The sequence below is a fragment of the Astatotilapia calliptera genome, chromosome 1 (assembly GCF_900246225.1).
Source record: "Astatotilapia calliptera chromosome 1, fAstCal1.2, whole genome shotgun sequence".
Classification (NCBI taxonomy): domain Eukaryota; kingdom Metazoa; phylum Chordata; class Actinopteri; order Cichliformes; family Cichlidae; genus Astatotilapia; species Astatotilapia calliptera.
The window spans coordinates 2199836-2271127 of record NC_039302.1 but is presented as its reverse complement, the minus strand read 5'-3'; the positions used below and the strand labels follow the sequence as shown (position 1 = coordinate 2271127).

Sequence of the window (71292 nt, the reverse complement as noted above, 5' to 3'; positions counted from 1 at the left end):
GCTGAATTTGAAGGATGGGCCGGGTGTGTCCTTCGTGGCCTACCATATCCCAGAATTCATAGCGCGGCCCAGCCAAACTCCAGTTTCCAACAATGGCGGCCTAACATTAATATTTATTGAAAAAAAAATGTTCCTCCAGATATAAGAATGAATCTTTTCTTATGGACTCAAATAAGTTTTGCTGGAAAACTGAATATGTAACAAGCAAAGCTTAATACTAAACAATATATATATTAGCTGTATAATACCAGTAGGCCAGCTCTAATAGGAATTTGGTGTGGCTTTGCGGGCCAAATGTAATTAGGCTGCAGGCCAGAGTTTGACACCTATGCTGTAAATGGACCAAACTTCAGTCAGGAGAACAACTGAGATGATCCATTCACAATACGAGGTTAGTCATTAATATACTGCAACAACATGGGAATAGAGCAGCTGCCAGAGAATTCAGCATTAATGAATCAATGGTACAGAAGTGGAGGAAGCAAGAAGAATGAGCTGAGTAAAGTTTGACTTATCTGACTGCTTTGTTTCACTTAATGCGCCTTATGGTCCGAAAAATACGGTACTCCTCTTCTCCTCTGTTCTGTGGACAGCTACAGGTACCTTGGTGTTCATCTGGACAATAAACTGGACTGGACTCATAATTCAGATGCTCTCTACAGAAAAGGGCAGAGCAGGCTGTTTTGCTCTTTTGGAGTGAAGGACTGACTCCTGAAGACCTTCTATGACTCTGTGGTGGCCTCAGCCATCTTTTACGGTGTGGTCTGCTGGGGACAGGAAGAGAACGAAGAGGCTGGAGGGCCAGCTCTGTTCTAGGACGCTCTCTGGACCCTGTGGAGGTGGTGAGTGACAGGAGAATGGCGGCTAAGCTGTCATCGCTGTTGGTCAGCATCTCCCAGCCCATGCAGGAGACTCTGACATCACTGAGCAGCTCCTTCAGTGGCAGCTGCAGCACCCACGATGTGGGACGGAGAGACTCCGCAGGTCTTTCCTTCCTACTGCTGTCAGACTCCACAACAAAGATTTCGCAGCTGACCAAACACACACATCTACACAGGTGCAATAACACTAAGTAATTTTTTTTCTTCTGACAACGTAGTATTTTATTCTATTGTATATAGTGTTTTATTCTTATTATCTTATCCTAATCCAGTGTTTTTCTTAATTTTTGCTGCTGTAACTTTGCACTGTCCACTTTCTGCTGTGACACAACAAATTTCCCACGAGTGGGACTAATAAAGGCTCATCTTATCTTATCTTGTTCCCTTCAGCTACATGTCCACTGATGTGTGCTCCAATCACCATTCTCTACCACTTCATCCAACTTACTCCAGAATCCCTCTGTCCCTGTTAACATCAGACGTGTGGGGCATCCTGTCCTCACCTTCAGAACACTACTGCCATACTCTTCCTATCTACACTATGATAGAACAGTTTGAATCCACCTCTAGTGCTCCAGGCCTTGCTTCCCTTCCACCTCATCTCTTGCACACATAATAATATCAAACTTCGTTCTCTCCAAAATGCTCAGTATGTTGGATTTATCTATGCTTGGGACCGGCACTAGAAGTATACCGGGTCAAGTCCCCATCAAAAGAAAACCCAGTAATCTGGTATCTCAAATTATTAGAATATCTGATGTCAAGTTTGAGTAATTTACTATTTAAACTGTAGAATTACTACAATAGAAATACTGTATTTCAGTAAATGTGACCCGCTTACTTGACAGTTGTCTGGTTGATGATCATTAGTAGGTAAGAATGCTGGATCAAAGCATATTAATGGAAAACAGACTGGAAGAGGAACATACAGCAGGAAAAGGTGCTCAAGCACAGGGATGACCGTCAGAGGATTGTCAATGACATTTGAGAGATCTTCTTTAGAGATCTACTAAGGAGAAAAAAACTGAACCCATGCTCAGTAATTCGGATTCAGAAGTCTGGAGGAAGACCGGAGAGGTACAGGATCCAAGGTCTCTGCGGTCTGTGATGGTTTGTGATGCTATGCCATCTGCTGGTGTGGGTAGTGGTTAGTCCACTTTGTTTTATCAGGTCCAAAGTCAATGCAGAAGATTTCAGAGGACTTCATGCTTTCATCAGCTATTACACTTTATGGAGATTCCTTTTGCAGCAGGACTTAGCCTCTGTTTATGTGCTACAACTATGACCTGATGGTTTGCTCACCATGTTATTGTTGTGCTTGATTGGCCAGCCAACTTGACTGACATGAATCCCTCTGAGAATCTGTTGGTTAATGTTGAGGTGCTGGAGTTCTGATTTTCATAAGCTACAAACCAAAATCTTAAAATTAAAAAAGGCTGAAAATATCTAAGGAATCTAGAATATGTGAAAGTTGACCTCCTGGAACTAAATCATGAAAAAAGAGAACTTCTTTAAAGTATCCAGATTTTTTCGTTAGTACATTCAAACTTACTGGACTCGCTTCCTGACTGACCACCTGGTGCCTCCTCAGAGTGGTTGAAGACGGTAACTGAAACATTTTTTGGAGTTCAGAGTAACAGCTTGGGCTCTGTTTGTACAGCTGGATTGCCATGTCCTTTTGTTTCTTGTCATATCTCTGGCCGTGTTTCCTCACCTTGGCCATGGCTATTTGCTTGTCAAAAAACTCCTTTGCTGCCTGTGGAAGGCAGTCGGAGGCAGCAGTCAGCTGATCGCCTTGGTCACTGCTACTGTTCTGCTGCTGTTCGAGTCTGAAATGAAGCACATTCATATTTACTAAATGTACTGTTTTTACTGCAATGACACATATAACCGAACTGCTACATACTTTCTTTTCAGTTCTCTGATTTTGCTGTTCATGCGGAACTTCATCAGCCGCATTCTGGCCCTCTCTCTCTGCAGAATGCTTTTCAGATCCTTGATTTTCTAAAAGTGTATTAAAAGATATTTATAGTTTCTATGAAAACAACATATTTCAATAGAAAAGCAGGATTCTTTGATTCTGTTTGACCTCATCCTTCTCTGCCAGCAGCTTGTTAAACATTGCCACGACCTGTTCATATGGGGGTGTGTCTTGCAGAGGCACTGGAGCATGAACATCAGTAGAAGGCATCTCCAAATCTAGAAGAACACAATTTCAAATGTTACTACAGCACCAGAAAAGTTACGCACAATATGTTTTTAAAAACTGTCTGTCAGAGACAAAAGAATGTAAACCATTATTCTCACTGAATGTCTGTACCTCTCTGTTCCTCCTTTATAGTGTGCAGAAGGATGGGGACGGCTTCAGGAGCCAGACGTTTTCTTCTACCCTTAAAAAACAAAGTGCAACTTTAAGAGAGTCTGCACCAACAAGTAATAAACTTCTATAACATCTGTATGTACAAATTGGTCTGTATGCTGCACCCATTACAAAAGAAAAGGGTGCTTTCAGCTAAATGAAGGCACCTGTGTGATATAAACCGTCAGGACAGCAGGTTACAAGCTAGCAGCAAATGTGCTACTGCCTAATACGTGCAGGTGAATAGTGGCCTTGTGAAAAAAACCTCACATCTGTAAATGAAACTAAGACAGCATGCTTCACACAGAGACTTGGGCCGGCTGCCCCTCCTCCAGCCGGTTCTTCCTGTTAAAAAGGACGTTTTCTTTCCCACTGTTGCCAAGTGCTCACTCATAGGGGTTGTAGGGTCTTTTCTCATAGAATATAAAGCACTGTTGTTCTGATTTAGCTTTATATAAATGGAATAAAATTGAAATGAAGTGTTGGAACTGAGTCTGAAATCCTGGAGATCGATTGTTAACTTTATTACAAGAAATACTTGGAAGCAAAAAGAAACAATGGGCTGCTTTCTGCCTTCCTGACCTACATCTGTGAGAAACAGGGTTTACCTTTGAGTTTATGTCCTTTGGCCTGAAATGTTGTTCGCAGACCACATACCCAGCTCTGTCGGACTCTTCTCTCGTCATGTCGGGGGATAAGTCTGCCCTCATCAAATTAAGAAGCCATTTCCGCCTCCTGTATTAATTATTCACATTGCTTCAAAAACAAATCAGATCAGCTTCACAGACTTCTTCTGCATGTTTCGCTTTACACGTGTTTAAGAAACAGCTGTTCGCGCATTACTTATGCCACATTTCTGCCTGACGTCATTACGTAAAATCAGAAGTGATTTAAACCAAAGTATTGCTATGTGACAGTTACCTTGGTAACGCCTCGAGGCACCTTTGCTAAAGAAAAACGAATTTGGATGTCTCTTTTTTTAAAGGTCAGTAAGCAGGTAAACTGACCTTTTATAACCCTTGACTGGTGACTGTGCGTGGAGTTTTTCGCACTCCGTGAACATTATAAACGAAAGCTAAATCAAAATGCTACGTAAGTACCTGCAGACGTTACCAAGATGGCTGCCGAGTGGCGAGGTTGCTATAAGGATGAATCACCTAACGGGACTGAGCTGATGTGATTAAATACCACAGAGTAAGAAACCTTGCGTATCTCCGCTGATGTAAGTCTTTAATGACTGGTCTGTTGACGAAAACACGTCATTAAAAACATTGTGATTTTGTGACTAAGTTACCTTGTACTGTCCTTTGGGAATGCGAAAAACGAAAGCCCACAGCCCACTCGATTATTACAGCCGCAGAAAGCACACAAACGTGGCATGCCAACTTGTTATTGTATCCACGTTGTACTAACTAATGCTCATACAACAATTACATTTGATTTTGCAAAAACTGAAGTCCACTAAGCCGCCATCTTGGTAACGCATCCGGGCAGTTATAGCGCCTTCACGTCGTGTCGGGAAAAAAAAGTTTCCTGCTGTTCCAAGAAGACTGCTGCTTTATAACACATTCACCTGTTCAGCATGGTGCAAGAGTCTGACTGACCCTTCATTTCTTTAGAAATAGGTGCAGTGATTTACTAAAACGTGCAAGTATAGCAAACATAAATGCAAAATATAATGTATAATCCTAATAAGGCATAAAATGATAGTATATATTTAATTATATGGAGTCCGCCGGTGACTAAGAATTTCTAGGTGCAAAGTATTCTGTATGCTTTGAACACAAATTCAATGTGAAGTTCTTATTGTGTTCTCAAATACAGTAATTTGCAGGACAGCTTAACCTATTCAACTGTGAAATGTTCAATACCTTTTTAATGCATGTGTCTCAGATCCCAATTCATTTTGATAAAAAAAAAAAAGAACAGTGAAATTCAGGCTTTTAAGTCTTTGTGATAATCTGAAACACTGGTGCACAGTCTTTTCAGTGTGCAAAAAAATAAATAAATGTGATAAATGAAACTAAAATCTATTAGCAATCATATACATGTCCACACTTTGAAACATAAAAATGTAAGCAAATTGGAGATGAACGAACTCTGCACACACTTAACAAAATTATTTTCCAAGTTGTAAATGGAGTCCCATCTGGAAACTTAAGTTTTAATACAACCAACATTTTCCAAGAGTGTCACAAGATCAAAATAATATGTATGATACTGTAAATGATGTAACCTGTCCTTGTTTGCAGTCACAGCAGTACTGGATGCATTTGCCCAAAATAGTCTACAGATATCATGACATCACTGCAATTTGTTAAACCCCCGATAATTTTTAAATGAATGCGAGACGGTCACTTAAAAATTAACACTAAAAGCCTGAGGGCAAAAAAACAAAACCATAAACAAGCTTATTTAGTTTATTTATTGAAACTAAAAAATAAAAAGAACAAGCAGGTAATAATGTGACTCAAGCAAACAGAGGTACAGATAATACATTTAAAAAGGTCACTTTTTTAATTATAAAACCCAGAAGATGAATAAACGAAGAAACTCTCACACGCACACACACACCTGTGGAAGCTACACTACTGCACTCCACAGACGAGCAGTTTGTCCAGCCTGCTGCCTGTTGGGAATTATTCATGTTTGGAGAACAGACTGAAGCCCTGTCCCTCAACATCAGCTGGATACATTTCCACAGGTCATCGTCACTGCCGACAACGAGAGGTCGCACGCACCGCTGGGTCATAGCGAAGGATGTCAGTTAGGCTCCAGAGCAGTCATCACAAAGCTTCACGTGTATATCAACATGACGCACAAAAACCTCCAAGCATTCCCAGCGACAAGAAAAGAAACCCTATAAAAGTCCTGTCCACCTCCACAGAAGAACACAGTGACGGAACAAAAACCCTGCTTTTATATCTAGGACTTCTTTCAAGCATTATAAAGTATGAGCTCTATGTACATGATTCAAAGCATGAAGTCTATGATTCAGCACTGCAGAATAGAATTCAAATAACACTGTGTCTTTATCTGGTGATTCACCCAAGTAGCACAAATGAATCTCTGGTGTTGTTGGCCCTGTGATTCTGAGAACAACTTAATAAAGGTAAGTTTTCTCCAACAGACACAAAAAGACTTATTCATACTACACGAAGCTCTAAACCATCCTCAGATTTCATCAGCGTGCACAGTTACAGTTGGAAGGGGGGTTTGGACTCCTGTGCAACACCGCAAACTACAAACACCAACAAGCAAATGGGATCATTGGGTCATTGGACTGGACAGAATATAACCATTAATATACATGATAATCCAAAGAGGAAGGGAGATTTGTTTCACTTCAAACTTCTCCTGCTTAAATTAAGCTTGAGCTACTACACAGTGAGCACCCTGAGCTCTGTGCACATCGTTTCAGATGTTATAAGCTCGATTTAGCCATTTCTCTGCTCTTTGGTGAGACTGAGAGTACTCTTCATGATGCAATCACTGCATTTCCTCACACCAACTCCTCCAGCTGCTTTTAAGGCTGGAAGATGTTGCTGGAGGGGGAACCATCTGCAGGCCACAGGACCGGGGGGAGAATAATTAGCCAATAATTATTCACTGACATACGGAGAAGCAACAATGCCTGATCAACACCTTGTGAAGCTGAACATGAAAAAAAAAAAATATTGAAAGCTGCAAAATGCAAGCTGGGACTGCATGACTGGTGTTAAAAAGTGAAATCAGCTCAGTCTCCAAATAAACTATTGGTTGCATCTTGTAGCTTTAACTCCTGCTAAACAGAGGTGCAAAGCTTTGTGCCGCGTTAAGCAGAGTATTCAGTCAGATAACCGGTTCTCCATTTTGTCTCCGATTTAAAAATAACTGAATAGATAGGAGAGAAGAAGAAGAAAAGCTGTGAGGAGCTCAGACATCTAGCATTGTGTCGGAACACTAAGATGACGCGAAGAGAGGGAGGGAAAAAGTAAAAAAGAGAGGAAAAAAAAAAAGACCCAGGTGTGAGAAGGACAGTATCTGAAAACGTCTCCCTCCCCTTTTTTGCAAAAGCACGGGGAGACGGGTCATCATCGTCATCACTGCCGAACCTCCACATAGTTGGCTGGGAAAAGGCCGTAAGCACCTCTGCACACGCCTCGCCACCAGCCCTCGTCGATCATCTCAATGTTGGTGATGATGTCGTCGGGGTCAAACGAAATTTCGTCGTCGCCCGCTGAAATGGGAAGACATTCATGAAGAAGGAGCTCTAAATGTCTCAAGAGCTTACTGTTGATATGATAATGGTCAAAAACAAAAAAAACTGATCCTCTAAATAATTTCATCCAGGATCTAAAGTGCACTTTGATTCTTCTATAAAGGACATACACATATATACATAAACTCTACCTGCTTGATAGTCATATAGGGCCACAGCTGTCACCCCAAGGTCCTCCCCGTAGTCGTACTGCTGCGTGTCTGCAATTGAACAGTAGTTTAAATAAAAGCTTACAGAGCAATCAGGTGGTTCTACACTACAAGGAACTCTAACCTACAGATTAACAAAGACATGACGGTGCTATAAATGTTGTTTTTTCAACTAATTCCTTATTCACACAAATCTTTCTGTTTAATACTGTTTTAAAACAAAGTGTCATTTTCTACCTTTAGACAATAAAATAAAACAAAAAAACAATTACATAGCAAACAGCAGTTTGTCAGATGAAATGTAAGTAAAAGAATCATGAGTGTAACAGGTTTTAGTCCCTTCTTGGCTCCTGTGTCCAAAGTAGAAAGCTACACTGCATTAATGCCGTCCTGTAATGCAGTGTAAGCATTCCTGTGTGAATGCCAGAGGGGAAAAGCCACCAATAACACAACAATAATAATAATAATTAAAATAAATAAAATAAAGAGCTTCACCTTCTGCTGCAGACTCCTTGGGGTTCTGGTACAGATCATCGTGCGGTGTGTAGTGGCTCTGTGGCTCTGCCTCATACAGCTGCCCTCCATTCTCAGCGGTGTCGTAGGCCTCCTCCTCCTCCGTGTTCTAACACAGTAAACACAGCATGTTAAAGACTGCAGCACTCATGTTAGAGAGAGCGCGCTGATTTGGAGAGCTAGCTTATACTATTGCCAAACTATACTGTAATAGTATTAGTAAGGTTTACCAGACACAGTAGCGTCTGAAACAACTCCAGTCCCAACAAGTTACAGTTTCTCCTGATCAAATTAGGTTTTTATATGTTAAAAAAAACAAGACCTGAAGACAATGTTTTAAAGTTTGGTGTCATGTATACTACATACATGCATCCAAGCTTTTCCTGGATAATAACACGATGATGATGATGATGACAATAATAATCCACTGTTGGTCTAAAACACAGCGGTGCCACAAAGAGTGATGCAAAAGTGTCTGTGTGTTGATGGGCGATCGTGGCTCAAGAGTTGGGAGTTCGCCTTGTAATCGGAAGGTTGCCAGTTCGAGCTTGGACAGTCTCGGTCGTTGTGTCCTTGGGCGAGACACTTCACACGTTGCCTACTGGTGGTGGTGGTCAGAGGGCCCAGTGATGCCAGGGTCCTCTGTCAGTGCGCCCCAGGGTGGCTGTGGCTACAATGTAGCTGCCATCACCAGTCTGTGTGTGTGAATGTGTGGATGACTGGATGCTTTGGGGTCCTTAGGGACTAGTAAAGCACTATACAAATCCAGGCCATTTATGTGCTGAGTTCTCTTCCTGGGAAACAGTCTTTGTATAAAAACTTTGCAATCGCAATCAAGTCCTGTAAAAAACATTCTTTGCGTCATGGGCAGCGTCACAGTGAGCTTTAGGCCTAAACCTAAGCATTCAAAAATCACTACGACTCACCCCGTGGCTTCTACCTGGTTGAACCGCTGGAGTCGGGCTTGGGGTCGGACTGGGACTTGCAGCAGGGACAGGAGACGGGGCTTTGGCAGTCTCTTCAATTTGGCGGCGCGCTGCCTCCTGCTCTTGCTGCTCCTTGGCCTGACGACGCAGCCGCTCCTCCTCAGCCCTCTTTCTGTCCTCCTCCTCTTTCTGCTTGGCGATGTTCTCAAAGCGGGCCTTGATGCTTCCTGTGCTGCTGGCACCTGATGAGAACGATTGGGAACGGGGAGGAAACAAAGTGACGTCGACTACCTAGTTTCCTCAAGTTGTGACTAACAGACGGCTGATGATGAACGATGCTCACCGGCCTCCACAGGTTTGGTTTTCTGGTAAGCTGGAGTCAGCTTCTCCACATCCTCGAATGTGCTCGCGCTCTGCTCAATGTCAGACGTAACATGTAAGACAAGGCCCTCTACAGAAAAGTACACACAAACACGGAGTCCTTACCTTATCCATGCGATCATTCTGGACACCAAACTTCCCTCCAAAGCCTTTAGAATAATCTGGCAACAAAGAGGAGAAAAAGTGAATGTTACTTTGTGTCTAAGGACTCAACCACAATGTGCATCACCAGAGCCTGTGCTCCAGAGGAGAGCTGAAACGCACTCTCTGGTCCGAGTTCAGCTGAAGCACACTGTAGGTTGACTGGGCCGACTGAAGATGTGCAAGAATCAAAGAAGCAGGAGGAAAACGAAACGGGCTGACAGGAGAATGCTGACACAAGGAAACATTTGTTCATGCGGCCAACTCAGCTTAATCTCTGCAATGAAGAAGAGCTGTGTCCGTGCAACAATAGCAGGAAGCCTTCGTTTTAAAGAATAAATCAGAAATATGCAGTGTGGTCATACAGAATCATGCACAAAATATATGCATAAGCAAAACAAACAGCATCACGGCAGTGCCACAAACAGCCAGGGGTGGTGAACAGGGAAGGCCGAGGCGATATGATAGCTGCTTTCAAGTTATTCACGGGAACTGCCCCCTAATTGGCCCTTTGGACATTTTGTTTGCTGCGTTTATGGTTTCACTGCCTTTTACGTGGAATTTGCTGATATGATTGACAGAAGCAGTCTGCTGTTCGTCCCCCTGACAGACATCCTCGTAGGGTCGTTCCTGCAGCTGGATAAAAGATCCAGGCTGCAAACCACACAGTAGGGCTGGGCCATATCATACCGTCCATGGTAATACCGGTATAATATTGGGCAACGATAAGAAAATGAGATATCGCAATAGAATATGGGTAAACACGCATGCGCAGTGCCTTTGTTTTAATACGCACATGGTGGAAAAAGCATTTCGGCGACGGAGAACGAGGAGGGTGAAAGCAGATTGTAGAATGAAATGGATGAACCAGAACTGGTTTGTAAAATGCTGCAGCTTCAGTGGTGTGGAACTGGTTTAGCTTTCGTCCGTCAGATACACAACAAAGCACTATTTATGGTAGCGCATGCTAGCGGGCCGTCGTTATTACCGTGTTGTTTGGAAAATACGGCGCACTTAAAATCATCCTTTGAATTTTCTGAAAGTCGACAGAGCCCCTTATAATCCCGTGGGCCTTATGTATGAACTCTGGTTGTGTTTACTGACCTCGAAACGATTTTATGTACACGGCGCTCGAAAATCTGTCAAATGTTTCAGTACGACTTTGCTGAGCTACGAAGCCGCAGCGCTCGATGGATTGTCAGAGCATTACGGCTATCGTAGGCGGCGCGATACGTACTGTGCTTCAACATAATATTACCGTATTGTGTGTGTATAACCTCTTTTTAAGTGTTGTGGATATTATACATGGTTATGCTGAGGATATGTCGGCCAGTTTCCACTGGAAATGCTTTTTGGTTAAACTGTCAGCGAGGAATTTGCACTGTTACATTTTTATATAACTTTAATGGACATAAAAAAAAACAGCTGCTTGTTTAAGTGAAAATACATTGATGGGGTTTTTTGCACTAATAAAGTTGTGGAGTTGTAAAGTATTTTGTCTAGTGTCAGTTATATCGTCAGTTATATCGTTATTGCAAATTTTCAAATGTATATCGTGATAAATATTTTTGGTCATATCGCCCTGCTCTAGCACACAGCCTACTGGGAAACTACTGTCTGTATTCATAATGCTGAATTATTAATGTGTCACACTGGGTTATAGATATACTTACTGCATAAATTGAATTTATAAATGCCAAAAATAAGCGCACTACATTTTCTGTATAAACCAGCATCTATGACAGCGTATCGTCCATGTAGTGACTGATATCACTTCATCCAAAGTGAAGGCAGTTTGCAGCTGGTAGCAGAAGCTCAAACAAACTGTCATTCAAGTGCTTTCCTGTTATGTAAAAATAAAAATAAATAATAATAATAATAATAATAATAATAATAATAATAATAATAATAATAATAATAATAGGCCGGGGGCACCTGAGCAGTGCAGACTTGATGGAAAGGATTCATATTGTGAAAACTCTTTGGCCGTCTAATGGAGAGGATCCAGGCAGGCGACCAGCAGCACCACTAAGACCTGAGGCCTGTACTACAAAGTTCAACATACTCAGTATATGCATATATTATCAGGCTACAGCCACCCTAACATCAGCGATGAGGCTTAGCCGCCACATAGAGGCGGTTATCAACTTGAGTCAAGTAGTTTGAGACTCACTGTTTTCTAATGCCTCACTACAAAGAGCATTCACACACAAAGGTCTGAAGACACTGGAGGATTGGATATGAATTTACAGTTGTGTTTTCTGCTCAACTGACAGGCTTTGTTGTTAAATTGTTGGTATGCTTTCTAATGCAAGACTAGTTGGTGCTAAAAAACAAAAAACAAAAACAACTTTATTAGGTACACCTGTTCATATCGAATCAGCCAATCACTAAATGCTTTAAGACATGTAGACAAGCTAGAGTCCTAACAGAGCATCGCAATGGGGAAGACTATTTACATGACTTTGAACGTGGTTCAAATGTGCCTGTCTGGCACCAGCATGGCTTTTTGGTGCTCAAATATTTCAGAAACTGCTCATTAGGGCTGGGCCATATCATACCGTTCACGGTAATACCGGTATAATGTTGGACAACGATAACAAAATGAGATATCGCGATAGAATATGGGTAAAACGCGCATGCACAGTGCCTTTGTTTTCATACGCACATGGCGTAAAGTATTTTGTCTAGTGTCAATTACATCGTTATCGCAAATTTTCAAATGTATATCATGATAAATATTTTTGGTCTTATCGCCCTGCTCTGCTGCTCATCTCCTGGGATTTCCCTGTACATCCATCTCGAGAGTTTAGAGATGTGGTCCAAAAACAAAATGAAAAAAAAAAAAGTCCACTGAGCAGCAGTTCTGGGCAGAAATACTTTGAGGCCAGAGGAATGCATCATGGCGTGTATCAACAGTTCAGGGTGCTGTTAGAGTGAGGTCACAAGACTCCAACTATTATCAGGAGATTCACGTAAAGGGCAGCTGGCAAATCTGACAATCGAAGCAATTCTGAAGGCAAAGCGCTTTATAAGAACCATTTACAAGAGGCCCCAACTGATTCTGGCAAGATGTGTCTAATAAACCAGCTGGTGACCGGCAGACTCACTTTAAGTGATTGTTAGTCCTAGGCGCCACTTTGGGATCACTATATCAAGGAGATCAGATAAAATTGAAAGTAAATCACTTTGCAGAACAGGCCTCTGGGGCTGGCGTGCCGGTGCCCGTTCACGGCTGTCTTGAACGCGTAACACTGCATCTTCTCACTCACCTGCACTACTGCCTACATTTGTTTGTTATAACAGTCTGATAGATTCCTCTGCCCCTCCAAGGCCTTACAATAGGATTGATGACAGTAAACTAAAAGTCTCAGTCAGTGCTGCACAGGTGGGCGTGTCACTGTGGGAGTGGGAGGGGCTTCTGTCAGAGCCAGCCAAAGAAGCTAAGAGGGAGGACTTTTCATAGGAAGGGAAGGATCAGGAGGAGCTTTGTAAAAGGGAGGGTGGGGTTGGGTGACGTGCTCAGGAAAGTATCTGTGCCTTTTTGGGACTCGTGCTTGGCCAGGTTCTCCTTGTGCTCATAGCCCAGGGCACACTGGTCCTGCCTCTCCACCTCTACCCCATACTTCCCTCCAAACCCACGCTTATAGTCTGCAACACAATATATACACATATACGGACAGACAAACATCACACACATATTACAAAATACACACCGAATACATGTAAAAGACACACATATAGCGACAATGATGCACCCACCAGGCTGCGTGCTAACAGAACGACAAAGAAAAGGCCTTCGTGTTCTTGCCCGTTCACTCAGCACTCAATGTTCGGATTCACTGCGAATGGTTTTTACAACTATGAAGAGGCTTTTCCTCTTCAGCTGGTCTGCTCCCTCGTTACCTTCGTCTTCAGTAATGTCTCCTCTGCACATTAATATTTCCTCAGTTTTAGGAGAAAGGAATATTTGTGAACTGAAATGACTTTGAAAACTGAGTAACATGACGTCTGCTACCAAAAGCTGCAGAAATGGTAAAAGCACCTCGACAAATTTGTAGCCAGGGATTATTAAGGATATGAAAACTATAGTTTAAGATAGGAACCGTGTATGATGATCCATCCAAGTAACAGATGGGAAGAGAATAAGCGAGAAGTGGAAGGAGATGATGGAAGGAGGAAGATGTTTAGAAGGACAAAGGAAGGTGGAAGAGGAAAGGATAAAAATGAAGGAGGAAAGGAACAAAGAGTAGGAGGAAGAGAAGGAAAGAAGTAGTTAATAAGAGAAAGGAGGAGTAAAGGAGAATAAGAACCAGGACACAAGAAGGAAGGAAGGAAGAGAAGAAAGAATCGAATGAAGGTTAGGGTGAGGAGGTAAAGGAGGAATAGGCCCCACAGAAACAGAACACAGCATGTGATTGATTGGAATCTTTCAGTTTAGGATAAGGACCCACTTCCCATCAAAGAAATGAAAGTATGAGAGCAGACATAAGAGTAATGTTTGAACTGCTCCCATTCATTTGCTGCATGAACATCTGATTGACAGGCCAACTTCTCTGACCATCTAGAAGTGGCTCTGCATAGAACTCACTGTGTGAATGCCTTTTAGTTTAGATTCATTTACATGCTTGTAATGTCCTGAACACAGCATCAGCTTAAGACCCGACATGCAAATATAAATCTGAGCTGTGGGTTTCGTTTCCGCTTTCTGAGCCATTTTTGCATGCTAGTTGAGGAAGTTGGCAACTTTTTAAACACTGCACTGGAGCCACAACAAAACCACATCTGAGATCGAGTACACGGCCGAGGAGGAAGTTTGGTTTCACGGTTGATTTGTGCCAAACTCAAACTTGTAAAGGTGGCCATTTTAATAAACCCTTAATTATTTCATATCGGCAGTGCATCCGTGCGAGTGTCACGCTCAAACACAGAAACCAACTCGGCACCAGTACCTTTCTGGGACTCGTGGAGCTGCAGTTTCTCCTGGTGGTCCCATCCCAGAGCCGATTTGTCCTGTCTGTCAGTCTGCACACCGAATTTGCCCCCAAAGCCCTTCACGTAGTCTGCAGGGAAACATGACACACAGACGCAGGTGTCTAAGATAAAATGTTTAATGACAATCTTGTAATGCTACTTTGAAAAAACACTGCACCATTTACAAGCTACAGCAGAGAAAGTGCTTTAGTCACTTCTATCAGTGTGACACTAGTTTTTTTGTTTGACAAACTTTATATTTAAACATTATTTAACGTTTACTCATTCAATCCTAACAGCGGAGGCAGCTGCATGTTGCACATCATTCGTTCCAAACAGGAATTACAGTGAGCGGTATTAAACTCTGTCTGCTGCCCACCTATTCCAACAATGATGCTTTAAAACGCCTGACTGATTTATACCCAAACGTAGGTTACAAACACAGTCGGGGCATTGTGGAGGTCGTTTATGCATTTGATACGAGTCTTATCTGCTGTTGGCCAATGAGGCGTGACAAGCAAGCAGCTACACACAGCTGCTGTGCTGAAACTGCAAAATTACAGACAAGTCAGGACAGACATGAGGGTGTGACCTACTGAGACCCTCTGGACACAAAGCTGCTAATAACACATCAGCAGCGCGAGTTTAACAGCACGAGCTGAAAGCAAACAAAAGCCGTTTACTCTGTCGCTCGTTCTTTCACGGTAACAAGGAATCTAAGCAGTGAAAACAAGGTCACTGCACACAACAACAACTAGTATGTGATTTTTTTATAATAACAAAACTCATCCTATTATTACACCCTTCAAACTTCAGTCACAAATTATATAATAAATAATTAAAATCAGAGACAGTAACTCCCCTGTGTGAAGAATCAGCTCTGCATAGATGTCACCATCTGTGCGTCACATGCTCCACCGTTCTGACCCCAAAATTCAAATTAATGACTTTTTTTTTTCAGCCAAAATTACAAAACAAGTTTGAGGCCTGTGTGACTGTTGGGTTAAACGTTTGTTTGTAATCTGACCAACACCACTTGTGTCAATAAAATAATCTGCCATCAGTTTGTTTGCACGCGCTTCAACCGTGATCAAAATAAGAGCGTCTTTTTTTTTTTAAGAAAATAAAATGTTCACAGCGAGTGCCGACTGCTGTTACCTTTCTGGGATTCGTGCCTCTCTGTTTTGCCTTGATACTCGAAGCCCACGGCACTCTTGTCCACCTTGTCCATCTCAACGCCAAACTTGCCTCCAAAGCCCTTGGCATAATCTGCCAAAGGCCCAGGGGAGAGGAGAAAACAAAGTTCAAAACAGAAAAACTCATTTTGCTTATGCATCAAGTACGTTTAGTTTATTCAACGTATGATGTTGTCTTCTGTGTCAAGTGGAAATGTGCTTATTGAGAATGTAGACAAAAAACAAAACCCCCCTACAGATGCTGACTACCTGATGGATGTTAAGGTGTTAAACAAAAACAGCAGTCCAAATTGAAACAGCCTCCCAGCCCCAAAAAATAAAAAAAATAAACTGGAGCCATGGAATGAAAACATCGTATGTACAAAACACCATGTAAGATAACTTATAGTCTTTAATTAGAATGCATTTTGATCCAGGGCAAAAAAACAAAACAAACATGCAGCTCAAAGCAGTTAAGTTATTGTTGTGCAATCTCAAATAAGCAGGCTGAGGAATGATGGAATGAAGAAATGCAAAAACAAACATGATCTGCCAGGACCTGCAGGCTGCTGCGCAATTACAGCTCTAGTGTCTGTCTGTCTGTCTGTCTTCACTTTTGCCATCTTTCTGCAGATTAATGAGAATGCCATACGGCAGGAAACCTCGACAAACCTTTCTGGGACTCGTGTTTCTCGGTTTTGCCTTGGTAATCGAAGCCCACGGCACTCTGGTCGACTCGATCAGCCTGCACTCCGTATCGCCCCCCAAACCCTGTGGTGTAGTCTACATAGCAGAGCAAGGAGGAGGGAAGGGGCAAGGTTCAGAGATCAGGGTGAAGCAGTATGGGAGCAGTGATCGTGGAGCAGCCCAATTCCAAACTCCCTATTGACACTTCCGGGTGCTAGCCTCTGGGTCATTCCATTCAAAAAATAAAAACTTTATAAAACTTTAAATTTGGAAAAGTTTCCACTTGATCTCTGCAGAATCAGCTGAGATATTGACTTTAACAATAACTTGAGTCTATTTAATGAAACAGTCATATTACAGACTTCAAGTACATGGGAAGGTGGGCTGAAATTTGGCACCTTTGAATTTGAATATAAAAAAATAAAATATTAGAAACAAAAACAAGATTTTGGCTTCAGAGAGAGAGTTGGTGTAGAATTGATTTAGTTGCTTTTTAAAAAATAAATACATTTAAGCAGAGCTTGAATATGCTCTGCTCATTAGTGCTGAACCCTTCGCGTAGATCGCTCCTGCATGCTGAAATGCATTCATTGAATCTACTCAAGTTATTTTGCAAAAATCAGACCAATTCTGACAAGCTCAGGTGGCTAAACACTGACATTTCATGGGATGACTCAACAGCTAAGACAGAATCACAACAGTAAAGACAAACTAACAAGATTATCATGCAATCATATCATGCTTTTTTAATTACTCATTGAGGGCCATGTACATCTTATGTACACCTACTGTAGCAACAAGGGACAGCAATAAGGAAGCATTGGAATTGGGCAGATATTCAGGACTGTGGTTCAAAGCACTGTTGAGGGAATGAGAGCAACAAAGGTTGACAGCCTGGGTAAGCAGCCTCAGCACTGAGAGCCACGAAGCCTTCCTGAGTAGCAGGATCACTGCAGTCTGTAACTGTAGTTTGTTTTGACTCTATCCCAGCACACTGGGTCTAACAAAAACGCCATTATTATGTCTCAAATTCTAGCTTTAACCTGATTTTTTCTTTTTTATCCATCTAATCTATTACTAATGTGTCCACTGAGTAAAGCCTTAGTTCCATGTCCAGGACACTTTTGCATATCTAAAGAAGTCAAAACCAGCAGTTTTGCAAAGACATAACAAATAAGGACATCACCTTTCTGTGACGCGTGCTTCTCCGTCTTTCCAGCATACTCAAACCCAACAGCTGACTGGAAGGAGACAGGAAGAAGCAAAGCAGTTATTCTACTGATTAGACGCATTTAAAAGGTTTGCATTCGTAGCGTGCAATGTTGTCGAAGTTGTGTAAATGACATGCAAATAAGGCTGCCATGGCTGATTAAACTCAAATCTTCGTTTTTGTCATTTATGGAGAAGGTTTTGTGACACAGCATGCTTCCTTCTGAAACCTTAGGTCTGTAGTTTTACTTCCAGCCAAATGTGCATGAACACTGCTGTGCAGTAGAGCAATTACTCTTGATGTGGAGGAGATACGTTCTTTAGCAAACTTAAAAACAAAACATGACACATACAATACAATGCATCATTTCATTTTTGTAAAAAGAAGGTGTTGGGGGGCGGGGCTTCATTTTACACAGCAGGAACATTACTAATAAAAAGTGTCTAAGAAAGTGTTGTGCTACTGTTCGAATGAGGTCAGCAACAGGAAATACCTGGTCAACACGGTCAGCCTGCACTCCAAACTTCCCCCCAAAGCCCTTAGAGGTGTCAACCTGGGAGCAGTGCTTGGACAGTTTGCTCTGGTAGTCGTGTCCAACAGCAGACTGTCAAGGTACAAAGACGCAAACGTAAATGCATGTAGATATTTAAAATGCTGCATAAAGCAGAAGACTGACAACGCTAATGAAAGATGGCAAAAAACATGAAAATAGAAGGAAAACTAGGCACAGCCAGCAGGAGGTGTATCGACTGTGGAACACTAACTACTGACTTAGCGCGCACACACGCACGCAGACACACACCTGCAAAAGCACGTAGCAAGCTGGCTGGTTTCAGCTACATGAAAAACCACAACTACAGGAACTACTAGTTTCAACCCTCCAAACAAAGAAACAAAATAAAACATTAACACTGTAGTACAGCTGTGCACACAAACAATGTGTTACACTTATTTTAACAAATCAGTCAGACTACTAGGAAATTGTTTCCATATTTTCATTGACTGTAACTACACGTGGTTTTCATCTTTTCATCAAATTCTACAATTTTGTCAAGTTGGAGTTGTAAAGTGAAAAAGCTCTGCAGCCTCAGACTACAGCACACTCCCTCACCTTGCCAGACGTGCTTATATTAGAATTGGTCTGTGGCGAGCATCAACCCTTAAACCCTTAACAACAATAATAATCTTTGGATGTCATGTGAAAGCAGACAGACCTGTTATGCAACAGGTAGGGTCATTCCCTGCAGTAGAATTTGCCATCTTTGTTTTCCATTTATGCACAATTTTAAGCAAGACCTATTAGAATTTGCAGTTGGGGAACACTGATCCCTACTCTTTACAATGAAAAGCAATTTCAAATGTCTTCAATGATTCACAGACAGACAAGTTCCTACAATACAAACTGTAAAGGATAGTTCATGTAATTCTTACCAATCTATAAGAAGAAAAACAAAACGACAACAAACAGAATTTGTGTGTCTTTGATCGACTGCACAGGTCTTACTGCCTCCCTCACCTTGTCCATTCGATCTTGCTGCACTCCAAATTTTCCTCCATAGCCATGCGAGGCTTTGGGCATGTTCTCCAACTCCTTCTGCTTCAGGTTGGTATGCTCCGTAGAAACAGTCTCACGCAGACGGTGTATACTACACCAAAGACAACACGGTTAGGACACACAATTTGTAGATTTCCCACAGTGCATTTATTCCCAAAAGGAGGAAAAAAAACCTAAAACAGTCGCATCCTTACTCTATGTGCTCCTGATGGCCTGAGCCAGCCACCGTCTTGGCTCCCCAGCGCTGCTCCTTCTCAGACACATCATTCTAGTTTTTTAAAAACAGAGTAATAATGTCAAAGCCAAGAACACTAGTGAGCAAAATAAGATTTTATTTAAGTGAACCAAGAGGAACTAGAAACAGGAGAAAATACAGGTACCTCAAAGTCAGGGTCAGTCTCCCAGTCGTCGCCTCCATCGTCTACAGACACATTGACTGACTGTCCAGCTGCTGCCTTCCACATGTTTGTGAACCGTATGCCACACACACTGAAATAAATTAAAGACAAATATTTTACACAAGTTGAAGAGGTAGAGGCGTCTGAGGACAGGCTCAAATTTGAAGCGACCTGATGGCTAAAGTTCAGGAAACAACGAAACTTAAAAATATACAGATCAACATTTCAGTCGCATCTGAGCCCACTGACATTCTGAGGCACAACTAGAGTATTATTTCAGTATTACCATTTTATTATTGTTTCCCCCACTTTTCTTCCAGAGAACATTAGTTCTATTAAGGAGCGCAAAACCTATTCCACAAAAGCTCAGTCCCAGCATACACCACCTTATTATCAGATATGCAGATATCAGTCTGCAGGGCATCACTGATGCACATTTATCTCTGCATGCTCTGCAGAAAGTAAATTTATAACTTGTAAGTATTTTCTAACACCTTTCTGCAGTAAAAGGTTTGGGATTTAAGCTTTTTTACTTTTACATTGAAAATACGCTAACGTCAAAAGAGCTTGATGTGGCGAATCCAGAAATCTGGATCCTCACATGAGCTTAAGTTGGACTTGTGAATAAATGTTAGTAATAAATTAGGACTGTGGCCTTTACCATACATGTTGTCATTTTACTTGACAATTACTTTTCATCTGATTCAATCAAATTCTTTTATCACTTAGCTGTAAATTCAGGTAAATGCCCTTTCCATAATTCCATAAGGATATTTAATTTAAGTGGGTGGATGTGCCAAATTTTCTTGTCGGAGTAACTGAAACAAACCAAGCAACAACTGAAAAGCAGTAAAACAAACAAAAAAAAAAAAAATTCTTATAAACTTGCTTTTCTTTGGAACTTGAACAGTATGTTTGCTCTGCAATTCAATTTTTCTGTGTTTACCCAAAAAGACATAACAGTGGAATTTATGTTGTTTTTATCCAATGATGACAAAAAAATTATTTGTATTTAAATCAAACTAAAGAAAAGCCCAAGTATGCAATCAATGCTGTTTTTTGGAGGTTTTGTGTAAGTTCTGAGTTAATAAATGATCAAATCGATCGACTCATCAACTAGTCTGACAAAAGCTGCATTGATTACTTATAACTACGTAAAAGTAGCTGCACATAAGATCCATGTTAAGCTTAAATGCATTTCTCTATTTCAGCATTGACTGAATACAAATTAATGACTGCTGGTACAACGAAGCAAGACACCCGACTACACCAAGTCCTCTACGCTTATATAAAGTGGACGATTAACAATCTGTAAATTCGCTTATGACATGCGGCCTGTGATCGCGCATCTGTTAGGAACAAACGCTTTCTGTGGCAGTCCCCACTCCTGACTCAGCACCATGTGGGCAATCAGCATCTGTGTTCAATCAGAGGCTGCGGGAGACGTGGCTCCATTCATCTCAGTACAGAGAACAGAGGGAAGGCATCGGGACCAGGAAACTGTAACCTGGCAAGTCCCTACACCAAATGTGTGATTTGTGTCCCACAACACAACCACACCCATCTGCTGCTCACATCGAGCTGCTACTCTCCTTGACCAGGCCTGAGACACGAAAGTCCACTTAGGTGTGACTGTGGTGCAAATAAAATGCAGATAACAGGGAGCAGTTGGCACAGTTGACTATTCCAGTCCACATAGGAAATTTCCCTGAAGCTCTCTGTGACATTGACCTTAATGGTTTTCCTTGCCTCGGTAAAGTAGGCCAGACTTCATTTGTCAGGACTCAAACATGAACCCGTTTTTGCCATAAAAACGGGTAATGAAATTATGTGGCGTGTTTCTGCTGATGGTCTCAACGGGAACACTGACACAACTGTCAGTGATTCAGGCTTTAATTACGGTTTGAACCGGGACACAGGCTATGGAATAAGATGTACACCTCATCAATGCTTACTGACACACGACGAATCAAAGTTAGATGTCCAAGAGCGGTAAGAAAACTATAAATTACTTAAATAACTGGAAATTGTGTCAGTCTAGCTGTGGTATTTCCTGTTCCAGTTTCCAGCTAGCTGGCTGGCTAAAGCTAACATGCCTTCTGGAATGATGAAGCGCTTCGGCTCGCGCGGACACGTTAACGTGCTCCACCGAAATAATAGTTCATGCTCACCGTTTGCTACAAAGCTAGCTCCGAACAATTGAGTGTTAAAACTCCTCCGGTAGGATATGGTCCTGTCGCAGCTGTAGCTTCGACGGAGAAGCGTTTGTGGATCAGCTCGCGCTCCCTCTTATCTATCCGCGCGACTCTTCCGGCTCTCCCAGTATCCCGTCCTGTTCGCCACAGCGTCAACGTCACAAGAGGGCGTTGCTCGACCTGTTCGTGGTTTTCTAAATGGAATTTAGTGGAAAAACAGATTTCTTCTAATGCTGCAGCTTAATAAAGCCGCAGGGAACTGGTGTTTTCATTTTGTTAACATGGGAATGTATCCAATAAAATCAGTGCTAGGATACGAAATTACGAAGAGCCTGCCTGGATTTGCCTCACATTTATACAGCACTTTAGACTTAAAGTCACATTTTAACTATACCTTCATCATTTGTGCCTACAGTCACCCCAAAGACGCATTTGAAGTCAGGAAAAACACTATAAGCCTGCTTTGAGTCCCGCTGTTTGTCCAAAATTAATAAAACGACTGTGCTTTGATAACAAACAAACTTATAGCAACCGAGTAATTATTGCTGGTTCATTGCTCTCTTTGTCATGGATTTTCTCACACACATCTATAATATTCTGTAGTAGATGCTGTGTTTGTGCAGAAAATGTCTTCCCACGTTACTTTTCACGGTTTACTGATTTTTCTGATGGACATCGAGCACAGAGATACGCTCAGGAGCCTCAGGTTGAACACCCTTGGGCTAGAGGGAACCCAACCATAAACCTTTGGTCGTGGTTTACTTTTTTGAAACGAAAGTTAGCCCTTCTTCAGTAACTACGTTGATTTTCTACTGTTTGGTTATCACAACTTTCTCAACAATTTACTGAAATTATTTGTGCAAATTATTCGTTTTTATTCTTGTCACATCTATAAATAGATCTTATTTAGAGAGAAAAAATCCTTCCAAACAATTTTGAATTTGATTATGTCCTTTGATTTTTCTTTTTCTTTTTTTTTGAATTTCTCTGAGCACTGCATGTTCGGACTTTTGGGGTGCATTTACTGGGATGTTCACTCCTGATGCATGAATGTTTTCCACTTTCTCATTTTAGAATGTTGGTTTTCAAGTTTTTTGGAAAACTTGAAAACCCCAGAGAATCCCCGGGACGGCGGGGATTCTCTGGCTGGCTGGAGCAGCGTCTAATAACCAACTCGCAAAATAAAACAAAATAAAAACAAAACAACAAACACAAAAACACCAGACATCATGATACAGACTTATAATTTGCACCGATGTTTTTTCTAAATTCTATACATGAAAAGTGAGCGCGAGAGCTCTCTGTGCGCCTGCTCGCTGCTGAAGTCAAAGTAAAACTTTATTGTCATCAGTAAAGCTCAATAACAATTTAAAATGTATAATTTACAGTTTGATGATTTAAAGTCTCTCACACAACCAGGCTGCTTCCAAATAGAGCACATTTCATTCATAATGATGTAAATCCAAGCCCATTATGTATTCATGATTTGAATCCTGGGTTGTGCGAAATCCAAGAAATGCACCCTAGACAAAGCGAGTCTGTGAACTAAGGTGTAGGTCTGTTAGGTTATGTTGTGGTGATCCTCGATATGGGGGATTTGTGTTCATACTGGAGTGCAAAATTAAAACCAATGGAAGATGAACAAGAAAAGTTCAAAGCCATCAGGTGCTCAGTTTAGAAAAAATAGAAAAGAAGAGGAGGAGAAATGAGCAAAAGATGCAGGTAAGCAGATGTGTCATTGGATAATGGCAGGTCAGAGGGAGTGTTCGCCCAGGGCGCCAAACAGGCTAGGACCGCCACTGCTCCACATGAACAGCATTCGACATCTACTAGTAGCTCTTGTGACCCCAGTTGTTCATTCATCTGAGGAGGATCTTATTCCATTCCTTGAAATGAATGAGGACTTTCTTTTGTGTTCATGTTGAAAGTGTTTTAGTGCAATGGAGATGAGTGGAAGCTGTTGACTGACTGCTCAAACAAGAGCCTAAAATGTGTCCTATGGTGTAATAGCAATTGGCATCTGGGACAACTGGTCATTCTGTCCAGTTAAAAGAAACCGGTGAAAATATGCTAACTGTGCTGGAGAAGCTGAAATACACTGAGCATAAATTCACCATATGTGAAAAACCCCCACCAATTTGCATTTTGTGATAAAACTGAATAAACTTTGAACTCACTGTCAACGTTTCCTCTAAGCTGCGCGCGTGCGCAATTGCGCACCGCTGGCACGGTCTCTGCGCACAGAAAATCTGCGTTGCGCACAAAAAAAAATCGAACCTGAATTGAAATTAAAATGAAAACTTTAACAATTCTGTTTTGCAGTGTGAGTCAGTAAGTGACTGGCTGCTCCCGTATGGGATCAGAACGATGGCACCTTATCCCATAGTCCAGCCAATGATGCGATTCACATTCGCATATACGCAGCTAATCAGCTTCTTTGTCAGGCTATGACAGCATCCTTATGTGCCGACACCGGTGTTTAGCGAGCAAAGCAGCGCGGCTGATAAGATAAGATAAGATAAGATAACCTTTATTAGTCCCACACGTGGGAAATTTGTTTTGTCACAGCAGGAAGTGGACAGTGCAAAAGTTATGAGGCAAAAATTAGAATACAATAAGAATAAATACAGTACACAACTGTACAGAATAGAATAAAATAAAATACTATATACAGTAGAATAAAATAAAATAAATATACAATAAGATAAAAATAGAATACAAATACTATATACAACTGAGTAAAAATACAACGATGACAGAAAGGATTATTGCACTTAGTATTATTGCATATGTGTGGATGTGTGTGTTTGATCAGTTAAAGTCTTTATTATGGAGTCTGACAGCAGTGGGGAGGAAAGACCTGCGAAATCTCTCCGTCCCACACCGTGGGTGCCGCAGTCTCCCACTGAAGGAGCTGCTCAGTGCTGTCACAGTCTGCTGCATGGGGTGGGAGATGTTGTCCATCAGGGATGACAGCTTAGCCGCCGTTCTCCTGTCACTCACCACCTCCACTGGGTCCAGAGGGCATCCTAGAACAGAGCTGGCCCTTCGGATCACCCTGTTCAGTCTCTTCCTGTCCCCAGCAGAGATGCTGGCGCCCCAGCAGACCACACCATAAAAGATAGCAGAAGCCACAACAGAGTCATAGAAGGTCTTCAGGAGTGGGCCCTCCACCCCAAACGACCTGAGTCTCCGCAGCAGGTACAGCCTGGATGTGGAGTGAAGCCACGTTAATGACAACGTGTACAACCATTGGAGATGTGAGCAGGACAGACGGAACAATTGACATAAAAAGTGTGGACTTTATACCAGTTTTTAAATTGTGTTGATCGGCCACGTAAAACCAGAGTTGTGATAAAAATATCTGTAATGTTTGGTTTTCTTCCTGAATACTGTCGTTGTTTATATTTACTGCGGGAAGAAACGGTAAAAACGGCGTTTTATAAGGAAAACGCTCGAAAAATTTTCATTGTAAGTGGGCTAAAATAGTTAATTAAAAGTAGTCTAACATAAATGTAAATGCTGTAATTTTATTATTTTAATAAACCATGTAACTTGCATGGATTCAATGCTGGCGTCACCACAGTGCACACGTCTGCTGTTGCTCACAGTGGTCCAAGGGATCGCTCAGGGAGTTTCTGTGTTCGCTCAGACACATGAAAAATTAGAGGGAACATTGCTCACCGTTGAATTAGGTAATAACTATTTTCTGGAAAACAGCAGAACCTTTATTTTTTGATGTAGGGTGGTGTAATATACGATGCAGCAACTACTTCCATTGTAGTTAGGTGAAATTATTTTGGTAAACCTCCATTTTTATTAGAATTTGTGTTTTGGGCAGAAAGGTCTTGGTGTTGGTAGCCAGGGATTAGTCCACCAGGGCTTCCACTCTTAGCCCCCACCTGGCACACAATGCACCCGACCCCTACAGTGCCTAATGCGGGTGGTGGGCCTCCAGGAGGATGGACCCATGTTCCTTTTTTGGGCTGTGTCCAGCCAGGGCCCATGGACTAAGGCCCAGCCACCAGACGCTCACCATCAGGCACGCTCCAGGGCAGGGCCTCAGTAAGCCCATCCTGGGCAGGGTGAACTGTTCCCTTGATGTTCTACTCATAGGGGTCCCTCACCCATGATGAATTTGCCATAGAGGGCCCTACCAGCGGACAAAAGCCCCGACGGACTACATAGCCCCTGGGATCCCTGGGACACACAAACCCCTCCACCACGATAAGGTAGCGATTTGCAGTTTTCCTGGGCGCCTTCTGGGTGAGGTGTTCTGGGCATGTCCCACCGGGAGGAGGGTCGGGGGCAGATCCAGGACATGCTGGAGAGATTGTATCTCTCAGCTGGCCTGGAAACGCCTTGGTGTTCACCCGGACAAGCTGGAAGTGGTGGCCGGGGAGAAAGTGTTATGGGCTGTTAAGGCTGCTGCTCTCGCAGCCTGGCCCCAGAAATGTGGAAGAAGATGGATGGCAGAAAGGTTTTGGAAATGTATCAATCTAATAATAATAATAAAAAAGACATTACTAAGTCTCGTGGATACTTAAATATCCAGGAAAACTCTCACTGCTTTTTGTTAAAGGACACCGTCTGTCCACTGCAGGAGGAGCAGAAAAGACAACTCTTCAGTCTTTTATTTGCAGTGGAAAATAGGTTTCAGTATTTTATTGAAAGTAAGCAATAAATAATACTGTGATAAAAATAGTTTATAAGTACTCAGACTGTACATCATTGTTACAAGATCAGAAGATTCATCAGGAAGAGCAGGAATAAAAACAGCAACATGATTTGCATTGTGCATAAATGGCTAAATCACAAACAAAAAACATTTCTAATGTCAGCTTCAACTACATGTAGAGTGAAAAGAAAAGTCTCCGGTTCCGACTCATTTGCCGCAAAGGCTTATGCTGGAACCCGTGTTGTGAGTGTAGACGGAAAAACGTAAGTAGCACTGCAACATTCAGACGTAGCTCTGGAAGCATTACTGACGCCACAAAACACGAATGAGTAATAAATAAGAAGAGACGACAGAGAGGAGTTAAACAGTAAGGCTTGATATAAAATCTTTGTACAGAGTGTTTTTAAAAAAGGGTTGCTGGTGGACTGCACCACCATCAGGGGCTTCTGGTGACAGTGGGGATCGACTGAGGCCTCAGTGAAGTTGGTCCGTTGAAGGAGTTTCCACACTTTGGAGTCATCCACACATTTGTTTAACGATCTTCTGCACGAGTGAGCATTTCTCCAGAGGTGAGGAAGATTTTGTTAAAGGGATAAATTGGGTGCATATAAGCGTGCATATAAGCGGAGTGGATTCTGCATGCAAGGTAAACTGCAGAGAACCTGGAAATCTGTTGTTTTTTACTTGCATCCAAATGTAGCCCTCTGTAGTTTTTATCCTTGCTACAATTATATGGCTTTAATTCTTTAAGAGTTTCATTTTGGTATCACAGGTATGGAAAATAAACAGACAAGAGAGAAATATATTGCGTTTCACATGATATGTGTTGTCACCATCGCCTGGGCTTGCCAGCAGTTAGATGGAGGACTCACAGTGTTGAGCAGTTTGTGAAACGGTTTGACGACTCCAGCAATTTCTCTGATATTCACACATCCACTGACCTAAGAGCTGCATTTACACTAAATCACAAGTAATAAGCTACTAATATTACAACAGTTAAAAAGGGCAAAGATATGAATTAAGTTATATCACGTATCCAAGTCACTTGAGAATTAATTCATTGATTAGAATTCAAATCAAATATGAGAGACAAAAACATACATCTGTTCAACTGAATCAGAATTATAAAAAAAGATTAGATGAAATGTCTGTTGGTAGAAATATACAAACTCCAGATTGTTGAAATATTCAGTTACATACATCTGAGAGTTGAGCTTAATGCGGGCACAGTGGAGAAATGTTGCTTTTATTAAAATAAAATTAAAAAAGGTGGGGGGGTGATTAAGAGGAGAGAGGCAAAAAGGGGTTACATAGAAATTCTAAAATCAACAATCCCATTGGTTTACATAAATATATAATAACAAATGTAGGTAAATCTAGAAAAGCTCTTCTAGGGATACTGAAATTAGTGAGTAAAGTCTTTCTCTGTGATGTCAGCAAGAAGCAAAATATCTTTGTAGGGTCCTTGCAAGTTATTTCAGTTCATCATCCTGGTCTTGAATGCAGGGAATTCCCCTTCATCGTCTGACCAGCGGTTACCTATAGAAATAATGAGGATAAACTGAGAAGGGAATGCGAGAGATCACCGGACGTGAGAGGGAAGCAGGACAGAAGCCGAGAGGTGGGTGGATGGGTTGAGATGAGGGAGAAACAGGAAAGAGATGCGTAAAACGTGCGTTAGAGCAGAGACCTCCAGTACGAGAAAGCTACTTCTGCTTGCATAGAGGAGCAGTTCAGCAGTGAAGAAATAGCCATACACGTCTCTGATTTGAGGATTTCATCATTTTTGACATGTGCGGTCTTACCGTTGTGTGTTAACAAGAGTAGGTCCTGACTGTGGCAGTGTCCAGCCTCTGTATAGACTGACTTCCTGTATTTCCACGTAGGCAGAAATCACATGCAAAGACATGCCGTTAGTCACAGCATCATCACAAAGCCAACCAAAAAGAAGCGAGTGCACGTGAGGAGATGTTAAGCATCGACAGAGCGTCTCACACACACCATGCGCACACTGACACCGCTCTCTCTGCTTACCATCCATCGGGCTCCTCTTTGGCTGAGTCGAGGGAGATGCCGCACTACTGCTGGTAACTCGGAAGTTGGCAGGCAGGGTATCTGATGCACCCAAGGACATCCCCCTCATGTCTTTGGGCCTGAACTTCTTTCTCCATGAGGGAGCACGGCGGAAGTTCTTATCATCATCCTAGAATATGATGAGGTAAAGAAAAGGGGGGGAAAGACAGGAGACGTTTTTAGTCCACAGATATTCTTATTGTTACTTAGCGGCGTCAACAAGTCAGCAAATGTCCGTGTTTGTCACCTCTTCCATTCTCCTGTCTGTGCCCATCGCCAGCAGACTGCTGTATTCACGCTCAAGAGTCGCCCGGGCCTATAGAGGAAGGAAAAGAAGAAGAATGAGATTAACAGAAGACCTTGGCGCTGACCTGCACTGTCCTCATCCTCCTGTCTGCTGAGCAGCTGATCTGAAATGAACTTTGGTCCTCACTAAATCTCTCGTTTCTGTCATCAAAACCCATTTCGTGCAGTTCCCGTTCTCATGCAACTTCCTATATAATTATGCGCTTTCAGATGTAAACCTCAGGTCACTCATGTCAGGCTGACACCAGCACTGCAGTTACACATGGAGCACAGTGCCACTTATCTCAATGGCTTGACAAAAAACCCCAAAAAAAACAAAAACCCCATCTTGTAAGTAAAATTTAAATGTATATAAATGTACATCAATTTCCTTTGTATGGCCCGGGCACTGCACCAAACTCAAAGCTTAAGGTCTTTGGGAGGAGCCCATTGGCCCAAGCAAGCAATGAGTAACTAACAGGTATCTTTAAGCACCTGATGGATCTCAGTTATTTTATAGGAGGTGGTTGCAGAAATTCTATTTTTATATGGATCGGCACTTTTATTTAAACTGGTCTGTACAATTGCACATCTGGAAACATTTAGACAAGAACAAACGTGTGTGATGCAGTCTAATTACACTTGTTTTTAACATGCCAGCTGTGAAAATAGACCACACAGGCAACCGAATAAACAGTAGTGAGAATGCACTTGCAGTTCTAACAAAGGATTTTTTGGACAGAGTTGGGACTAACTGATTCTCATGTGAGAAAAGTGACCATGTTTGGGCCTTCAAATATGAAAAGCAACAGCTGGATGGTGAAACATCATAAACATTTGGTTTTGTGCACCTGTGTGTTCTGAGTGGGGATCTGCAGCAGCAGGGCCAGGGCGTTGTGATCAAAGGTATCATCCAAGGCGAGCAGTGCACCATGGACGCCACTCTCACAAAGGTTGCTGCTGTACTCTTTGAGACCAATGGCCTGAACCCAACTGATGACACGCTCATTACTCCACACCAGCACATCTGAAAGCACAAAACAGAGATGAGTGACGCACGATAACACCAAGTTGTTTTAATGAGGAAAGAAAAAAGCATGTATTACCTTTAAACTCCAGCATGGACTCCTCCCTCCTCCTCTCCAGCTCCTTTCTGTCATAGTTGAGCCTCCGCAGACACATCACACCGCACTGAAAGCTGTTCCTGTAGCACAAACACACACACTCGTTCACTGTGGAGCCTCTTAGTTGTTAATCTGCCACGATGTGCTCGTCTTTTTCCCCAAAGTAAGCTGTTTTATTTCTTTTTGACTAGTGGCAGAAAGGACAAAGTTGCATGTATGCGTGGCATGATTGTAGTAGGCTGTGGTTTCTTCAAGATATTCACTGCTGCTAATAAAAATGAATCTATGTCTCACCTGTGGAAGCTGTCCACCATCTTGAGCTGTCCCCTAAGATCCTTCTTGGTTAGATGGTCAAGCATGCGGGCATCCACCAGCGACTCCATGAAGTAGGAGCGGTACTGTGGCAAACCCAGGCTGGGCAGCCACTCGTTACCGATCCACTCGTGGTTCATGTCTCCGTACGCCAAAGTCTACAGTCAGAGAAGATGAGACTTAGCTGGTGTTTGAGAGAGTGGGCTAAAAAGATGGAGGCGTGGTAGAGGCTAATTACAGCAGGTGTATATTAACCGTTTTAACAGCAAACTGATTAAAAATGTATATATTAAAAAAAAGAAAATATTCGAATGATAATCAACAATGTTTCCACCTGTTTAATGACCAGTTTATAGAAAATATCTAAGAAAGTCTAAGAACGTAAAAGGTGGGAGACAAATCTGCAACTCAGCAACTAGATGAACCCAGTGAGTCGCCCGGCAACAGTGAATAAGTCCAGGAAGGGATGCTTTACATTTTTTTCTTTATTGTGTAGAGACAAAGGAAGACAAAACCAAAGTGTGTGTATGCACTGAGGATGTAAATAATCAGGTCGACTAATCCTGATTCACAAAGCAAAATGAAGCAAGTTATCTGTGAAAAGACTCCACACATCAGTGGCAGTGCACCGGTTTCTATCAGGAAAGCTGACACAGTGTGAAGGAAGCTAACACATACACCCACAGCTTTTCTTCGTATTAATTTGTGACTTGGCTGCAGACTGTGGTCAACTGAAAAGCTCCAACATTGCTTTGACTGTTGGCTCTTTCGTCACGTGTCACATTGGTTGGTAAACTTTTAGTGGACTTCATTTTTTTGACTTGACCCGTCTCCTCTCAGACACATGTTTAAAAAACTAAACAAAAACCAATCTTGCCCCTTGTCATTACTTATTTTACTAACAAACCGATCATTCCATCTCAAATCGATTGTTGTGCTCAGCTGTCCAGCTGAATGAACATTTAATGAAGAAACATGAAATTCATATTTAATTTACAATTAATAAAATGCTTTGTTCTTTCACCTTTCATGAGGCAGCTGCTGAACATGAATATTTCAAAAACTATAACATAAAACCCTGAAAGTTTCGTTTCTTACCACTAAAATGAATTAGGATCTAAGTTTTGGTTTATACTAAATATTAATTAAGCATATTCTTGGATGATTTATTTGCATTGAACATGAGGAAAGTAACGATTAAGTCGTGCCTGATGTTGAAGTACAGCTTATTAGTTTAACGCATCAGATCTGATTTGGCAGATAATCAAAGCCATGTATTCATGTTTATAGATTTATCTTTGAAAGTTGTTTAAAATAATTAAATAAATAGATATATTTTTACTTTAATTGGATGAACTCACTACAGATTTAAAAGAAATCATTGTGTAAGGTTACTCTGTTTCATTTTACTGTTATTTTCCTTTGAACTACAGCACCGCCTCTCAGCAGCTGTTGTGCAGATAGTGTACTGTTTCATTATTATATTATCATGTATTTGCTCAACTAAACTGGATACATAAAAATTCAGCTGGAGTTTTTTGGAGCAGTTTGCTTTCGCTCTAAGAGCAAACCTCTATAGTAGCAACTGTATGCAGACAAGCTCCAAATTAAACTGTGCTAGAATGTGCTTGTTGTGAATAAAGGAGTACAAGGCAATCATAACCGAATTTAAAAAACAAAACAAACAAGCAAACAAACAAACAATCACAGGTGAGAATAGGTGGGTTTTGGAGAACGTATGCAAACCTGGGCCCAGCTACCCTCGTCATCCTCCTGGTGTTAGCATGGTTAGAGTGAGCATGGTGAGAAGAACAGAAAGGTGAGGGGTTAGTGTGCAGTGCTGGGGTTAGAGAAGCTTCAAGTGGAAAGTATAAAGCAATAAACAAAATAACAAGTCAGTAAAAATAGCAGGAAAATAACAGACAAACAAATGGTGAGGCATCAAACAGGAAATACAAATGCTGGGTGATCAGAGGTATATATAAATATGAAAATAAATAAATGAATAAAACATTAACCTATAAACCTTTTGAGGACATTAAATTGTCCTCAAAAGGTTTAACCCAACCAGATCTATTAAAGAGAAGCATTTCTGGTATCAGACAAATGTGTGTGTAATGTCTGATTCTTTTGGCTATACATCACCCACTAATGAGTGGCAATGTTTCATAAACAGCCCAATCTAACTTTGGTAGTGGGAGGTAGTTCTTCATGTGTATTCCATCTATGTCCATGTAAGGTGAAAGCTATACAAAAGGTGAAACATACATATACTGTACAAGGACTAAAGAAGAGCATGAGCCCAATCCAAGAACAACAAAGAAGTCGCCCACTAGGGGAACGAAAAAGGCTTTGTTTCAAGACACTCAGTGATCGTGCACGCAGCCAAATTCATACTGGACGTATCCAATGTAATAAGTGAAGTCTGGCAATACTGAAGACAACTTGAAACAAAGCTCAACCACAACCATAGATGTGAGAAGCCACCAGTGCCCAGCCAATCAGGGTAGACTAACCGTGGGAGGCGTGGCTGCCAAACTTTCCATTTCTTCATGTGTGACCCAAACGTTTCCTGTGGTCTGATCATTTGACACCAACCAATCAGAAATGCGCCAAGCGGGAAGAGTGGTGAAGGCCAGAAAGAGAGCCAAATGGAGAAAAAACTATGAAGCATTTGTTTCATTCATTGTTAGCAACTGAACTCAGATGAAACCAGTAGAAATTGGATTCAAGCATTAGTACATGTTAAGTATGTAGGCAGTCAAAAGTGTCATGCTAATGAGATGATATGAATGTGACAGTGCTTAAAAGTATCATCAAGACTTTGAAAGTGTAAGCAATGTGATCAGTGTTAAATATGCACAGTGGTCCAGCTGCAGGTATGAATGCACTGACGGGTACCGTTCTGGAGGTCGGTGGGGCTGAAGGGCTGGTGAGAGACATGATTTCCTGGATGGCCAAACGAAGCTTCAGACGATGCAGTGGGTTGCTGATTCCAATCTCCCGCTGGATCTCTGTGTCTGATAGTGCTGACATGATGGCTCCACTCTTCACATTGGCACGGCATGCAGCCACGTACCAGGCTGGCATGCCCACCCACAGCTGGCCAGAAGGGGACAGATTAGCAACAGTTAAACAGGATTAATGATTTAGACATGCTACTGAGTTTACTGCTTTTAAAATGAATTGTGTTGGTCTTGTACCTCCAGCCAAACCACAACAGTTGGTCCATCCCACTGGGCAAACGGGAGGCCTTGTCTGCGAGCCTCTTCTAGTAATTCATGCCTGGAAGACGCAATACATGTGAAAGCCAACTTGGTGGTTCACTTGCTCAAGGACCAAAATATTCACAGCCACAGATCCAAATGTTTGTCACAAAATCCCATTATGCACACACAAACCCCAAGACATTAGCTGACATGCATACTGAGTGAAAGAGAGAGAAAGGGGAAAGGGGGAGGGGACAAACACAGGACCTGAACCCAAGAAAGACTCAGTGCTCCACTAGATGTAGCTGTGTGCCACACCATCAACAAGCTCACCATCTGTTTAGCAGATCCATTTTAAAGAGTTGGCAGAAATGTCCAAAAGCACGTTATTAAGTAACAATTCAGTTTTACGTAAATAAAGGAGTGTAGGAACAAAAAAATATAACTATGCTAATGTTTATTTTATGGACAAGAACACACGCAAAGAGCCAACTTCCATTTTTCCTATGGCTGTAGTGCATGACGTCATGCTCCAAAAAGAAAACTGCGATAGGAAAATCCTGCACTCACTACAATCAGTGCACACACATTCCTGTTAGTTATGCTCCACTATGGAAAGCAGGATAAAAAGCAGCATGGAAAATCTATCAGACATTCAAAGAGATACTTGGTCGGGGTCTGCAGGGTTACTGGTGAGGTCAATGTGAAGCCAAATGCGAGAAGATCGGGCAAGGCAAAAAGCAACATGAGCCAACTTACCCAGTCTTTGGACTACAGATGGAATGAGAGAGAGTGGGGGTGGTACAAAATGTGAAAAAGAAGGAAAAAAAATAAAGAGAAAGAATGAACTGATGATTATTGAAGGGCCATGTGACAGCAAAACATTTATGGTGTTTGCAATTTGCTTGAACAAAACTAAGAATGAAAGTGTCAAAAACCCCCAAAACAAAACAGGAGATGTGAGAGATGATTGCGATGGAAATGCCGTGGGGTGGAATGAAAGGCTGTGCACGTGAGCCAGAAAGAGCTTGTGAGGCAGCCCTGGACTGCAGCACAACAACACAGACTGATATCTGCACAATTACAAGAGCCTTTTATCCTCTATATTCGCTTTCTTACTCTGCATAAACATTGGAAGGGATGGGACTGTCATACAGACACTTACTTCTTCTGTAGCTTCCTGTTTTTCTCTGCAGGACCACCAAGGGTGCCCACACCCAAGCCATCCTTCGGAGAGCTCTCTGCCTCGGGAGTGCCAGCTAGAACATAACATTGAGCTCAGAGATCTAACATAGATCATAAACTCATCACTATTAGTAGCATACATGTCCAGAACATCGGCTTAGCACTGCTGCTAGTGTCTGACCTTGGCTGGCAGGATCCTTGCCAGGAATGCTGGGCCGACCTTTCTCTTTCTTCCCAAACAGGCGTCCAATGGATGACTTGATACTTTTCTTCTTGGCTGCTTTGTTGAGAGAGTCTTGGCTGCTGTTGCTACTGCTTGGGTTACTGCCCTGTCCATCCTGCAGGCTGCTCAGCCTACACAAATAAGGGTTAAGTTATTAGATAGAGAAAGAAGAAACAAATGTTTAAATCCCAGAAACACTAAAACAATTTTTCCTGGATAAAAATGCACGTCTTACCCTCGGATGTCTCGGATGTCCTCGTGACTAGCGGCGTGGCCCACCTCCCTATTCAGTCGGATGGAACGTGGAGTAGTGGGGGGTGACGTCTCACAATGAATAGTAGCCTTATCATCTTGAGTAGACTGCATGACACAGACAGAGAAACATTAATGGAACAAAAAAACAACAATGAAAAAACCCTACTGTTCATAATACACACCAAGAGGCTACACTGTATGTGGACTATGAACAATCCATACAGACTGGATATTGGTAACAGATACAGTACTGTGAACAATCAATTATTTAGTGGGAATACTGTGTGCAGTGTAATTTCACAAAGGCAAAAAGGAGAATGAAACTCAGTCTCCCAAAAGAGAACGAACTTCGAAGTGATGAACACTGTAAAACAAACAAAAAAGAAACCAAAGTTGCTACGAGTGTTTTTAATGTGGAGGGAAAAATGAAGAATGATTGACAGATCCTGGCTTCTAATTATGGTATTAACCAGTCACTGATGTAACATATAGGAGGGATCCGTGGGAAAAGTCCTGCCTCAAAATTAAACCTGGAACCTGCTATTAGCACTTCTTAAACAGTTCACCAGGTAAGTAAATATTTCTTTAGTGTATTTTGTACAATGTAAACTAAAAGCTAACAAAGACCTCCTGTTATATGTCTGAAGTTCCTTCAGATTTGATGGTCTTGACCTGGAGCCAAATATTTTTTGGGTCATTGTTGTATTGGAAGACACTGGAAGACAGAGCCACAACCCAGACTACTTGAGGTTTTTGTTCAAAATCGTCACATCTTTCCGTAATGATTTCTCCCACTTTGACGAGATTCCCAGTTCTAGACACACTCAAGCATCCTCACAGCATAATATTCCCATTATCGTGTTTCACTACTGGGGTGGTGTTCTTTGGGTCACACGCCTCGCCCTTCTTTCTCAAATCATAAGCAAAGAGCTCATCTGACCAAAAGAGGCCCTTCCAGCATACATAATCGTTCTCCAGGTTGTTTTCAGCATCCTTCAATTTGGCTCAAAGGTATCTCTTCTGTAGAAAATCAAGTTTTCCTTAGTCTTCAACCTCTGTCCATTCCCATGCGGCGTTCTAGTCATCGTCTGCTTTGAGACTACAATTTCCTACTTGGCTAAGTCACTCACTAATGTCTTGGTAGTTGTTCTAGGTCTCTGATTGTTGATGATACTTCTCACACCAGTTCTTGAAACTTGAAAATACTGTAATAATTTTGTATTTTCATCCTCTGTAAGCATCAACAATTCTTTTTCTCAAATTTAACTGATTTATTTTGTTTTTTGTCATGATCCTTTCTCAAGTGACAGCTCAAACCCTTGTAGAAGTTTTTATATTGTGTGTAAGTTAGAGGGCAACACTAATTTACACACATTAGAGACTACTTGCTGGAAAATTATCCCTTCACTGTTTTTCACACAGACAGAAAAACTCAAAGGAGAACAAGTTAAAACTCTAGCTGTTTTGATGCAAACAAACTTGCTTTGTACACCACCATCTTTTTGTAAACTTTGCTGCAGGTTGGCAGGAGCCTCCATCCTTGTCTGTTGCTGTGATGGCTGCAATATGCAGGGGTGATTTTATTTTAAAGTCAGAGATAGCATTTATTCCACTAGACGCATTCTAAAGAATGAGTCCCTTACATACTAATAAATTATGATTGATTATTACAGGTGAAGCACCACAGCAGTGTTAAAATAAGTAAAAGAAATGACACTAAAGTGCAATAAAAGTCTGAGGTGCTGGCCTGGAGGCCCAGTAATGCAAAAATGTTATGCTGGAGATTGCCTGCAACAGACGTGTGTTTGATTTGATAATAGAAAATACATTACTTAAAACTCAATATGAAGAAAGGAAACGTATTATTTGCAGCACTGTTACACCCCCCCCCAAAACAATCGAGGCATTCAAAAACAGGACTGCATATTTCCAACGGATGGAGGATTTAAGGATGGGATGGGGAAACTGAAAGTAAACATTAGGGATTAAACTTGGGGGTGGGAGATGTTACATAGCAAACAGGTCCCTCACAAAGCTCGGGAAAGCAGGTCTCTAGTTTACCTTCCTGCGGTGCTTGCGCAGGTCACTAGGCTGAAGTGTGGCAAAAAGGGAGAGAGGAGAGAAGCAGTTAGTAATACACAACAGATCAGCGGTGGAATCAAGCCATGCACAAAGAGACAAGAGCAGAAAATCACACGAAGATACACAGAACAGTTATCCGTGTGCGCACACACAGGCAGAGACACACACGCAGACTCAGAGAAGCTGTTGTTTTTATTGTGCAATTAAGAAAGGTAGTTCTTGGGAAATTAAAGTCTGCAGGAGTACCACCACACCCAAGGGAGGAGACACTGCAAAAACCAAGCTGAAGGTTGGGTCAAGGTAGGCTGGGTGCAGTCTAGCTCACAATTACACCACCACCAATATTTGAGTGGGATAAAAGCTTTTATAACATTTGTTTGCATTGATAAATCAATTAAGATGTCAAGCAGCTAGCTGACTACTCATGCTAAACAGCATTTGAAATCACAGGTGATGCTATAGTGTGTGTGTGTGTGTGTGTGTGTGTGTGTGTGTGTGTGTGTGTGTGTGTGTGTGTGTGTGTGTGTGTGTGTGTGTGTAACAATAACTGTACGGCACCTGAATTTATGAGCACAGCTGTTCTCGTCATATTTTCCACTCTGCACCAATAGTGGTGGAGGACAGATCCCCCCCACCCCACCCCTCTGCATTCCACATAGACCTGGCATTAGCAGAGCAAATAAACCATCACTGTGCCACATTTCTGCAGGAATTTTCCTGCCCCAGGAAGAAAGTATCTAATCACTCATTTCCTTTGCTCAGCTGACACTGTAGGGGCCAAAGCAGGGAAGAGCGTATGCTATAAAAGGAAAACGGGAAGAGGAAATTGATGGGTGAGCAGAAAATTAATTTAATTACCCAAATTGTTTTCTTTCCTCTTGGAGTGTCTATTTATGTGTCTACTTATGCATTAATGATAATCTTGTGATTTTTTTAACCCAAGTAAGATTTATAAATGTAAAACTGACGACATGATCTGCCAGACTCAAAGACAAAGACTCCCTTCATGTCTAATGTATTACAGCATTACTTCAATAAACTGCTTGAATTGTTTAAATGCCTGATTTTAAGCAGGGCAGATGTAAATTGCTGCTCTGCAATCAAGCAACTTCATTAGTATAAGTAACTTCAACACACACTGAACAAACAAACAAACGTTAAAGGGACACTCAACTCAAACATCTGGAACAACCAAACAAATGCAAGTACTGCTAGAGTAACTCCAGCTGCAGGGTTAACAGGGTAACCAGTGGTTTTACAGTTCCACAGAACCAATACGAAACTGAATGCAGCGAGAGAAGCCAAAAATAAACAGATGTGCACCTCTTGTCATATCAGCTGGCACACAGAGTCAGTTGTCTGTGTCTTTAATGTAATCAGGATCTTGAATTTGGGATGCCCTTGTTTCTTAAGTTAAAAAATAACCAAAGAGATATTAAGTGGCAGCCTAAACAGACGCTTTGCCAAAAATAAAGCAAACTTTGAAAAAGAGTACTAGCTGGTTCCTGGTGATGTTTTAAATATATGGAATTCAGCTTAGCATTTCAGGTGTGCTTGTTATGATTTTCCTATTGAGGAATACTGAATGCTGACAGGAGACCTGGACAAGCCTGAACATCCACACTCACAGCTTTGTGTCTTTTGTTACTCTGCGTTTACACAAGTCAATGAATCAGATGTGTAAGTGAGAATAAAAGAAAAAAATAAGCCTGGCTTCAAGTCCGACCTGCCCCCCGCCCCTTACTGCTCTAGTGTCAAATAAAGACTAAAATGCCCAAATAATAATCTAAAAAGAGGCTAACTGAGGTTTTCCTTGGCTTTCACAAAATATTACAAGCATGTCTCCATTTGATGACTTTTATAAGCAGTCAAAAAAACAAATACAAAACCCCAGAGCCACGATTTGGATTTAACACAGAGAAAAAGTTTCCTGTTTGCACTGAAGTTGGCAAAAGGATCAGAAGAGACAGGAAGTGGCAGACTGCACCCACCCAAGAAGGGAATGAAGGAGCTGTGGGGAGATGGGCAGGTACCTGGAAGTATGGTGCAAAGTTATTGGCTTGAAGTGGGGCACTGAAGCCAGTTGTACCATAAGGCAGATAAGTTACTGTCTGATGGGAGAGGGAGCTCTGGGTGACGTAGGGGTCATAGCAATACTGCTACAGGCAGGGCGCAGTTATATATGTAAACTGTTACAAAGTCATGCATACAAATAGAAGCAGACGATCACACTGATAAAACATAAAAGCAACATTGAAGGCCGGTCTTGTTTTAATTATATAATAATCCTAAAAAACAAAGACAGCAAATTAAGACAACAGCTTTAAAATATCAGGAATTGTAATCAGAGAAATTAATATTAGTCTTACAGTGATGTATATCTCAAAGGGGCTTTCTAAAAAATGTATGTTTAGGAAATTGTGATACTCATTACAGGAAGGTAAAAGAAAAGTTACCAAGGTCATGACACCCATTCGATCCAGTTCTCTGTTGGGGCTGCGGGGAATGCGCCTCGGAGTGGAGTGGCCAGAGCCGGGTGGAGAACCGCCCAATGACGAGCCAGCATATAGCGACGGAGGGATGGAGCTCATGGAGCGGAAATGTCCTCCAAGGCTATCACCACTGCCTACCCGGCACTCTATCTCCTCTGCCCGGATAGCGGTGCTCTCCTTCTCCTCTTGGATCATTCTGCAAGTGAAAGAAAGGTGAAAATATGGCAATATTTACATGGAAATGGGGTTACATGAGACAAGTGTGTGCTTGTTATAGTGGTACCTGATTTCATTGTTGATAGCATCCAGCTGCTCCTGCAACATCAGGGCAAGGGTCTGTGCATCAGCCTGGCCAGCGGGGGACAGCAGGTCCACCGAGCTGAAAACTGTCTCTCGATCCTCCTCCAGGTCTGAGGCGTCCATGTCGCTCTCAAAGGCCTGTGCCACATTTGCCAGCACATTAGCCTGTTGCATGCGCTCCCACTCCTGCTCATTTAAAGTCTGCACCTACATTTATACACATAGGTATAAAACAGGGAATGAGAATGGAGAGAAGGAAAGAAAGATACCAGGAAAGAAGACAGTATGGAGAAAATAATCAAAAGGTTGGAGAAAGCAGGCAGCAGGCATGTGAGAGGATGTCAGGCAACAGAGCAATACATAGTTAGATCCTAGGGTGTTTGTCATTGATGCAGCACACAGACACCGTCACGGTTATCTCAGGCACACTGACTTACATGTCGCTGATTGTCCGTAATAGTAGCAAACAAAGAAGCGGGGGAGAAGAAGAAAAGCATCAGAGAACTCAAACATTAGACTGAAACAGGAAAGAAAGAAAAAGCCGTACAAGGCAAACAGCTAAGAGATGTTCTCAAATAGTGGATTAATTAAACATGAATGACCAGATCTGTCGTTTAACTGCTTTATGTCTGCAGGTGTGAGCTTACTTTGGAAGGTTCATCCCGTAGCGCTGCCACGCGTCCCTTCTGAGGCCGTCTCAGGACGAGAGCGCTGCCATAATGGTCCGAGTTACTGTCCATCATCGAAGAGGCCGACACTGGATATCTGAAATCTGGGGTGCTGCCCAGCTGAGACCGCCTTGAAAAACACAGTCACACCAATGAAAGTCATTCATGAATCAATAGAAAACTAAGAGGTTACATCAGGTGTATATTTTCAGTCAATGACTGAATGATTTCAGTCACATCTGTAGGCCATCTGACATTTTGACAAATTGGACGGGAAAACAACAGTTCCTGCAGCGTCTGTGGCCGGTCTGTTAATATCAACACTGTACTGTATTGATTTTGGAGAACATTAGGTTGCAGTCGTGCAGCTGCAACTTGGTGCAGAACGAAATGGCCATTACGTGAAATGCCTATGGTTGTTATATTAGCCTCGATAGAAATTACCTGCTTTATGCGACGTTCAGTTCAAGAGGCTACACCATCGTCATAAGCAAAGCATGTATTTTATGCTACATAAAAAATAAACATTTAAGTAAATAAAATGAAGCTTTATGGTAGAAATACAATTACTGGCCACTTTGTTAGTTACACATGTCTAGAACCAGGTTGGAGCACATTTTACCTCCAGAACTTTTTACAACAGCATGCTGGAAACTGTCCCCTGATACTTTATTGACATAACAGCATTACACACTGCTGGATTGAGCTCTGGTGACCGTTAACGCCACTGGAGGCCAGTGACGTTTTTGAGCTTTGTGACATGATGTGTTTTGTGCTGAAGTTGGCTACACTGTGGTTATAAAGGGGATATGGTCACCAACAATACTCAGGTAGGCTGTGTTGTTTACACAATGTTCAACTGGTACTAAGAAGTCCAAACTATGCCCAAAAAATACTCCCAACATCATTAGGCCACCATCAGTCTGAACAGGATAGCTCTAAGGCCGGATGGATCCATGCTTTCATGTTTTTTAAGCTACTTTGTGACCCTACTATCTGAATGCAGCAGAAATCAAGAGTCATCAGACCATGTGTGGTCTTTTAGCTGCACTGCTTCAGGGTTCAACATTCTTAGCCTGGCGGGGCGAAGGACACTGTCTCAGCTGAACTATGGACACGAACACACACATACACTGATATGCACACACTCATCCCCCCTCCCTTTCCAAACGCCTTCGATGCTTGTGCCCAGCACATGGCATGGCAGTCAACTGGACCAGCGCAGACATGCTGCAGGACCGGATGCGCTGTCTACACCGGCTCTCTCTTACCCTTACCCGCCCTTGTTGCTTGTCTTGTGTTTCTATGGTGTATTGACAGTCATGTGCTTTTTGTGCTGAGGTGTTTTTTCTGTTATCAAACTGTTCTCCCACTAGGAGCTCAGTCTGAGTGGAGTTTTTTTTCTCCTCCTCTTACCTCATGTTATGTATTTTTGTTGTTTTTTTCCTATCAGCCGACCTTTCTGACATGTCTCCCCAATGTGATGTTTGTGTAAAGTTGGTCAGAAGGTTCCTTTGTAAGTGCGCATGCGCCATTAGCGTGCTGCCTGATGTAACCCTAATTTCCTTCGGGATTAATAAAGTATTCTGATTCTGATTCTTGATGTTCTTCTCTGTAACTTGGTTGTGTTACTCTTTTCTTTCTATCATTTTAAAGCAAACTGTTCTTTCTCCTCTGACCTCAATGAGGCATTTTCAAACAGCATGTCTTTAGATTGGATACTCTGGTTTTCTCACACAAAGACAACCCAAACAGGTGGATTTGAACCCAAGACTTTGCTGTGAAAACAGTGCTAACCACCGTGTCACTGTGCCGTCTTCTGGAGAAAGGTTTTATAGTCGGATGTAGGGCTGGGCCATATCATACCGTTCACGGTAATACCGGTGTAATGTTGGGCAACGATAAGAAAATGAAATATCGCGATAGAATATGGGTGAAATGCGCATGCGCAGTGCCTTTGGTTACATATGCACATGGCGGCGACGCAGAATGAGAAGAGCAAAAGTGGATCGTTGAATGAAACGGATGAACCAGAACTGGTTTGTAAAATGCTGCAGCTTCAGTGGTGTGGAACTGGTTTGGCTTTCGTCCGTCAGATACACAACAAAGCACTATTTTTGGTAGCGCATGCTAGCGGGCCGTCGTTATTACCGTATTTTTTGGAAAATACGGCACACTTAAAATCATCCTTTGATTTTTCTGAAACTCGACAGTGCCCCTTATAATCCCGTTTTGCACTAATAAAGTTGAGGAGTATTTTGTCTAGTCAATTATATTGTCAGTTATATCGTTATCGCAAATTTTCAAATGTATATCGTGATAAATATTTTTGGTCATATCGCCCTGCTCTAGTCGGATGAGAAAGATTGATATTTGTGCACAATAACATGAAATACATGTGGAGAATTAAAGGCACCAACTCTCAAGCATGGTGGCGATAGCATTGTGCTTCAAAGCTGGTTGACTGTCAGTGGTACTGGCACATTGAACAAACTAAATAGAATAGTGAAGACGACACAGTACTAGGGCTGCCACAAACGATTATTTTGATAGTCGACTAGTCACCGATTATTTTTGCGATTAGTCGACTAATCAGATCATCATCCATTGGACGTAAAACGCACAGCTTATTGCACCAGCAGCATCTGCTCTTATATAACGATCATTATCTTACAGCTTTAAGTGTTTCAGGTCTGTGCTAACTAAAAATAAAGACAAGATGATAGTTTATTAAATTTTAATGAAATTTGCAGATTGTTTCGGTGAAGTTTAATAAACTCCTTGCTATCTAAAATATAACAGGACACCAGAGTATATTCTCCAGCATCTCACACTTCTGATAATCAGCTGTCTGCTTGATGTTTATTCAGCTGTGTAAAAACTATAACTTTAATCTCAGACAAACTGATTTACTCAGGAACAAATAAAATACTAAAAAAGCAAAACAATAACATTTTGAAGTTTCTAAGTGACTTATATATCATGTTTAACCTGAGTAGTGAAAGACGGCGGTGGGCTTGAAAACGATTTGCCGGGAGTCCGGTGTTCTCACGGCGCTAGTGACCTAGCCCCCGGCTAGCTATCGAGCTAGTGGGGAACAGACGTCTCCGAAAACCTCGGAGCGCTTTTGAAAATATGTGGTGTCCTGATAAACTGAGCCGATATTTGAGGTTTACACAGCTACATTCTCGCCTGAAAATATGTTAAACGTTTATTTTGTGACCCAGAAAGAATAATAAGAGTAATATTAAAACTAACTAGCTGCCGCCATTGTTGGAAACTGAGCTGGGCCGCGCTATGAATTCTGGGACACAGCTTCTTCTTCTTCGGGGTTTAACGGCAGCTGGCATCCTTGTACATGCAGTGCTGCCATCTTCTGTTTCAGTCCGTTATTACACTCTTAAACCCTACTACTTATTCCTGCGTCTTTTGGGATCTTACAAAGCTTCAAACGACGCGTCGACTATTAAATCAGTCGTCGACGATTTTGATAGTCGACGTAATCGTGACTAGTCGACTAATCATGGCAGCCCTACACAGTACCTCTAAATTCTTCAACTTTACTTTAAATCAACAGCTGGACAATTGAAATTTGGACACAGTTAGGATGACTATGTGTTTGGGACAGTGATACCAAACACATAGTCAAACTTGTTTTGGATGGATAAGGCAGGCAAACAATAAGCTTCTGGAATAGACTTCCCAAACACTTAACCCTGCGGAAAATTTATGGACTCTGCTTAAAAGGTCTGTGGTAGGAAACCAAACAATTAAAATCAACTCTAGTGGTTAAATATGAATCCACAGTTATGCTACAAGTCTGTTGATGGATGCCAAAGGTGTCTGGCTGGGGTGAAACCTCATCACGTTATCCAGAATAAGTGTATGTACATTTCTGACCTTAACACTAGATATCGCCCAATAAAGTGGCCATTAAATGTATAGCATACTGCCATCACCAATGACATGTGAAACTTTTTTGGGTCAGTATCTTGACCACGGACGTTTTGACATAACACTGGACAAAGTGTTAAGCAACCACCTGAGTTCCTCATAGTTTCCCAGCGAGATATAAAAGTCAAATCATTTCACTAGCTTACCCATGCAGTAGCGAGTTGCTCCTGCTCCTTCCCTGCTCATTCTCTGCCCTCATAGTCTCAATTTGGATTAAGAGCTGCTCCTATGAGAGAGAGCATGTTACAGATATTCTTGTTACCTACTGTAGCCATGAAGAGGAAAAACCACCACTGCTATAGAACAATTTAGAAAAAACAACCCAAAATATAAAAACACACAAACAGGAGGAATTCTTTATTTTTATTTCCTTACTTTCTCATGGTGGGACTCCTCAATTAATTTTTTGGTGTGCTCGAGTTCTCGAATCAGGGCATTCTGAGAAACAGGAATGATAAGAAATGCTTAACATGGCACATGACTAGCCATGCGACACAGATTTAACAGGAACAACAAATATTTATTTAGTTAGTTAGCTATGAATACTGTGTCCTCAGCTTGCCGACGTCTTTGTTCATCAGCCTAACTTTAGAATTAGGCACTAGAGAAGTGCTCTACCTTATCCTCCAAGGCAGACATCCTCTCTTTGAGGTGAAGCTGAAGTCTTTCATTTGACTCTGAGAGGAGCTTATCCACCGTCTCAGACAGACGCTTGTTGTGCTCCTCATTCATCTTCTCCCGTTGCCGTGCCTACGAAAATAGCAACATTTTTATACAACGCACAGCTGTAGCAATGCAATGAGAATCAAGCTTCCAGTAAGAACATTTCCCCTCGTTCTCACCCTGAGCAGCTCCTGGTTTTTTTCCTCGAGCTGGGCCTCCAGCTGCCTCAGTCTCTCTTCAACATTGCCATGGCGTTCCTCTGCCTGAAAACAAAGGTTAATGAGAAAAAACTACAAATCTGTACAAATATGTTTCTCTGATTTCATGTATTTAATCCACGCAGGGCTGAAAATCTCTAAAGCCAGACCTTACTATCCCAAACCCTCTACCATCCATCCTGGAGAAGGACCTTGCTAAAAGTCTTTTTATTGTACTGCTTCAAGGTTCAACATACTTTTTTTTTTTCCTGTGTTTGACATGATGAGAACAGGTCCTTCGAAAGGATGAAGTCACCAACATTTACATATTTTAAAAGGAGCAAAAAGCCAAAAACATGCACTGTAACACAACCCAAAAATAATAAAGCAGCTCATGCGTCCCATAATGCAGATCTACCGTATGGCAGCCTTATCTAAGTTTCACCACTGACTACACACCTGGGTTATGAGGGTTACCGGTTCCTAAAACATTTAGATTTATGCAAAAGCCAACAGGCAACACAGCCTGATCTAGTTTTCTTGTAGCTCTTATAGGTGGGGTCTCCATAAGTCTTTGAGAAAATCAGCTGGAACTTCCTGTTTGTGTCAAGACACCAAAAACTAGGTGCCTTGTGTTTCAGAGGAGAGGAGACGAAGGGTATCACCACGAACTATCAACACCGCTTACTAGCACATGAAGCACAAACACAGAAGCTGTACAGATAAAGCCAGATCACAGCTACGATTCAGGTTTGACGGAGTATTTTGATCAAGTTTGAAACTGCACTTAACCAGGAATGTATTCTTTGTTTCACAGACTTCAGGTACATTTGATTATTTTGGCTTGATTTCATCTGAAAATCTAAACACACTAGATTTGCTATTGGTCTGGTTAAATTCAGCAACAAGGGATAGTGAACCTCCCAGTAAGCAAAAAGGATTGGTTTAGCCGTCTGGATAAAGCTGGTCTACCTTTTTCAATATCTTAGTGCCTTTAGAGCCACACAGAACACACTAAAGACGGAGGTGGTAGGAACAGCATGAAGAACACACAAAGACAGCATGACAGACACAAATGAGAACAGGATAATAATGCAAACATTTCAAGAAACTGAGCACAATTTCAATTAGTTGCTGAAGGGAGAAAGCCTGTGTTGCAAGTTGCACAAATGAAATAACATAAGAAACCAGGGCAGTCATTTCTAAGTGTGTCTGTGTCTCTGCTGTATTCTGTATATTAAGTGTGCGGTTTAAGCACCACTCAAAGAGGAAATAAAATGCAAATTAAAAATGCAGGGATGAGACACGGCAGTCTGCTTCTTTTCTCTGTTTGTTTCTGAGTCTTTAAACAGGCGTAAATAAATGAAATGAATGGCACTAATTAAATTAACAAAGAAACAGAAGGGGCGGACAGACTAGAGAAAGATGACTTTGTAGATTCTACTCACTTTCTGATAAACATTAAAAGGTTCAGATGAGTAGACCAATGAAAAACACTACATTCAAAAATGTACAGAGAGCCAGACAAAATACTAATAAGGTGATATGATGCTGTTGCAGTGCAGTTATGCAGCAGGATGTTTTGTCCAAAATAAAGATTCTAACTATAAATGGATAAGAACAGGAGCTGAGTTTCTAAAAATAGGTCACTGTGAATATTTGGAGGAACATAAATAATGGCTTCCTCAGCAGCTTCCATGCAGAGTTGCTGTAAAGGAACCTCTTTAACATATCTGGTGACGTTACGCAAACTTGTACCTTTATTCAGGTATTATGAGGTGATGCAATTTTGAGTCAGCTCCATTTAAAATAAATACATATATACACAGAAATGCAATTACAAATGAACAGTAGTTTTAAAAAGGTGCAGATGCTGATACCTTTGTGAGAGCAGCGACCCTCTGGGCTAACTCTGCTTCCACCTCTGGCAGTGTCTCTGCCTTCCGGATGGTCTGCTGCAGCTTCTGCTCAGCCAGTTCCAGCTTTTCCTGAAGTTGCCGGTTTCTCTCTTCAGTCTACGACAAACAAATCAAACCCAAACAGTCATGAGCAAATACGTTTAAGACTGTTTTGTCCCTTCATTCCAGTCTCAAAGGTGGCTTTCAGATCCACAAGGAGCAGAGAGTACCAGAAAACACACTTCAGCACAGGGGCAGAAAAAGAAAGACAAAAGGGAGATGGGGTCAAGGGATGCACGAGGGTGGGAAGAGCAGGAAGCGAGTGACAGAACAATCAAAATGACACAGAGACAAACAAAAACCAAGAGAGGAGGAGAAAGACATCTCCATCTCCACTGAGTACTTGTAAAGAAACAAGCCAGTGTCTTCAAGGCTTCCCATTAAGAGCCTGCTGCGCTGCTCAGTGTGTGAATACAGCAAGAATTCCTCAATAGGAGTCTGACAACTGCAGGCAATTCCTGCTGGCAGCCAACTCTGAGACTCAAACAATAAATTCCTCACTTGTCTGCATACCAGATTAAAGTGTGTGGGCGCTTGCAGACAATAGCAATATGATGAAATGACTGCAAATTACAAACAAACTGATCCAATTTTCTCTAATGCCAAACACACAATTAACTGATTATCTGAGTTGTGGTGGCTTTATACAGTCTTAAACAAACAGCACGGGACCTACTTGTCTGTAGAGGGAGTCTTTATTGGCCACTTCATTCTCCAGCTTGTCGTTGAGGTCGTGGACAGAGGTAGCCTCTCGCTGAGCTGCCAGGTAGCGCTTCTCTAGAGTGGTAATCCTCTCCTCCATGTCTTCCTTCTGAGCCATAGACTGTATGCATAAACATATTGCTTTAGAGTTCTCAGCCTTTGTGACAGGAATCCTTCTGATTGGGCATCTTTACACGAATATGAGAAGAAGACAAGGCACTAAAAGAATCCTGGTACTCAAACATGAGCAAACATGTTAGCGCTGCTTATACTGTCCTGCTGTGCAATGTTTAATGTCATGTTATCATGTTTATAGAGCACTGGATCTTTTGAAGCACTCCGCTGTTAAAATCTATAAAAACTGTGCTAAAAACATTGACAGATGTGTGTGAACAATGCACACATGTACAAAGTCGCAAACTCATATTTCAACACATCTCTTCGTTACAAACAGATCGTGTCCTCTTTACCTCTCTGAGGTCTCTCTGTAGTCTTGTGTTCATGTCTTCAGACTTAATAAGGTCCTTTCGGGCTGTGTCCAGGTCCTCCTCCAGCTCAGTGATGCGTGATGCCATAGCAGCCATGCGCTCCTTCATTTGGCCCAAATCGGCCATCTGACGGTCCATTACCTCCTGGAGCTCGCCAACCTTACCGAATCCAGGTGCAGACTCGTCTTCCTGGCTCGACGAACCGTCCGATGACCGCTGTGGGCAGATTGACATCGACTTTAAGATGTATATACAGAATATTGTGTTTTTTTCCTGGATGAGCGTTGTGCTGTTATTGTTGGCTATTTGATAATCAAGAAGTTTGAGTAAATTAAAGACTTGTGATGAGAAAAATGTAAACATCTTGCACTGAAAATTCAAATGATCACTGCCTGCAAGACAGGACTTGGAATGGATTTGAACTCCTGAGAGTTGATTGTCCTCAGACAATGAGAAGCTGATAAAGATTATTAATTGAAGTACAGAGAAAACTGCAGGATACCCGCTTTCTAATTTTTGTAATTTGTTTGTTTGTATGACACAGTGTAGCACATTCTATTTCATCATTTTAATCAATTAAAGGGAATGAAAATTTAAAATTAAAATAACACACATGTATTTTGAAACTGTAACACGCAGGATTATTTATATACTTGTAATTGTTCTCATTCTTAAAGCTGATAAGAACAGAACAATTCTACCTGATCATGTTCACTACAATACATTACAATATCACAGCAAATTAAACTATTTAATCCTCTAGACATTTGTAAAACATGAGCAACTTTGTTGCCCTTTGGTTCTCACAAACATGCCACTTCTTATACGCTGTTGAGTAAGCTCACCTTGCCATTAGTGCTTGGTGTGTTTTCAGAGTTGTGGTTAACTTCGCTGGTTCCATCAGCCAACCCTCTCTTCTGACTGTTCTGTTCCCTGAGGTAAGCCAGCTAAGGAAAAGACCAGTTTGTTAGCACCCTGCCAAGTCATTCATTGATTTGTTGAACTAAACAACTATAACGTTAACCAATAAACAAAGTGCACAATTCTTTAAGACTTCCTTTCATCCTGTAACATATTTTAAGCAAGTGCATATTTAAATGTTCACACAAACGCCTCACAGGTCTTGTTTTAGGAAGTTACGTTTCTTATCAAATGAGGCAGGTGTTTGATTTTATGTGCAATGGCATGCAGGCATGTGTGTGGTCCCAGTTTGACTTCCAGGAACAAAAGATGACTGCAGCACTGTAGCGTGAAGCAGAGAGGAAATCTAGGACACCTCCTGAGATCCTCTGGGCCTTTAGTCAATTTTAATCCCATTCAGTACACAGAAGACTCCGGATTCTTCGTACCTCATACACATGAGCTTTGAATATAAATTTCTTTTTCAGACTCAGCAGCACAGATAGACAGGATGCTATAATTATTAACATTATTATTCTGATAAAAAAATATTAAGCAATGTTTTACTGATGCTTGTAGCTTACAGGCAGCAGCATTTATAAGTCTAAATCAACGAGTCTTTTCATCAGCTGTCACCGAGGACACTTTGTCATTTGAAGTGTGAACCTATTGAAACATGGTCTTCTCGTGTCAAGATGGCGCCAGTGTCTGACACCATCTTGCCGTCTGACTCTGTTTGTACTAGTGTTTTATTTTTACTTTGTTTTAAAACATGCTAACTCTCTGCTTGTATATGATCACAAATGCTGCTGGCTTTAAGATCCTCTCAGTTAAAAACTCTTTATTGCAATCGTGGATATCAGGGAACCTTCTCCCCACCGCTCCTGTCAGGAGTTCCAGCTTGTCTCCGTTGTGTTCCGGCGCTACCTCAACTGAGAGGGCACCGCAGACGCCGTGGGAAACGCAGTGGCTTATTGGTGAGAATGAAGGCTACCTGCACACGATTTCGGAAAATACCTCACCCTATCCCGACTGGATTTGATCGCGTCAACTACTGGCACTCTCTGGACATGGCTTACACTTGCCTGACACCTGTTGTCGGGCTTACGACAATAACCCCGCGCCAGCGTCTCCCCCGTCTTCGCTCAGGTGGAGTAAACCCTCAGAACCTACGGCCGATAGGTCGGGCACCCACATCGGCCGCTGAGCCACCGATACCACTAAGATTAAGTCTTGTTAATGCTCGATCGCTAGCAAACAAAACTTTTATTCTTAAGGACTTCTTTACTGATCGGGATCTGAATTTAATGCTTTTAACGGAAACTTGGCAGAGTCGGTGAGTCCAGCTGTTTTACTGAACTTTTACCGCCTGACTGTGAATATCTTAATGTGCCGAGGATGACTGGGCGTGGTGGTAGAGTGGCGGCTGTTTTCAGGAAGAAGCTCTCTTGCAAACAACTCTTAACTCACTCGTATTCTAGTTTTGAACTTTTTTTTTTTTTTTTAGTTTTGAACTTGTGACGTTTGAATTGGGGCATCCCCGCCCGACACCCGTTGCATACAGACCTCCAAAATACCACAAGGATTTTACCCAAGACTTTTCAAACTTCTTAGCTGGAACTGTGTCAAACTACGATCGAATCTTAATCGTTGGAGATTTTAATATTCATGTGTGTTGTCCCTCCAATTCACTGACCAGAGACTTTTTAAGTTTGATAGACTCCTTTAGTCTTGCTCAACTTGTGTCTGGGCCAACCCAGAAACAGGGTCATACATTGGATCGTGTGCTGTCTTTAGGGTTACCGGTCCTAAACATGGAAATATGTGATGCTGTTTTTTCTGATCACTGTCCTGTTGTGTTTGATATACTTTTATCTCTCTGCCATTTTACACCTCTTATTTCAACACGTCGTTGTCGTGTTTTTATACCAATCTGCAACAGAACAATTTTCTATTGCTTTTAAAAAAGTTTTAAGATCTCCCCTTGGCTTTGGTACCGAGGAAATGACAGTTAATTTCTATGATAAATGCAAAACTGTCCTTGATGAGGTCGCTCCTTTTAAAACTATAAGTTCGAAACAACGACCAGACCCATGGATAAATAAGGCCACTCGTTCAGCCAGTAAGTTAAAAAAAGATGGGCTGCAGGTGTCCTTTCTCAAGTTGAGACAGTCTGTACAGGTACCTAGAAAAGTCTAGTTTTTTTTCTAATGTTATTGAGAATAGCTCCAATAATTCTCGGGTTCTTTTTTCAATTATTGACTCTGCCCTGAATATTTCCCCAGCTTCTTGTATTAATAGTTCCTCAGACACCTGTGAAAGGTTCTTACAGTTTTTTATCATTAAGATAAAACAGCTTCGATCTATGATCGCCCTGCCTTCACATGACGTTTCTAAAATATCCACCTGCTCTGCTGTTTTTGATCAGTTTGAGCCTGTGTGTCTTGATCAGGTGGAGGAAGTACGTAGTGGCACAAAGACATCATCGTGTCCAAATGACATTATTCCAACACATCTTCTAAAAAAGATTTTTAAGGTTGTCAGTTCTGACATTTTAGCAATTTTTAATAGCAGCCTTAGCTCGGGTGTTTTGCCAGCATGTTTTAAACATGCTGTTGTACAGCCTGTACTTAATCTTGACTCCTCCGTCCTCACTAACTTCAGGCCTATTTCAAAGCTCCCCTTCCTGTCAAAAATTTTGAGAAATATTGTGTTTGTTCAGCTGCAATCTTTTGTAAATGGACACAATGTTCTTGAGAGGTTTCAGTCTGGTTTTAAAACTCTTCATAGCACAGAAACTGCACTTTTAAAGGTTCTTAATGATCTTTTATTAGCCACTGACTCAGGTGACTCAGCTGTGCTTTTAGATCTGACCGCTGCCTTCGATACTGTTGACCACAGCATCTTAATCTCACGGTTGAAGCATTGTGGCGTAAAGGGCACCCCATTAGAGTGGTTCAGGTCATACCTGTCTGACAGGACCTTCTCTGTGAGCTTTGGCGATTTTATTTCTTCCTCAGCTCCCCTTACTTGTGGTGTTCCCCAGGGATCTATACTGGGACCAATATTGTTCTCCATTTGTATGCTGCCTCTAGGTCTAATTTTTAGAAAATATAACATTTGTTTTCATTCATATGCCGATGACACTCAGATCTATCTTCAACTGAAGGGAAACAGTCCTGCCTCACTAGAACCCTTACTTCAGTGTCTCGGTGAAGTTCAATCTTGGATGGCCTCTAACTTCCTTAACTTCAATGAGAACAAAACCGAAGTGATAATTTTTGGACCAAGCGGCTATCCCAGCACCTAGCCAGACCAGCCTGGCAAGGCTGCAGTTAGTCCAGAATGCTGCAGCTCGTCTTCTGACACGTACTAAAAGACGTGAACACATTTTCCCAGTGCTTGCCTCTCTTCATTGGCTCCCTGTCCGCTTCAGAATTAATTTTAAAATTTTATTGTTGACTTACAAAGCCCTGAATGGACAGGCTCCCGGGTATTTGTCTGACCTCTTGCAGACTTATACCCCCCCCCCCCCTTAGATCTCTTAGATCAAGTGATCTTTTGCTTTTAGCTGTACCAAGGTCGAGGCTGGTTCATAGAGGCGATCGAGCATTTGCAGTCGTAGCACCTAAGCTGTGGAGTAATTTACCCCTATACATCAGACAGGCTCCCACTGTCAATCTTTTTAAATCTTATCTTAAAACGCATTTTTATTTACTGGCTTTCAATACAGCATGAGAGTTATTTGTTAATTCATATTTGGTGTTTGCTATCAATACTCTAAGTTATTTTATTAGGTATGTTGTATTCTTGTACAGCACTTTGGTCAACGCCCCTGTTGTAATTGCTACAACAGGAGCGTTGCTATATAAATAATTAAACTATTAAACTATTAAGGTGGCAGCAGCAGCAGAATCCCAATACAAGTTTAGTGAGAGCATAAACCAAATATAAAGATAAAAGTAGACTAGATGGGTAGTTAACACTTCCATTTTAAATACAACACACATAACTTTACCTTCTAACTCACCACTACCATTCACACCTATGGGCAATTTAGAATTATCAGTTAACCTAACCCCAGGAACTGCACGTCTTTGGACTGTGGGAGGAAGTCAGAGCATCTGGAGAGAACCCATGGAGGAGAACATGCAAACTGCACACACAAAACAAACCTAAGTAAACTTCTCTGTAGTAATTCTTAATATATTGTGTTTTCTTACTTCTTTGTGTGAAAAGGTGAGCTGTTCCTCCAATGCGCTGCATCGTTCCAAAGCAACACGAAGTCGCTCCCTAACCTTGAAAATATGAAATGGACATAAAGCAACATGTACAGTGGGGCAAAAAAGTATTTAGTCAGCCACCGATTGTGCAAGTTCCCCCACTTAAAATGATGACAGAGGTCAGTAATTTGCACCAGAGGTACACTTCAACTGTGAGAGACAGAATGTGAAAAAAAAAATCCATGAATCCACATGGTAGGATTTGTAAAGAATTTATTCGTAAATCAGGGTGGAAAATAAGTATTTGGTCACCTCAAACAAGGAAAATCTCTGGCTCTCACAGACCTGTAACGTCTCCTGTAAGAAGCTTTTCTGTCCCCCACTCGTTACCTGTATGAATGGCACCTGTTTGAACTCATCATCTGTATAAAAGACACCTGTCCACAGCCTCAAACAGTCAGACTCCAAACTCCGCCATGGCCAAGACCAAAGAGCTTTGGAAGGACACCAGGAAAAGTATTGTAGACCTGCACCAGACTGGGAAGAGTGAATCTACAATAGGCAAGCAGCTTGGTGTGAAAAAATCAACTGTGGGAGCAATCATCAGAAAATGGAAGACATACAAGACCACTGATAATCTCCCTCGATCTGGGGCTCCACGCAAGATCTCATCCCGTGGGGTCAAAATGATGATGAGAACGGTGAGCAAAGATCCCAGAACCACACGGGGGGACCTGGTGAATGACCTGCAGAGAGCTGGGACCAAAGTAACAAAGGTCACCATCAGTAACACACTACAACGGCAGGGAATCAAATCCCGCAGTGCCAGACGTGTTCGCTGCTGAAGCCAGTGCATGTCCAGGCCCGTCTGAAGTTTGCCAGAGAGCACATGGATGATACAGCAGAGGATTGGGAGAATGTCATGTGGTCAGATGAAACCAAAGTAGAACTTTTTGGTATAAACTCAACTCGTCGTGTTTGGAGGAAGAAGAATACTGAGTTGCATCCCAAGAACACCATACCTACTGTGAAGCATGGGGGTGGAAACATCATGCTATGGGGCTGTTTTTCTGCCAAGGGGACAGGACGACTGATCCGTGTTAAGGACAGAATGAATGGGGCCATGTATCGTGAGATTTTGAGCCAAAACCTCCTTCCATCAGTGAGAACTTTGAAGATGAAACGAGGCTGGGTCTTCCAACATGACAATGATCCAAAACACACCGCCCGGGCAACAAAGGAGTGGCTCCGTAAGAAGCATTTGAAAGTCCTGGAGTGGCCTAGCCAGTCTCCAGACCTCAACCCCATAGAAAATCTGTGGCGGGAGTTGAAAGTCCGTGTTGCTCGGCGACAGCCCCAAAACATCACTGCTCTCGAGAAGATCTGCATGGAGGAATGGGCCAAAATACCAGCTACTGTGTGTGCAAACCTGGTAAAGACCTATAGTAAACGTTTGACCTCTGTTATTGCCAACAAAGGTTATGTTACAAAGTATTGAGTTGTATTTTTGTTATTGACCAAATACTTATTTTACACCCTGATTTACGAATAAATTCTTTACAAATCCTACCATGTGGATTCATGGATTTTTTTTTCACATTCTGTCTCTCACAGTTGAAGTGTACCTCTGGTGCAAATTACTGACCTCTGTCATCATTTTAAGTGGGGGAACTTGCACAATCGGTGGCTGACTAAATACTTTTTTGCCCCACTGTAACTCCAAAAATGATGAACAATGGTTCACATGTCGACATGCACCAATACTGCAAGAAAAACGGTTTAACAGAATTGTACCTTTTCGTCGAGGGCTTTATGGTGTTCAAAAAGTGACTTCAGGGCTTTGAGGACCTCCACTTCACTTGAGACGCCTGCTGGAGATTGAGCCTGCCGCTTCACCACAGTCATCCTCAGACTGCGCTCATGGCGAGACACCAGGCACTCCAAGTGTTCTAGCAGGAGCTGGATACACAGAGAGTTACAAAAAAAAAAGTCCAAATCATTTCTCATCATCGACTCGCATCTGAAAAACTTTTTAAGTAAACAAATGCAAAACCAGTCAAAATAAGAAAGATAAAAGTCAGCACTAACTGCTGCTGCAAAGTGCTTTATCATTTGTAGCTGAAATATTGTGATGACTAAGCAATTTGCAATGCCCTAAGCTGTGACAACAGACACTGTCTGTTCTGTCGGTGCTATGACAACCATCTTTTCTCATAATAGAAAAAGACGGAAATCTGACAAGTATTTCCAGGTAGTGTGTGCAGGCCCAACTAAATGCTTCTTATTGACAGCTGATCCTCTGTGAATGTGTGTGCAGGACGATCTACTAACCCGTGTGTTGTTTCTCTCGGCCTTTAGTTCTGCAATCTCCTCCTCCTTTTCCAGAAGCTGCTCTCGGCACACGTTCAGCTCCTTTGTTAGTGCAGCAAATTCCTAAAATAGGAATGGATAAATTCAGTAACATGTAACAACTACTTACGAGGCCTTTTTTTGGGGGGGGGGGGGGGGGGGGGCTTGGGAAAAAACATTGGTGGCAGGGAAGGAGGGAAATTGCACATTCAAAGTTAAAACTTTGATCATGGGTAAAATAAAGTGTCGCTGCAGGAATTTCATATCATTTTCTAAAAGTAGGTGGAGGTTTTTAGATCAACTTTTTTATTCATGTTTTTATGCTACACATCATAATCTGATAATACACAGTCTGTCATGACCTGCTCTCTCTCACTCTCCCCATCACTTGGATCAAAGTGTTCACACACAGTAGCATGATTAATAATATTATAATTAAAAATAAACAAACTAAAAACACCTTCATATTCAAAAAGTACAACGCAGTTGATATAGGTAAATTATTACCATGTATGTGTTTGTACTTCACATATACAAACACACGTATAAACACAAACACATTCATATGTTTAGAATAGTCAACATCTTATAATGGCAGCTAGTTTCTAAGAGATGCACGGAACATCTCTTAGCTTTTTTTAGTTTCAACACTGACATCACCTCGGTATTTCAGACACACGTTCATTTGACCCAGTAACAACCTGGACCATACATCACACATATAAGATGAGATAAGACTTTAATGATCCCACAGCAGGGAAATTCTTGCATTACCTCAGCTCAGGTACAGATAGAAGGAAAATACAAAAAATACAAATAAACACATAGAAAATAAGTAAGATAATACACTATATACAACGGTTGCATACACAGTATGTGATTATGGATATGGTTGTGGAAATATGCAAGACATAAATTTAGCTATTCTACCACTACTATTCCTATGTAAGTAATAGATATCTATTTATGCTATATACCTAATCAAATCCTGTCCATTTACAGCAAATTAATATGTCATTGTATATGTTCCACAACAGATTATCAGACTCTAAAACTAATACTGCTCCTCTCTGGTGTATTTGTTCATTGCTAGTGTTAAGATGTCAGTTTAACACACTGTCTTCTGCGATGACGGTTTGTTTTGAAGCCAGCGCCATGACTGCATACCAAGCGCATTCCTTTCTTTCCTTGCCGGTGCCGACAAGCAGACAGCCATGTTTACGGCTTTAAAAAGAGCCACAGTTGGCAACCCCCTAGTTTCCACAAGTTATCTTAACGGCTTCACACTTATTTTTTAAATCTGCGGCAAAGTTTTATTAGAAACCTCTGCCTGCTGACAAGAGTATCTATCCTTTATAGATCTTTCTGGTATGAGAAGAAAATGAATGGACAGTCAAACGCCTCAGTATATGTAATTGCAGAATGCAGAATGGAGCTTTTTTTAATCTTCCATCTTTCTGTGGTTCTCTTCCAACAAATATCCACTCACACAGACACAGCCACAGATACACACAAACACACAGAGCTTGTAAGGATTACATGCATGGTTGGACCGCTAAAGAATTTGCCATCCTGATTTTTTGCCCTGTAGCACAAGCACCCTGAGTAGTAAGACCTTCTTGCAATGCTTCTGAGGGTAGGAAGGTGGGGGGTGGGGGGTAGGAGGGCTGCTGGAACTGATGGTTCTTTTCAGTCACTACCACAACTATTCTCCCTTCCCTTCATTCCAGCCTCTGAGCTTTTCCAGCACTTGGCACAGATTTTGCTCAAAGGGTTAGTTTCCTATTGGCTAGAACCAGGGTCTTCACTTTCTGCTGGCCAATAAGAGACTGAAAGGCAGGCTCAGGGGTAATTACAGAGTTGCTTATTTCCTACATTCCACAGCAGAGGCTGAAGTTAGAGAAATATCAAGGTTGCGTATAACCTATGTCTTAATTTATCATGCATTACCCCTTACCCATAACATTCTTTAACTCATTTATACACAACATAAATAAATAAACAACATATTGACTCTGATACATGACAGACTGACAGAGTCACAGTGTAACTCACTAAGGTACAGGGAGCCTGAACCTATCATGCAACAAAACAAAAAAGAAAAACAAAAAATATCCAAACACCCTGAAATCTGACCTAGGCTGGAACCTTTAAAAACACACACAAATAAATAAATAAACAAAACAAATAGTATATGGGTAAGTTTTATGTTGCTTCTCAACAAGCACATCAATCTGAGCATATCAGTTGATTTCAACACCACCCTAGATCAGCTTTGACTCTGATGCTCTTGCTGTGTTAGGCTTTCCATGCATGCGCTTGAAGGGGCAGGGATGTCCCCAAACAGGCTTGACGATAAATATAAATATACTCAGGTTTAAGCATGGTGCATTTTCTTCAATTTAGAAATAGTGTACCTAACAAGCTTTTCAGGGAAAACCATACACTGCACCACTGTTCCCTCTAAGCTGAGCACGTGAGCAATCGCGCACTGCTAACAGTCTCCGCGCACAGAAAATCAGCAAAATAAAATAAATACATGTATTTACTTTAATTCCAATTCAGACTGGATTTTTTTTTTGTGCGCAGCGCAGAATTTCTGTGTGGGGAGACCATGTGAGCAGTGCGCGATTGCTCACGCGCTCAGCTTAGAGGAAACATTGCTCTGCACCACACTCTCCACTTAAACGCCATTGTGAGAAAGAGTCATGTTTGGATTATAATACAATTAAAGATTTGGTTGATTCAGACACAGAGATAGCGCTGCTCAATAAATCGAATTTTAATCACGATTACGATCTGGGCTTTCAACGATCATTAAAAATGACTTGAGCCGATTATTAGCCCCTCCCTCGTGCTTTACTCTCGCGCTGCTCCGTGTGGCAAATCGAGCGCACCTCTCTGCATTTCGAACACGTGTCACAACAATTAAGAGCAGCGGTCCCCAACCTTTTTTGCGCCACGGACCGGTTTATGCCCGACAATATTTTCACGGACCGGCCTTTAAGGTGTCGCAGATAAATACAACAAAATAAAACTAGTACTGGTACCGAAAAAAATAAAATTTATTCATAACACACGTGAACAGACCCAGGAAAACAGAGTAAACGATAAAAACGATAACAAAATAACACTGAAAACCAATAAAAACCCTGAAAACCATACATTTCACACCTGAGCCTCAACTCTCGCGGCCCGGTACCAAACGACTCACGGACCGGTACGAGGCCCGGGGGTTGGGGACCGCTGATTAAGAGGACCCAAGGGAAGCTCGGAAAGCTAAGAAGTTATTTGGAGAGGAGAGTGACTGCCATTGGTTGAAAAGAGAGGTAAAAAAAACTTCAGTGGTGTGGAAACATTATGGGTTCAGTCAGACGTGGATCAAGTAGACACAGTGTGAAAACTTTGCAGCCCTAGACTATGACAGGAACCGCCCACAGTGCATGACAATAATTGCTACATTTTTTTTCTGTACAGTCAGCAGACTGATGCTCTTGAGACTGATCAGAACAAGCCTGCCTTCTACATAATGACTTTAGCTGCTCTTAAAAGCTTATAGGTGCTGAAATGTGACACTGTGCACCGGGCATCTGTTCTCCTAAACGGGGACCCACCATCAAACCTAATTAGACACCACAATAGCTCTGTACAGAGTTGCTAAGCCTGCTACCAAAAAACAAAACAAACAGACAAAAAAACCCCACATCAATAGAGAAGAACTCAATTGATTAAAAGGAGGAGAAATTTTTCATTTTTACTCTTCTTTTATGTTACATTTGTGATACAAGTGCATGCAAAGATTCTTGAACAATTATAGATTTATTTAATAAGGGTATATTAATAAAATTGTGAATGCATTATTTAAATGTGCTATATTTTTCCTGCTTCCTTCTAATGCATTTTAAGTGAAAACATTTTTTTTGTTTGTCTGTTTTTTTAAATGCTTCCACTGCCCACCCAACTGCCAAAATTACATGTACTGGTGCTGCACTGCACCATTTTATGGCTTTTTCCTAAAAATTGCTATGGCACCTATTATTGATGTCAGCCATTGCTCAGTTGTTGCTTCAACAGGTCTATAGGAAAAGACTCAGCTATACATTCTTCACAGGAGAACTACAAAATGAACTAGATCTATAGAATAGAAGTGCTAGCAGCAGTTTGGAAAAGCACTTAAACAATACTTGTGTGCAATAGGTGTAGATACTGCAGTTGTTCTGGCTTTTTGAAATACAGGGGCTGGAATGATTAATAACAAAATAAAGTGCTGTCTGCTCAGTTATAAAGGTACCATCCATTTCTTTCTTTTTTGTGTGATTTATTAATAAACCGTAATAAAATATTCAAAAGAAGGGAAAAACACCCAGGTTTTTCTAAATGAACTGCTCATTGGTTTCCTTTTTCAAAACTGCAATGCTTTAAAGTTTAACTGCAGACAACGTCTGTTTTTTCTCGTCGTTTTAACAAAAAAACAAAACAGAAAAAAAAACCCAAACCATTTGAATGTATTTATGTGCCATATTAAATGCAAATATATACAAACACTCAATACTTTGGGACAGTATTTTATCTCCTGGATGATGAAGGTTTGGTGTGTTTTCGTTTGTATGTGTTTGTTTCTGCGAGTTTAAGTGTACCATGATTGCTTGTATTTTACTTTCAATCTGAAAAATGTTAGGTAAGCCTTGAAATAAAAAGCAACAACAAGCCTTGGTAGCAACAACAGCAATCAAGCATTTGCGATAACTGGCAATGGGTCTTTTATAGTGCTGTGGAGGAATTTTGGCCCACTCATCTTTGCAGAACTGTTGTAATTCAGCCACATTGGAGGGTTTCCAAGCCAGCGTTTATCTTCACTGATGCTGATGTATTATCAATCTTTTTGTTGAAAAACTGGGGCTGCGTCAGTTAATGCTCCCAAAATTTTTTATTCACACACCGCACCAAAGTACCTTTCTATTACAGTTCTGTGTCGTAAACGAGGGTGAAACTCTTGAGTGTCCATGGTAACAGTGGCGCATTGCAGAGACTTGTTTAAAACGAAGCAAAAAAATTTGTGTCAACAATTTTCTACAATTGAATTCCTCAAGGAATCAGTTCAGCCCTAGTGAACACCATGGGTGAAAAGTCATTTTATTAAATTTACACATTCCATGTGTTTGCAAATAGATTTAAACAAAAAGATGAGCTAAAGAACAGGTTTACTCACATGACGCTGTAGAGAAGTGCATCTCATTTAAAATCTTCTTAACACATTTAAAAAAAAACAAACACTAAAAATGGAGCATAAACCAAATGTTTATAATAAATTCCTTTAGGGTTGTCCAATATCACAAAACATAAGGAATGACAATATTAAAATGTCTATCAAATTATATTGTAGTCTATTGCTTATTTCGTGGTGCGCAAAATACACTTCTTATTGAAATACTCTTTCATTGCTATTTGCAGTAGTCACCATGGCAACCCAGAAGGACCAGCTAAAACAACTTGAGGCATTTGCTCCAAAGTCTGATATGGACCAGAAAACTACTGTCCAAATGATCCTGCAAACTGGGCACCACCACAACAAACCACCTCTGCAACCTACAGAAGAATCGCATGAAAGAGTTTCAAGAGAGTTTAAGAATGTGAAGCAAAAAAGAAGCCATCTATTCAACAGTTGAATATTAACCAGAGTTGGACCTTTCAACAGGAAAATGATCTTAAGCACACTGAGAAATGGCTGAAAAAGAAAAAATGGAATGAAATATTTGAATCCATTTAAATGTAGAGGAATTTGAAACCAGTATTGCCTACAAAAACCTACAAAACATACCAAATGTATGCATGTATGTAAAGCAATATCCATTTAAAACAACAACAACAAAAAAACATTCTAGATAATTAATATAAATAGGCTGGTAAAGCTTTAAGAATAAAGCAACTGGCCTTTAAAACTAAACTACATTAAAAAAAAAAAAAAGCACTCTTCTCCATTTGTGTCCGTTTCCTTTTAATCTATTAATTCAGCTCACATTTGGCCAAAAGCAACACTTGCACTCTGTCACTTTCTTGTCACTATGTGTAACAAGCCAGCCTTTGTCTCTGTGTCTTACTACTGAGCACTCTCAATTCATGCCTTTGTAGCACTGACCAGAACAGAAAATTTGGTCACTGGTCTTTTAAAAACAGGAAGCACAATATCACCATGGGTGTTATGATTTCAAAGAGATGGATGAAGCCTAACAATAAGGACAAAATTTGACATGTGCTAAGTGAAAATATTATTTATTTTTTTAACCATCCATCCATTTTCTCCCGCTTATCCTTATCAGAGTAGCCTGGGGCTGGAGCTTATTCCAGCTACCATAGGGCGAGAGTTGGGCTACACCCTGGGCAGGTTCATCAGTCTGTTACTAACAGTAGCTTGTAGTCTGGGTGTAATCAGGCCCGAGTGTGGTTAGGGAAATTAAGGTCATCTTTTTGGAAACGTTTGGCTAGGTTTCTTCCCCCTTAATAGACAAAATCATCATTTCAAAATACTGGTGGATGCCAGTGCTACCCCTCAGCCTCCTAGCAAACACACCTATGGTATACATTTGAAATTGTGTTCACAAGATTTTCAGAAAACTTTACCTCTGACCTTGAGGTCAAGGTCACTGAGATTCAAACTTGTTTGAGACTTTTAGTAGATGCACCTGTGGTATCACAATCCTACGTCGCCTCGTTCTCATGTTCACAAATTTGGACGTCCACACTGCCCGACATTCAACCGACATTCGTCAGTCCAACAAACGACGATAGGCGATATATTTGCGCAGGTGACTTTTTGAAGGGTGGAGCAATGTAATCATGCAAGGACTGATTTGCACATTTTGATTTTATAAGTTTTGTTTGGAGGGAATATTTTACCTTCTCTTTCTTGTTTGTTTCAGTATTAATATAGCTACTTTTTGAATTACTCATTCATTTATTTGAGATGCGCCAAATCACACAAAAGACTTAACATTACGTCTGAGATTTTTTTTAATGTTCAGTGGAAGAAACATTTTGATGTTTAACTTACTTCTTGTTTAATTTTGCATTTGTTGTTTGGAACAGCCTATAAACACGGTTATAGTGGAAAAAAGAAGCCAGTTTCTCTTTGTTTCCCTCCCTACCATTGCGGGTTTTTTAATTAAAATAAAATGTTTTTGTTTTTTTCTGAACATAGGCAATAAAACAGCGCTATTATGTTTTTCCCGCCGACTGCTTTTTTTTTAAGCTTTAACCAACATTATTACAAAACTTACTGATGGGCAAATAAACAGATAAATCGCTCAGTAAAAACAATCGGTGAGAGGCTCAGCCTATCGTCGATAGTCAATATATTCGTCCAGTCGCCCAACCTTAATTTCCGCCCCGCGGATTGACAACACTACCACATCAACCTTTTCTGCCTGAGGGGCAAAGACTCAATTTTTTATATAAAAGGATCATCGTTGACTGATATTAAAATTTGTTTGATGACCTGAATAAGAATGGGTATCGTTTAGGTTTTATCCGATACCGGTGCCAAACCGGTACTTTTGAAACGGTGCCAGTGCTTAAACGGTGCTCGAACCAGTGCTTAAAGAATGGAGAACACAAACTTTGTCCAAAAAACCTCTTATGTTTTTATTTTTAGCACTCTTTTTTTCTGCAAAATAATAACCAAGTTAGCCTTTTCTGTTAATACAACATACCTACTTTGGTTGGAACCGGTGCTTAAACAATGGAAAACACAAACTTTGTCCAAAAACCAAAACGATTTTTTGCTAGCTGGGATGCTAACGGAGAGGGATACAAGTTAGTTGGTTTGCTAGTCTCAGCCGAAGGAGAGTGGTGTTAGCTGGTGTGCTAAATCGTGCAGACAAGACCGCCTTACCGGAGGTAAGTGGTATGACGTCCAATCTACGGTGAAGATCTGGGTTCAGGAGAGACGAGCGAAGGTAGCTAGCGCCCGTTGGGGGGAAAAAAGCTAACACTCCTGTCTGTGAACAGTTAAGCTAGCCAGCCTACGAAGGTTTAGATATGCAGAGATATCGCTGCGAGAAGAGGTTTTTGAATAACGACTATGTAAAAGTGCAAGGGTGGGCGGCTCTACACGACATGGTTGTCATGATCATCATTCAATCAGGATTGACAGAATGAGATAAATGCTTCTGAGGAACATGCAAGGAGGGGTATCCCATAGTGACATCGAAACGAATGTTAGGAATGAGAACTGCATGCACCACAGAGCCACGGCTCAGTGTCTGAGTCTCACAGGCCTAAATGTGCACTTGAGCCCATTTATAATTCTTAACATTTGTTTATCTTGCTTACCTTGTTTATCTTGGACTTTTTACTGTATTTTCATAAGTTTTATAGTTTTTTCCTACTGCTTAAAATACTCCCTTATGACCATTTATACTACAAAGTAATTAAGCAATAAACAATTAAATGATAGAAATGTTTCCATTTTTCACTTTCTACTATAACAATGGGTTGTTTGTTTTTTACAACTACAGTAACAAAACAAAACAAAAAACACAACTGGACAGTGGAAAATAAGCTTCCAGAACCTTTCTATAATTTTACACATTTCAGTCCAAAGAGTCATACTAACAGATTTCTTTCTTTGTCAAAGCAGCTTTTACTTTATCATGTAGTGAACAGTTAAACATGTCACTTCTTTACACTGACAGAAAGGGCGTTTCACTGGTCTGGCCCCCTTAACATCAAAGTGGGCTGTATGTGTCCCAAATTGTAAAATGAGTTTGAGACCTCTGTTCTCTACTGTCCGTGTGTGGAAAAAAATACACCTGGCATCAGGAAAGAAGGCAAGCTGTTGGAGGCAGTGTGACGCTTTAAGGAAGAGAAAAAAAAAAGCTGTATAGGTCAACAGGACAATAATAACTACAATCAAATAAATATATTCTTGCTGTCCGCCCAATTTGTTTGCACTCAGTTTGAGTTATTAGGACGCTGTGCAGTAAGACCACTAGTTTGTCCTTTTTACCCTCTCAATCCTAGGCGTCACAAACAGACAGCTGAAAACCACACAGCCAAACGATCATTCCTGTTATACTTCTTTGAAGTCCAATTGACACCTATTGTCTGGAGCGCATGTGTAGTTGGTGCATTATAATGTAAATTCACTGTGAACAAGACTACCTGGTCTCAAAATACAGGTAGGCACATGGACATCCACACGGACCCTATTAGACTTGTGGATGCTGAAACATGTTAGGCTGTAGTAAAATCTTCCAAAGTAGTAATACACCGAACATAACAGTGAGAGCAAGAGAGAAAGAGAGCAACTTTGTCAGCTTTTCAGTTGTGTCTTCTTACTTGACTATTCTTGGTTACATTATGAACTACTGAAAAAAAAACAAAAAACTATTCGATTCCTCTACACAATGTAAGTTCCTCCTCTAGCAACCTGCCTTCTGCTGCCAAAGTGGTTTAGTAAGCGGCATACACCTGAGCTGAATTAACTGGCCATAGGCTCATTGTTATTGATATCCAATCCAGCTTTTCGAGTTACCATCTGGCAGAAAGCCAATCCAAATATTGGTGCATTGCTAGTTCAAATCTCATTGTAACATACAATCCAGAAGCCATACAATTCCCCAAACCAAACCACTCTCTGTACTATTTCTTCCAGTAAAGGCTTAGTCTCAGGAAAAAACTGTAGAATGGCAAACACTGAATTTCTTTAAGAATTAATCTACCTGGACTAAGAATAGGATTTTCCTTTAAGAAAAAAGGTCTCTCTCACTTACCTGTGGCAAAGCAGTGTTCAGCTGTCTCTGTAGTGAGTCCCTTTCATGGCTAACTTCATGCAGTTTGCTCTGGGTCAGGCCCAGATTCTCTTGAGTCTCTCTCAGGGTCTCAAGAAGACGATCTCGCTCTTCCAGCATAGACACCATCAACGACTCAAAGTGACCCTCTGAGTCAGATTGAAGTGGTGAACCGGAACCTCGACGGCCTCCGCCATTTCCACCACCAGGGCCTTCGGCCTCACTGATGGTGGGCATCACCTCGCACATCATCTGCAACAATAAAGAACAGGAGAAAACAGGAGAAACAAGGACCTCCGTCACTGTCACGTCAATAAAGCAAAAAAGTCAAAAAGCATTTTATTGTGTTAAAACAGAATACCAAAACCACTTTGAAGAACACCAAAGAAAAAAACAAACAAAACACACACACACACACACAGATCCTATATTAACAAAATTATTAACAAACTGAGATATAAGATTAGACAGTGGGCAAGTCTGAAAGTCCTCATGAGGGGTAATTTAATCTCCATAGTTTAAATTAACCCTCACAGTAGCTTTTTGACTAACAAAAGGGACAACAAAGACCAAAATCAGTTGAATCTAGTTGACTTACTGTAATGGTTAACTAGTTTGTGCTGATAGTAGTCTATAGAAAAACAATTACGTTAACCCATTCTAGTTAAATTTACTAAAAAGCTGAGAAGGTCTGGGTAATAAGGCCGCTCTCCATATCAAGCGGCTCAAGTCCTGTAGACAGGCTCCTGGAAACCAGGAGTCATGTGAGTTGGATTTAACCAACCTAAAAGGAACAACAACAACTTCCAATAGGGAACAAGTAGCAGCTAGGTACACCAAAATCTCAAAAACAGTCAACTGCACTTTCCTATAACTGAGGGAAACCATTCTTGATACGTGCCAATTATTTAGAACAAATCTACCTACTAGACCCTTGCAAAGCGAAACGCAAAATCCAAACTAAGGCTTTTTATTGAGGTCAAGCCCCTCTGGATAAACCATGTTTAAGAGGGGGATGGTCACATTGAGGATCTTTGTAAAGGTAGTGACAGATGGCGGGGAGAACCACCGATACCTACTGCACCATGCATCAAAAACTACAGGATGACAAGTGGAAGTAGAGGACTTTGGCTGACTTACAGAGGAGCGATTCTCGATGCTTTCTTTTTCTTTTTTGCAGAGGTGAAGATAAGGGCTAGCTGGGTAGTAAATGAGGTATAGCAAACGATTAAGGGGGCCACCAATTGTCAAAGTAATTACAAATCTATTCAAAGTATTTTTGTATTTTGCATTTTGTAAATTATTTTTAATGAAGAACTAGGTCCCCATCAAGAGGATGGCTGGAAGCCCAAATGCATCGACAGTATAGTGCTTGCCCATTGTAATGCTATCAGATACGTCTGGGAGTTAGGTTAAACCCTACAATTGTTTTCTCAAGTATTTTCATGTTAAAGTTCTTTCTCACCTTCAAAGAATATTATTACTCCAAGTTCCTTCGTAAATCCAGGTTATGTTATGACGAAGTAAACGTCAACAAGTCCAGCTAACTCCAACTGTGGATTAGAGCCTTGTCAAGCTTTACAAGTATCCAGAGTCATTCAAAACAGAAATTCCATTCAGAGGCAGGGATGCATTAAGGCAGTGAAAGGGTCCTCTTGGTGGAAAAAAAAGAGATCATTTCAGAAAAGGCCTCAAAGCGACACTCGCATAAAGTGAGCAGGGGGCAGTATTCCAAGTTTGACTGGCTAACTCTGCGCTAGCCACCAAGCACTAAGTAAGCTGGTGATTCGGTGATTGCATATCTGGATTCTGGAACGAAGCGTTCATTTTTGCATCTCAAAACGAACGACCATCCTCAGATATAAAGTTTGACTCATATATAACTAGTGAACATTAACTGATACAGTTAAGTGGCGTGAAAATAATAAGCAGCCGTAGTCGGTTTAGCTCATTTGAAACAGGATTCTTTGGCTTAAAGACAGTTTAAAGTCGACAACTAGCCAATGTTAGCTACTAGCCAGCTAGGAAGCTAATGTTTGCTGCTCTATTTTAGCTTAAATACGTCAGGCAGTCATTGAAGCATTAACATAAAAGTACACAACATGATAAAATCTATCATAAAAGTTTCTTACACTATCTAAAATGCTAAAATCCTGAAATGAGTCGTAAAAGCTCTGTTAAAAATTATTCATTTATCAAGTAGCGTTAGCATCAGCTAACGTTAGCCTCCCGTCGATTCCGTGGAGTCGCGTCACCACATCACGGCACCAGCTAGGAAACTTCCAGCTAACATTCAACGTTAGCAGCGTTTCAGTCTGTTTAGGAAATCCAGACCATTTATAAAAACATATATTCCCTTTGTTTCCGCCCGATTTCCCGGCGTTATGTCAGTATTTCCACCAAAAAGGTCCGTTGGTCCGGTCCTTCCCTGTCGCCACTGCCTGCCAGCTTCGGCAGTCGGGACAGCCAATGGTGGGCTAAGTGTCGCTTGCACTGCCAGTCTACGGGAAGAGAGCGCTTCCCAGGTTGGCAACAGGAGGAAGTGGAGAAGTAGCAGTACGTTCAGTTCCTGTAGGGATATAAGCTTACACTTGTGTATTGAAAAGACAGAGAGAAAGCACGACTTTTCCATCAACAATACCCGTTATTTCTTTAAATTTACAGGTTACAATATCTCGGATGTATGTTTGTGAAGGTTCTCGGATGTCTCACCGTTCGGCTAATATCAAACAGGCTATTTTACCATAGTTTGTATTCTGATATGTTTTAAATACACATGTAACTTACATTTAACATTTTATATTGTATTTTGTCTATGTTTTGCTTGTAGAACCAATAATAATAACAATAATAACAATAATAAAACTTAACTATGATTAAGAGGAACATTTAACAGTTTGATTTAAAAGGCCCGAGGTCATCTTAACCGAATTCAGCCATTATAATTTATAATGTAACTTGTGGAAGAAGGTATCGAAGAGCCAAACGTTTTTGTTTTTTTTCCAAATAATTTCTTTAGTTCACTCTTTGGCCCACATTCAGTTGTCACTGGTAAACCAAGCTCTCGCAATAAAGAGAACATTTACGCCCTCTTGTGACGGATCAACACAAGTTTTGTATTCATTTATTTTGTAAATTTTGATGTGATATTTTGAGAATTTATTTTTTTACAGAAGTTCACTAGAAAATGTTTGAGGTATAACTTTAATGCATTTTAATAAATAATGGACAATTTGACAGGTCTGAGGTTTAAAACATGGCAGTGAGTCCTTTTGTGATGTATAGTTTGGCAGGTAAATGCAAGACAGAATATGTGTGTGAATAAGAGGGAGACATGTGCAACTGACAAAAAGACATGAGGCTTAATTGGAGTTGGCAGAGCTGGAGATGTAGAGATTTTCATTGCACACCACAGAATCAATCTGTTCCATTCCAGGCCTGTACAAGGTTGGAATGGGGTACAAGAACATCAGTAAGGTGTTCTTGGTGAGGTGACAATTCAAGACCCTCGGTTTCCCGGTTGTAATTGCTTCATTATCAGTATCTCTTCTTCAAGATGTATTAGCTCCAGTTGGCGTAGTATGACATGCCTTGTCGTCACTATTATTTAAAATAAACACAGGAAGTACAAATAAGAAGTAAAGATTGGCCAACAATGCTATATACTCCCTACCTCCACCTAGTGTTTTGGTGGCAGTATTGCAGAGCCTCTTGGGCATTAGAGTCAGAAACATGTTAGAAACAGGGTGGCTGTGTATTGGAGGATCATGGCTGAGGGGGAGAGGCACTGGAAATGAACTGGGAGTGTGAAGACGTGCTGAGGTGGAGATGGGGTAGTGGTGGCTGTAGCAGTAGCAGCAACTTGGGAGGGGGGCAGATAATGAATCAAACCCAATTAAAAACGTGATGCAGTTCATTTGATCACTTGTGTCCCTTATAGGCTGAGTACAAAGATGGTTCAGAGACCCCACCAGTCTCTGCTGACACTGTATAAGTAAAGCTGGTTCCCAAATCTTCCTTCTGTCGGTGTTGTAGATGTTTTCAAAGTGTGGGTGACTGCTGGTTCCTTGTGTACTAAAAGTATATATGGGAAAAAGTATACCAGGGACACCAAAAACCATAGCATACTATTCCCAAACAAAGAAAATGGATGGATGGATGGACATTTAAATTCAAATAGTTGAACTGATCATCTGCAGAGGCTTATTTGAAGAGTTTCAGTCAGGTTTCAGAGCTCATCACAGCACAGAAACAGCTTTAGTGAAGGTTACAAATGATCTTCTTATGGCCTCTGACAGTGGACTCATCTCTGTGCTTGTCCTGCTAGACCTCAGTGCAGCGTTCGATACTGTCGACCATAATATCCTATTAGAGCGTTAGAACATGCTGTAGGTATTACAGGTACTGCGCTGCAGTGGTTTGTATCATATCTATCTAATAGACTCCAGTTTGTGCATGTAAATGGAGAGTCCTCTTCACACACTGAGGCTAATTATGGAGTTCCACAGGGTTCAGTGCTAGGACCAATTCTGTTTACATTATACATGCTTCCCTTAGGCAGCATCATTAGAAGACATAGCATACATTTTCACTGCTATGCAGATGACACCCAGCTCTATCTATCTATGAAGCCAGATAACACACACCAATTAGTTAAACTGCAGGAATGTCTTAAAGACATAAAGACCTGGATGGCCACTAACTTTCTGCTTCTTAATTCAGATAAAACTGAGGTTATTGTACTCGGCCCTGAAAAGCCTAGAAATATGGTATCTAAGCAGATTCTTACTCTGGATGGCATTACCTTGGCCTCCAGTAACACTGTGAGGAACCTTGGAGTCATTTTTGACCAGGACATGTCGTTCAACGCACATATTAAACAAATATGTAAGACTGCTTTCTTCCATTTGTGCAACATCTCTAAAATTAGAAATATCCTGTCTCAGAGTGACGCTGAAAAACTAGTTCATGCATTTATTACTTCCAGGCTGGACTACTGTAATTCATTATTATCAGGATGTCCTAAAAACTCACTGAAAAGCCTTCAGCTAATCCAAAATGCTGCAGCAAGAGTCCTGACAGGGACTAGAAAGAGAGAGCAGATTTCTCCTGTTTTGGCTTCCCTTCATTGGCTTCCTGTTAAATCCAGAATTGAATTCAAAATCCTGCTCCTCACATACAAGGTCTTAAATAATCAGGCCCCATCTTATCTTAATGACCTTGTAGTACCATATCACCCCAGTCTCAAATTAATTTCATCCTGTCCGTATATAGATGTGGACATGGGCGGCATAAAAGTACCTTGTTTGGTTGATACGGGGTCCATGGTGTCCACCATAACTGAAAGCTTTTTCCGCCAGCATTTGGAGTCCTGGGGTC

At 41.3% G+C, this 71292-nt stretch overlaps 3 protein-coding genes and 1 long non-coding RNA gene across 26 annotated transcripts in view; 1 reads left to right on the top strand and 3 right to left on the bottom strand.

The window, feature by feature from the left end:
* Positions 1 to 3282, top strand: part of LOC113037075 (uncharacterized) — a 7396-nt gene extending 4114 nt beyond the window's left edge. For both annotated transcript variants that reach the window (XR_003274584.1, XR_003274578.1), the window contains exon 4: positions 3223 to 3282. This is a non-coding gene — a long non-coding RNA (uncharacterized LOC113037075). The remainder of the gene's footprint in view (positions 1 to 3222) is intronic.
* LOC113036733 (uncharacterized) overlaps positions 1 to 5571 on the bottom strand; it is an 8390-nt gene extending 2819 nt beyond the window's left edge. Inside the window, exons 1-7 of one of the 7 annotated variants that reach the window (XM_026193467.1) lie at positions 4535 to 5571; positions 3849 to 3975; positions 3202 to 3271; positions 2971 to 3080; positions 2788 to 2885; positions 2596 to 2710; positions 2434 to 2490 (exon numbers count right to left, since the gene is read on the bottom strand). In XM_026193467.1, the coding sequence (XP_026049252.1) occupies positions 2434 to 2490; positions 2596 to 2710; positions 2788 to 2885; positions 2971 to 3080; positions 3202 to 3271; positions 3849 to 3975; positions 4535 to 4620 (663 nt within the window). In that variant the 5' untranslated portion in view covers positions 4621 to 5571. The other 6 variants (XM_026193225.1, XM_026193627.1, XM_026193385.1 and 3 more) reach the window with 6 other exon arrangements.
* A 79-nt stretch (positions 5572 to 5650) lies between these two features.
* cttn (cortactin) lies at positions 5651 to 21957 on the bottom strand. 3 transcript variants are annotated; one of them, XM_026193110.1, is made up of 16 exons: positions 21782 to 21957; positions 19593 to 19701; positions 19407 to 19480; positions 19174 to 19303; positions 18151 to 18261; positions 17634 to 17688; positions 16433 to 16543; positions 15744 to 15854; positions 14564 to 14674; positions 13152 to 13262; positions 9576 to 9631; positions 9433 to 9502; positions 9090 to 9331; positions 8146 to 8272; positions 7633 to 7701; positions 5651 to 7459 (listed from the first exon to the last, which is right to left on the bottom strand). In XM_026193110.1, the coding sequence occupies exons 2-16, from the start codon at positions 19674 to 19676 to the stop codon at positions 7323 to 7325; spliced, it is 1599 nt and encodes a 532-aa protein (XP_026048895.1). In that variant the 5' UTR covers positions 19677 to 19701; positions 21782 to 21957; the 3' UTR covers positions 5651 to 7322. The 3 variants fall into 3 exon arrangements, with proteins under 3 accessions (XP_026048895.1, XP_026048767.1, XP_026048826.1); XM_026192982.1 differs by lacking the exon at positions 13152 to 13262 and having other exon boundaries at positions 21782 to 21955; XM_026193041.1 differs by lacking the exons at positions 13152 to 13262; positions 14564 to 14674; positions 15744 to 15854.
* A 4538-nt stretch (positions 21958 to 26495) lies between these two features.
* Positions 26496 to 68473, bottom strand: ppfia1 (PTPRF interacting protein alpha 1). Of its 14 annotated transcripts, none has more exons than XM_026191789.1 (33): positions 68046 to 68473; positions 67379 to 67466; positions 65896 to 66165; positions 56108 to 56209; positions 55571 to 55735; positions 53777 to 53851; positions 49499 to 49600; positions 48636 to 48869; positions 48140 to 48286; positions 47386 to 47520; positions 45488 to 45571; positions 45264 to 45395; positions 45021 to 45083; positions 44792 to 44871; positions 40671 to 40821; positions 40461 to 40466; positions 40007 to 40230; positions 39688 to 39919; positions 37211 to 37240; positions 35130 to 35254; positions 34853 to 35025; positions 34652 to 34745; positions 34246 to 34257; positions 33481 to 33562; positions 33179 to 33379; positions 32794 to 32856; positions 32024 to 32050; positions 30260 to 30435; positions 29948 to 30045; positions 29693 to 29868; positions 28804 to 28872; positions 28518 to 28686; positions 26496 to 28022 (listed from the first exon to the last, which is right to left on the bottom strand). In XM_026191789.1, exons 3-33 carry the CDS (start codon positions 66163 to 66165, stop codon positions 27961 to 27963), a joined length of 3759 nt encoding a protein of 1252 aa, XP_026047574.1. In that variant the 5' UTR covers positions 67379 to 67466; positions 68046 to 68473; the 3' UTR covers positions 26496 to 27960. The 14 variants fall into 14 exon arrangements, with proteins under 14 accessions (XP_026047574.1, XP_026048089.1, XP_026047917.1 ...); XM_026191875.1 differs by adding an exon at positions 28289 to 28353 and having other exon boundaries at positions 27955 to 28044; positions 67379 to 68473; XM_026191966.1 differs by adding an exon at positions 28289 to 28353 and having other exon boundaries at positions 27956 to 28022; positions 67379 to 68473.
* Between the last annotated feature and the right edge of the window lie 2819 nt (positions 68474 to 71292).

Bases quoted from the DNA above. Each gene is read 5' to 3' on its own strand.
- ppfia1 (XM_026191789.1), bottom strand. From the start codon at position 66,165: ATGATGTGCGAGGTGATGCCCACCATCAGTGAGGCCGAAGGCCCTGGT. The intron at 56,210-65,895 runs GTAAGTGAGAGA...TTCCTATTTTAG, and splicing joins TGAACACTGCTTTGCCACAG to GAATTTGCTGCACTAACAAA. The intron at 34,746-34,852 runs GTCAGACACTAG...GTTATGTTCTAG, and splicing joins CAAGGATCCTGCCAGCCAAG to CTGGCACTCCCGAGGCAGAG.
- cttn (XM_026193110.1), bottom strand. From the start codon at position 19,676: ATGTGGAAGGCAGCAGCTGGACAGTCAGTCAATGTGTCTGTAGACGAT. The intron at 14,675-15,743 runs GTAACAGCAGTC...GTTTCCCTGCAG, and splicing joins GAGGCACGAATCCCAGAAAG to ACTACGTGAAGGGCTTTGGG. The intron at 9,632-13,151 runs GCACAGATACTT...CTTTGTTGCCAG, and splicing joins CAAGCACGAGTCCCAAAAAG to ATTATTCTAAAGGCTTTGGA.